General features: G+C 47.8%; 5 protein-coding genes across 6 annotated transcripts in view; 3 read left to right on the forward strand and 2 right to left on the reverse strand.

The window, feature by feature from the left end:
* LOC100383846 (uncharacterized) overlaps nt 1-1,178 on the reverse strand; it is a 2,845-nt gene extending 1,667 nt beyond the window's left edge. Inside the window, exons 1-2 of the mRNA NM_001329045.2 lie at nt 990-1,178; nt 833-898 (exon numbers count right to left, since the gene is read on the reverse strand). Of these exons, the coding sequence (NP_001315974.1) occupies nt 833-898; nt 990-1,037 (114 nt within the window). The 5' untranslated portion in view covers nt 1,038-1,178. The remainder of the gene's footprint in view (nt 1-832; nt 899-989) is intronic.
* A 6,598-nt stretch (nt 1,179-7,776) lies between these two features.
* LOC103641807 (uncharacterized) lies at nt 7,777-9,192 on the forward strand. 2 transcript variants are annotated; one of them, XM_008665138.4, is made up of 3 exons: nt 7,777-7,958; nt 8,057-8,499; nt 8,834-9,192. In XM_008665138.4, exons 1-3 carry the CDS (start codon nt 7,788-7,790, stop codon nt 8,838-8,840), a joined length of 621 nt encoding a protein of 206 aa, XP_008663360.2. In that variant the 5' UTR covers nt 7,777-7,787; the 3' UTR covers nt 8,841-9,192. The 2 variants fall into 2 exon arrangements, with proteins under 2 accessions (XP_008663360.2, XP_023156986.1); XM_023301218.2 differs by having other exon boundaries at nt 8,057-9,191.
* Nucleotides 9,193-12,360: 3,168 nt separating this feature from the next.
* On the forward strand, nt 12,361-15,306 carry LOC100282559 (S-adenosylmethionine decarboxylase proenzyme). The gene is made up of 3 exons (NM_001155467.1): nt 12,361-12,595; nt 13,419-13,565; nt 13,661-15,306. Exon 3 carries the CDS (start codon nt 13,854-13,856, stop codon nt 15,033-15,035), a length of 1,182 nt encoding a protein of 393 aa, NP_001148939.1. The 5' UTR covers nt 12,361-12,595; nt 13,419-13,565; nt 13,661-13,853; the 3' UTR covers nt 15,036-15,306.
* A 4,156-nt stretch (nt 15,307-19,462) lies between these two features.
* LOC100273055 (Peroxidase superfamily protein) lies at nt 19,463-34,939 on the reverse strand. Its single transcript, NM_001360162.1, has 4 exons — nt 33,807-34,939; nt 33,170-33,349; nt 20,284-20,449; nt 19,463-20,194 (listed from the first exon to the last, which is right to left on the reverse strand). Exons 1-4 carry the CDS (start codon nt 34,488-34,490, stop codon nt 19,770-19,772), a joined length of 1,455 nt encoding a protein of 484 aa, NP_001347091.1. The 5' UTR covers nt 34,491-34,939; the 3' UTR covers nt 19,463-19,769.
* Nucleotides 34,940-45,010: 10,071 nt separating this feature from the next.
* Nucleotides 45,011-50,529, forward strand: LOC100192818 (cell division control protein 48 homolog B). The gene is made up of 13 exons (NM_001309858.1): nt 45,011-45,460; nt 45,897-46,088; nt 46,176-46,220; nt 46,413-46,468; nt 46,564-46,713; nt 47,017-47,124; nt 47,362-47,461; nt 48,162-48,446; nt 48,519-48,688; nt 48,933-49,061; nt 49,752-49,848; nt 49,935-50,012; nt 50,083-50,529. Exons 2-13 carry the CDS (start codon nt 45,915-45,917, stop codon nt 50,395-50,397), a joined length of 1,707 nt encoding a protein of 568 aa, NP_001296787.1. The 5' UTR covers nt 45,011-45,460; nt 45,897-45,914; the 3' UTR covers nt 50,398-50,529.
* Nucleotides 50,530-70,886: the final 20,357 nt, after the last annotated feature.

Here is a 70,886-nt window from a genome sequence, read left to right on the forward strand (position 1 = left end):
AGTTCAAGCACAACATAAAGGCCATAACATGCAACAGAGCCAAAATGCACAAACAATTAATGTTGTCTATAACAACAACAAAAAATGTTGAACAGTTGCAGAACCAACAGAATGGCTACATCAATTCTATAAGAAACTACAATTATGCCCGCAGTAGTTTAAATCCTCCAGTTGGTTAGTTATGTACGCATTAGTTAAAAAACAAATCAGTAAACAACATTGAAATGTCATGTCATTCTATCTAATAAATTCCAATACATGCTTTTGGGGAACTTTCAGTGAAGAAGAATATCATGTCTAGTGTCCACAAACATGCAGAGGAAACAAACCCGGCAAAATACTTTGTCAACGATGTCAAGCATCAGCTCGTCATTAATTTGAACTCGGTGATTAATACCACCATAAAGGTACCCTTCACTCTATGACTATCCAGACGAGTGAGGCTCGAAACCGATCCACTAAGGTCTTGTTCGTTTCTGTCGGATTGGTGGGTCGGAACAAATCCTAACCGGATTGCTTCTCTAATTTATATAAACTTTGATTGAGTGGAACGATTCCGGGTGCAATCCGACACAAACGAACAAGGCCTAAGGGCATCAAGTCATCAACATAGGTAAAGGTTAATTTCACCCAGAATAAAAAAAGCTCGCCATTCCATAAAATCCTCACATCATGTATCCTTAGCTGATTCCTAAACCATGCTAAAGTGTTGCTGGTTGCGGGAGTCATAGCATCTATAACCCCTCCGCTACCAAACTGAGACAATTCACAAGCCTGAGGTTGAGCCAATTCACAAGACTAAGATTGAGCCAATTCACAACCCTAGGCGTACCTTGAGGATTGAGAGCTTGATGCTCCCGTAGACGACACCGAAGCCGAAGACCGATGCCCTCGCTACCTGCAGAGACAAGACGAAGAAGCGCGATGAGGAATTCAGACCCGATCCGGAAGCAACCAGAACAGAATCTTCTGGAAGAACGGGTACTTACAAGGGCGAGGGTGCTGACGCCAGAGTAGGGACCCGGAGTGAACGGCATGGCGACGGCGGCGCGGGGCAGATAGATCTGAGTCGGGCGAGGGTTAGGAGTGAGGACAGGCGAGGGCTTGCGTCGTCTTTGTTGCAGGGGAGAGGAGGAAGATGGTGGGCTGGGCTTTATATGGGCCATTGACGAGAACGCGGAGGCGGAATTCTGCGAAAGGTGGAGTTGTGCTCGTAAGCGGGCCCGCGTGTCATTGAGGATGTCGAGGAGGGATGAGCTAGAACTACCGCCTACTAGGATACTTAGGGCCTCTTTAGTAGGGCTTATTTTTCAGCTTCGGCTCTCGCTTATGCAAAAGTTGTGTCAAACACCTCTTTTTCAAATGGCTTCACCAGTGAAGTGCTTTTTCAAAATGAACTAGAGGGCATGAGCCAAAAAAAGTGACTCACCCGGCTTCAGCTGACGTTATTTTTGCGCAATAGCCCTCCCACTAGTCCAAATTATTATTTTTTGGTCATGCCCTCAATCCCTAGCCACGTACAAGAGAGATCGACCAGTACAGGGTCTTTCTGGAAAACAACCTATAAGCCGTTTTGCCAAATGATTTTTCAGAATGGCTTTGGCTCATCTAAATAAGTGGCTTCACCTCGTGAGCCAGAGCCAAAGCCGTTTTTAGAGAAGCCAGAGCCCTGCCAAAGGGGCCCTTAGGCTAGTCTGACAACGGGATTCTCATTTCTCAAGTAAAAATGAACTATTATTTTTAGTAAAATAAAAATCTCTTATGTCACCTTTGTTTCCTTTCATTTTAAGGAATTGGAATCTTACTATTGAAATAAGCTATTTTTTAGAATGTGATATTTCACCACTTTCTAAAGTTATCGTATAAGTCTATATCAAATTCATGTGATGAGAGATGAAAATTGATTATATAGATTTACATGTTATTTTTCCGATGTACAACTTATAACACACTCTTCTATTTGCTTCGTTATAACATGAATGTAGTATATAACTATCTCTCTCATATGATTTAAGATAATATACAAATATATTACATATATAAATATATAAACTTAATTAGTTTTGTCTAAATTATAATTATTAAAATGGAATTCAATTCCAACAAAACAAACGAGGCCTTAGAAAAATATGATTGCCAAATTAGCCCCTAGTATAGATGAAAATAGACAGGAAACATCATTTCTCCTTTTTGTTTCCGAAACATGACCAACATTGCAAATCGGAAATAGAAACAGGAGCATATAAACAGATGTAGGAAAACAAGCGAGAACATAAATATTAGGTAAAAACTCATAATTTAATATGAACACACTTAATATTAATGGCTAATTGATGACTGGCTATAGAGGCGAGCTAGGTACATCACTGTGGGTTCACATGTAACCACGAAAATTTGTAAAACTAGTGATTTAGATTAAATTTTCACCATATATGTACTAACTATACTTAAGAGCATCTCCAAAGGACTCTTTATTTTCAACTCTCTATTTAACTTTTTATTTGTCTGTCCATAAATATTAAACTCTATATATAACATCTCATTCCAACAGACTCTCCAAAATGCAATTTAGCTTGGGTAGCGAGAGTTGATAGCCAAATTTGGCTAGTGAGGGAGTTAATTTAGAGAGTCAGATAGCTTAGCAAGTTAAATGACTACTCTGTTGGAGAGCTATTATGCTACTAATTAGCTAAAATTTAGTTTGACAAGCTATTTAACTAGTCTATTGGAGATGCTCTAAAGCATCAGTTTCAACGGTCGTTCTGCGTCATCTTTTTACAAATAACCCCTCACAGCTATTTTAAATTAATCCACTGCACGCTTATAGATGACCAAACGGCGGCCTGGCATGGGCCACACGCACGCGGGCCACAACTCTGGCCCAGGCACGTTATGCCGGCCGGCTGACTGTGCCAGGCCAGCCCGTTAGCCTATCGGCCAATTTGATTAAATCAACATAAAATGTTAAAAAAATGATGTAGGAGGTAGGGTTTGAACTCATGCGCTGATGGAAGAAGGGCAGGAGACTATAGATAAATGTCTGACCAGTATAACGTCATGCTCAGATGTTCTAAATGTGAATATAAATTATATATATATGTATATACATTTTTTGTAAAGTAAAAAACATAATCGTGTCAGGTCGGACCAGCGCTACGAGCCGAGGCTACGACCCAATCACGGCAGGCGTTCTTGGCTCTTGCAAGCATTAGGTTGTTTCTGAGACCAAATTGGTGCAATGGACTCCATTATGTTTGAGGTTGCTGAATTGGATGGAGCAACAATGATTTGTCACACTAACAGTAAAATGAAGGGTTATTTGTTGGTTTTAAATATTAGTAATTGATACGAAGTAGCATAATTTATGTGGAGCGCATCTAGATTTTATTGATGTCTGACTTTAACAATCACTCAATATTTGGATCTATCTTTTTTATAAGTTTGAGTTCATGTGGCTTATTTTAGAAACTTGAGCTCACAAACTTTCTCTTATTTGGTCTCTGTATGGTGGAATTATGTCATTTTATAATCTCTGTTCGTTCAGTCAGTCGTTGTGAACTCTCTTCTAATCGCTCACTTCATTGGTCGTGTTGTAACAAGACATATTGGATTGAGTAAATAATAACATCAGTTAGTCAAATAACAAAAAAGTTATAAGGAGAGCGGAGACAATCAATAAAAATATTGAATTTTTTTATGGATAGTTTACATGCGTATTGTTGTAAGTCGTCGCAACGCACAGTCAACCGACTAATAGAGAATAATAGGGAAGTTAGGGGATGCGTTTGATATACCTCAGTTTTTTACACCAAAATCGGTTTTGACTTCTTATTTATTTTAATTTTAGCTTCAAAAACTATTCTTATTTTTACTTGTTTGATACTCCTTCTTTTTTGTTTTATAATCCATTTGAATTTTGTATACTAAGTTTAACCAGCTCGTCGTACTAAAAGTTACAATTAGAATTAATTTTTACTATAATATTATTTAGCATATAATATACTTTAAGTATGGTTTTAAATTTTTTAGTTTTCGTAAAAATGAGTTGATTAACTTTAGTAAAAAAAGTCAAACAAATTATAAATTAAAACGGAGTGAGTAAAACGTTTAACTGATGGATAAACTCTCGTGAGTAAGTACAGGGAAAAATCGTGCAAAAGGGGGTCATAGTTTTGACCGCCACTTCTTGCTTACTTAGGGGTTGTTTGGTAGCACGCCTAAGCCGCCACGTCGCGCCACGATTTTGCCGCCGCAGGTGTGGCGCCCGATTCGGCCGCCGCGGCTTAGGCGTGGCGTGGCGTCCGGCGTCACACACCAAACATGCCTTTAGTGTTTGGTTCAGGAGCCAGTTAGGACGAAACGACTCCGTCCTCGAAAGCGGCTCCATCTGGAAGATTTAAAGGAGCCAAATGGTTCAACATTTAAACATAATTTTCCATATTTTGAACTATTTCGTCCTGTTCTTTTTATTATATATTATAGACAGGAACAAAGGCCATCAGCTGGAGCATCCACGTCACCAATTTTGTTCGCATCCATACGATGCGCATCTAACGGGTATGAGCCGATCTAGCCTTTCGCTAACTAAAACACCACGATGCTTCTGGACTCAATCAACTGCCTCCTCTCACTCCCCCAGGCTCGGTCCTCTCTTCCTCCGTCGACAGCTCACCTTGCAATCCACTCCCACCTCAAGATCAAGAATGGATGTTGTGCGTCAGGAGAAGCTCCAGCTAGAGGAGATCAGAGCCATGAAGGCTTCGACCACCACGAAGGATATGAAGGGTACTCAGGCTTTTGTGGTCTCAAAGGAAGGGGCGGCTCCATGGCTATTGAGAGCACCTAGAGAGGGTGAATAGGTGATCCTGCAAAATTCAACACTAATAGCACAAGCTTGGTTTACAAGAAGTTAGTTAGATTAAACCAAGTTGCTATAGAGCGAGCTCTTGAGAAGAAAACAATCACAAAGAAAAAGCAACACGAGAGACACGGTGTTTTATCCCGTGGTTCGGCCAAGTAACATTTGCCTACTTCCACGTAGTGACGTCCCAATGGACGAGGGTTGCACTCAACCCCTTTCAAGTGATCCAATGATCAACTTGAATACCACGGTCTTCTTCTTTAGAGTTCTTTTTCTGTTTGCGAGGAATCTTCACAAGTTGGAGCCTCTTACCCTTACAATGTTGATCACAAGAGAAGCACAAGAGTAAGGGAGGGAAAGCAACACACGCAAGACTCAATTTGCAGCAAACACACGCACACAAGCCAAGACATGAGCACAAAACACGGCGCAGGGAGTTCACAACTCAAATGGTGCTCAAATCTCCAACACAATGATCCGAATGTGTGGCAGCGGAGTCTAGGCGTCTTAGAATGATCATAGAATTAGAGATGGCAATGGGGACCCGATCCCCGATTCCCCGCGGGGAATTCCTCTATTAGAGGATGGGGATGGGGAAGTTTCTTCCCCCATGGGGATGTAAACGGGGAAAACTTCTCCCCCGACGGGTAAACGGGGATGGGGATGGAGAAGCATTCCCCATCCCCGTTACCCGCGGGGACCCGTTAAAAGTACATGTGACAATGATTTCATGTAATAGTTAATGATAAAAATAAAGAATTACCTTGTCAAGAGATTACCCGTTGTACAAATACATTGATTTTAATGTGCACATAATGATTTTTACATCTAACAATGTGTATAAGTGACAATGTTTTACATTAATAACAAATAAAGTACAATTTAATTATAATTTAAGCGGGGATGGGGATCCCCGACGGGGATTTATCCCCGCGGGTAACGGGGATAGGGAAGAAATGTCCCCCGCAAACGTTCGTGGGGATCCCCGCGGGGAAATTTTTTCGTCGCGGGGACGGGTTTTGGGAGCTAAAACCCGACGGAGAATTCTCCGTTGCCATCCCTACATAGAATGCTTGGTGTAGTGCTCCATGCGCCTAGGGGTCCCTTTTATAGCCCAAAGGCAGTTAGGAGCCGTTGAAGTTCCAATTAGAAGGCAATTCTTGCCTTCTGTCGGGTGGCGCACCGGACAGTCCGTTGCACCACCGGACATGAACAGTAGTAGTCCGATGCACGATCTCCTTCCTTATCGGGCGCAACCGACCGTTGGACCTTTGGTCCCGTTGGCGCACCAGACACTGTCCGGTTTGACTAACTGATCGTTGGCGCGGGCCACGCGTCACCCGCTGATTGCGTTGCCGACCGTTAGCCGCGGGCGTCGTTGGCTCACTGGACAGTCCAGTGAATTTTAGTCGCGACGCCTTCGCTTTTTCCCGAGAGCGACGAGTTCGTCGCCGGGCCAGCCTGGACACCGGACAGTCCGATGCACCATAGGCTCGTGCTGGTTTGGCTGAACTCGGCCAAATCTTCTTCAATTCATTTCCTCTTTTCTTGGCAATATTCCTGGCACTTAGAAAAATATGTTAGTACTCAACAACAATTTGCTAAGGCTAGAGACATATCTTGTTCTTTGATTTGCATCTTAGCACTTATGAACCAACATATTTTGTGTTGGGCATCTAATCACCAAAACATTTAGAGAAATGGACCAAGGGCACATTTCCCTTTCAGCTATGGATGGTGATTGTTGCGGATGTCGGCACCGGCGACATAAATATTGTCATGGCTGTGAGTTCGACTGGTGGGCGGTCGCAGACGCGCCCTTAGACGGCCAGTCGGGGGCATGATCCCGTGTGCAGAGGTGATCAACTATAGCAACAGGGTGCTGAGACCAAGCCTCCACACTGGCGCCAAGCGCGAAGGCATAAGTACGTCCCAAAAAGCACTTGCATAACATGATATGATTCAATACATAGAACATTCTATTGTTTTGCAAATTCTTCACATCCACAAAATGATCGAGACACGAATAAGAGACACACTTCGAAACCTTTCAATATGCTGTTGAATTCCGACAAGTGCTCTTGCATTTCTGCAGAGCTATAGCTATCTTTAATTCCAATAACTTCAGCAGGAAGAAAATAGAAGCACTCACATATAAGCACTCCCTCCTTACATCAAAACGCATATAGTTCAATGCACACCATGCCATGATATAAATTAAGTATAATTCGAGGAATCGTGTTATCTCTACCATTTTTGTACATTAAGCGACCATTTACCTTTGTGCATGCAATATACTAAAAACATAATATTGTCTAGCAAACTTGAGTTAATGAAGGTGACAATACCAATACTATCAGGATCATCCTCCCACGCTCTATCAGGGATTTCCATATTAAGGAAAATTATTATAGCTAATGAGTGCGCCTGAAATTAGTCCATTCTAAGCATGCATACAAGCCTTTGTTAGCTAAAAAAACAAATGTATTCTTAATATAATCCGAGCGATTAAATAGTTAAAGCCTACCCTTTATCAGTTCGGCTACTCCTCTCCCACCTAACCTTTTGTAGTTTTCCATAGGGAAAACAACTAATGCCCACTTGCAAGTTTGACGGTTTCTCAAATACCCACATACAAAATATTCCTTGTCAAACCCCCCTGCAACATAAGGAGGTTTAATATTTCTAGGTGGTTGTACACATCACCATTACATGCCCCTTCACATAGACGAGGGAAGAAAAAGAATCCACGTCAATCAATTTTGGGAGAAAAAAGTTTCAGCTTTGCAATCTCAACCAGGAGAAAAAAAAGTTTCAGCTCCGCAATCTACAACGTCGGCTAGCTCTAAGGGCATGTACAACGGCATTAACTTTGTCGTCTGTATACTGCCATCTCAGCAAAATAATCTGACGTGGAAGGGATTAAATGAAGGGACAGATCGCTCCCGTCGTCTCGCAAGGCGACGGTGACGGCTCGTGCTCCCATGCTTTATCGTCGGTAAAATCGCCGTTGTACGATGCGGCTGCGACTCATCGACAAGCGAAGGTGATTTGGTGTGGCTGGGTGTTTTGGCGCGATTTTTTTCCTCACCACACGGTAATTCCGCGCTAATTCCTCCAATCTTTGGTTCATAAATCCCCTCCCATCTAGTGCCTTCTCCAAACCAAACTCCGATGGATCCATTGGATGTGCAGGGGAGGAAGGCATCCGCGGCGCCGTCATTTGTGCTGGATGCGGCGGGGATGCAGGAACTTCTAGATGCGGCGGCGGCGCGGAAGCAGACTGGCGATGCAGCACCGTCGGTGGCTAAGAGGACCGGCATGGGGAAGGCGGCAGCAGCAGGGTCGACACGCTTGCAACGTGCTATGGAGGCGGACTTTCAAGGAGCAGGCACAGCGGAGGGCCGCCAGCGGCCAGGCACAGCTTTGGGATTGAAGCGGAAGGTGGCCGCCATGGCAGCTGCTCCATCCGTGGTGGCTCCACCTGTTCATGATTTCACGACCTTCTGTAGCACAGCTTCATCCATCGCTGGGAGCCAAGCCTTCAGCAGCATCCCAAACTTCACGAGTGGACATGCAATTTCTTCACCGACAACTCCTCCATGGGTACGAAGTGAAGCAACGGATCCAGCAGCCTGGTACGTAGCAAGGCAAGTAGCAGCTTCCTCCTTGGTTGTGTTCTCCATATCGTACGCGATCTGAGCTTATCTCCTTGCCAAGTAGCATGTGCACACCCTAGAAGTGATACTCCCCTTTGGTTACCACCTGTTCGATGAAAATCCCACATGCAAAAAATGGCATTAGATTCTAAAAAAGAAGGAAAGTCAAGGGAAAGTGCAATAGATGTTGAACAACTTGAAAAATATAGCCAAATCCAGTCTGAAGTTCATGCAAACCGCTTACAAGTATTAGAGGTACAACAGAAACTATCATCTGAGAAGCTTGAAACATCAAGGCTCAACCATCTTGCAGCTCTTGAGAGCAAAGACGCTAAGATGTTGGAGGCATACAATTCTCTCCTCTTAAAAGACACAGGAGGGTACTCTGCTGAAGAGAAAGATGAACATTTGGCTGCACTTATATGTTTGAGGAAGCGTCTTTTTCCAGAAGATTAAGCTGAGCAAGTAGATGATTGAGGAAGCGTCTTTTTCTTAAACATGCAGCAAAATAGCTACAAAGATTCAATGTATACTTGATCAATATTGATCAATAAAAGGCTTTTTATGAATTAAATAGTACATAGACAGTCTTACAGACATAGCATTGTATGAGCTGTCTTTTTTACTGTCTGTGTGCGACCTTCAATACACTTAGAGATCGTCTATACCATTGTACATGCCCTAAGGAGAAAATGAATATACAGAGTAAAATAATCAATGCTGATTAATTGCAAGTACCAAATCCATCCATGGAACTTTTAACACTCATGTAAGATCCTAGGTTGTGTCGCATCATAGGTTGATGGGCTACTTGCATGTATAGAAGTTTTAGGTACCATGAGTCTAACATCTATTCCATACATGAAAAACTGGCACGAGATACATATAACAAAACATTGAGGCTACAAACTAGTATATAGTTTTGGTGTTGCATAAATCATGCAAATATTGTAATTTGACTTCGTGAATTAGCCCAGAATGACTGTTGGGCAGCTTATTTTTGGAAACGCTTGATATGCCTGTTACATTGTTGGCCTCGTTTGGGCAGATTTGTAGACAAGCAAAGGTCACCAAGGAGAAAATGAAAATCTCAAATTGCCATTGGAAAATGAAAATCTTTTGGAAAAAATAGAGTTGCTAAACTAGCCTTCAAATTGTCCAAATACCCCCACCATACAGAAGGAGAAAATGAACAATTTAATCCGATACTTTTGAGAGTTGAGAGGAACCCATTTAATCAAGCACTCATGAACATGAGTTGAGATTTAATTCCACTAAGGACTTGTTCGGTTAGAGATAGTTTGTGAACCTTATTTTTCTAAAGGATTTCTATTTTCCCAAAAAAAATTAGTTCATTTTTTCTTAACAAAAAATAGAAATCCCTTAAAAAGAGTTCATAAACTAGCATTAATAGTGGATTGAAGGAGATTGGAGAGAATTAAATATCTTCTATTCAATTTTAAATAGAAATAAATTTAATCCTCTCTAATCCCTGCGCAACCGAAAAAGCTCTAAGAAAAAATAACATACATATGATAGGTATTATATAATTATACCTATAATTTATCAAGCAATTTCCGTTAACCATATCGGTGACGACGCGTAAATTATGAAATGAAGAAAGCGTATATGTGCCTCTTGTATTCTATTTCTACTATAATGCATGAGTTCATCTGTGCATCTCTTCTTGCTTCCATCTCCATTTCCGTGCACCACTCGCGCAGGGAGGTAACAACACAAGCAAAACAATGCCTCGTGCAGTCAGGACTACTAGGTGTCGACGTAGTAGAACTGCTAGGTCATCGATTGAGGTATATAGATTTTCGATTTAATAAATTTAGAATTAGTTAAATTTGATTTGAGATTGTAGTTGCTTTATTAAAGGAGGAGTGGTTGCCCGCCATGCAAAGCTGCTCGAGACTTTGTGTTGCTCACTATAGTAGCAACAAGGCAAAGAGGGGAGGAGGAAGGGGGCAATGACGACGTATAAGGTTTTGCGCCCCTGAGTCACCTCATGGAAGACGACGGGGGATTGAAATCATAATTTTCTTATTCGGTATATGAAATGCATTTATGTAGGTTGTGTGATAGATGTGTTGAGATCGGCACAATGACCATAAGTCATTGTAAAGGTCTAAAACGCGTTTGAACTTACTAACATAAAGCATGAGTTTCGTTGTACGTTAGGTGTAGTTATTAGGGTTCAATCCGTGGTCTCTAGGAAGAGAGCACTCACCTCTAACTATTGTAGCTTATGTTGGTTTGTGTCGTACAAGAAATTATATCATATATAGAAATCATAGTGATGCACTCGCAACTAACCGGTGATATAGAAGTCGTAACAATGCACGAGTACCTAACTAGTTTATCATAAATTCTCTATAATCAAATGAAGTACGTCCTAATTTAACTTTTAACAGATATAGAGAAAAAATAGTGTAGAAGCTACTACCATCAGATTATTCGCTTCAGCTTAAAGACAATTGTTTAGAATTTTGCAGACAATCTATAGAGACAAAATATCGTAGAAATAGTAGAAACCGATAAAACATAATTTTATTAATTCTTATGCACAAAGTATATTACAAGATAAAGAGAACAAAGGAAAGTTAGTGTCGAAACATTTTATAAACCAAAACGAAAAGAAGCAAGCTTAGGCTATCTGCAGCGGTTACCTCTAAATTTTCCCCTATATCATTTTTTCGCGTCACATCATCAACATTTCATCCTCTACTTTTTCATCACCCGCAGCAGTTTCCCATATTTTCTCCCCCTATACCCCACTACAACCATAAAATATCATTTCATATACTACTTTTTATCCACTATCAATTTTTCTTCTTCTAACAATTACTAGCGGGCCCATGGCTACAGTACTACAGTGCTAGAGTGGGTGAGCAGTGGCACGCTAGAAAAGGGGGGAGAGAGAAGCGGTCCGCTGCGTGGGGCGCGTTGTAGGGAGCAGCGATGCGGACGTAGGGGATGTTCTGTAGCCGGCATGCAAGGGAAGAGGAAGCTCGTGCGGCATGCGATGCAGTTAGTCTTAGACTACCCGCAGCGGCTGCCGCGCGCCCGCCCCCTCTCCTTGCATGGCGGCTACAGGGGCACGTGGCAGCTCGCAGCGTGGCCCCCTACGGCGCTCCCCAGGCGGCGCTCCCCTTCTCTCTCCCTCCAGGTTTAGCGCGCGTCCGGCTCCTTCCCTTCCAGTGTTGATGTGGGTCCGCCTCCAATTATTAGTAAAAGAAAAATTTATATTAGATAAAAAGTAGGTATAGAAAATGATAATTTATAGTTATAGTGGGGTATAGGAAGAATATTTAGAGGGAACCGCTGCGGGGATAAACTATTGATAACGTGATAAAAAAAGTGATATAGAAGAAGAAATTTAGAGAGAATCATTGCGGATAGGCTTGGTAGTAGCGGCTGGCCGCCCACGCCCGCCTTCAGCGCTCCACCCTCCACGACAAGGCCACCGCGAAGTTTCTCTCAGCCTACCACGCCTAGTCAGCCACCAGCTGGCGCGCGACTCTCCCTCCGACAGGTGGGACCACCTGTCATGCCCTGGAACGTCAAAGAAAACCCTCCCGAGTTCCGACGCGACGGGAGACCTCCCTAGTCAGTCCAATCCATACACGCGGTTCACCGTGGCCCGGGCACTTCCGGCCGCGAATCCAGATCGTGGCGGGCCCCACCGACCCAACTACCGGTCCAGAGGCCTCTACGCGAGCCGTGGTCTAGGGAACCGGGTCCGCCGATCTACTTGGCGGTCATGGATACCCGGACCCGTAGGAGGGGGCTATAAAACCGAAGGCAAACGAGGGCATCTCTTCATCAGGCCCACGCTTTGTTAACAAAGAATTCCCTCATAGCCGCCGCCGCCGCCGCCGCCGCCGCTCATCTCGCCGAGAGGTGACGGGACCGAGGAACTCGCCGAGTTCTAAGATAGAGAATCGCTTTTCACAGCCTGGGGTCTGCTGCGTAGGGTGGTGTTGAAGGGGAGAAGTTTAAGATCTGTTCCACAGATCACGCGTGCGCGCTCGCGAATCGGGGGTTCCACACATAGCTTCGTCGTTTTGTAAGTTTCTTCTACTCTGTTTCCCTCTTTGTCTGATTTGTGCCATAGATTCGAGATTTGTTGGATGTGCTGGTTTATGTTGCTGTCTTTCTAGTTTTCTCGCTGTGAAGGTATGATGTCTGATCTTTAGGCATGAATAGTTACTTGTAGCCTTGGAGGTGACCTCACCTGGTGGTCGGCGTTATCGCTGTTGCTTGATGCGCTAGCCGTGGTATCGCTGTTCAGACTTAGATAGGTGGATTGGATATTTGTTCATTGTACGTATCTTGTTATTTCACAATCGATGCTAGCCCTGTTAATCGAAAATTGATGGTAGTGGATATGCTTCACCCCTGTTTAGATTTGAAACATGGTAGGAAATATGTATTCAGATTCGGAAACATGGATAGGAAATGTCTTTATTAACCTGGTAGCTGAAAATTGAATATTAAAGGGAAAATACTATTAACCTTTTTGTTTGATTTTGATTCATGGGTCAGAACTATGAACACGGTGAAAAAATGCATATTGTTTCTTGTCATTTAGAAATTAAATGAAATCATACAAGGCTGAGTTTTGCTTTTGTTCCCATCGGATCTGTGATTAAATTCTGTTTTCCTAAACATGTTTATGTTTGATTGCGTGAATAATTTAGATCTGCTGCTTTAATTAGTTGGAAACATTTGTTTTGGGCATACCTTTAATGGCATAACTGTGGTATGTTGGTAGTTTCTTGTAGCTTTCACGCATGGATCATCAACATTTGATCTTGTTTTAACTTCTTACCGAGAAGAATTTTTGTTGGTTTTAATGGATAAACTCGCTAATTTGGTCTGTCCTGCAGGAATTTGATGTACTAATGGAGTCTAAGGGTGGCAAGAAGTCTAGCAGTAGTCGTTCCATGATGTATGAAGCTCCCCTTGGCTACAGCATTGAGGACGTTCGACCTGCCGGAGGCGCGAAGAAGTTCCAGTCTGCTGCTTACTCCAACGTAAAAATCAGCCTCCACAATGAGGCTCTTCATTCTGCCTCGTCTTCTTATTGGATGTGTTACTAATAGCATTCTTTTTTTTTCTTGTGTTGCAGTGCGCAAAGAAGCCATCCTGATATCCCTTTTGGCTTCCTCGTTCTAGTAGTTTAGGATTTCTTTTCTGACACTTCGATTCTTACCAATCCCCCTGGCCTGCTGCTTTCCTGACAATCGACCAGTTCCCCAGTCTTGCTCCCTGCAGTCCTCCCTCCTCCATCTCCAGCGTTGTGTTCTGACTCACCTGCACCAATGGCTGTTCTTTCTGCTGCTGGTGCTCCCCCGGCCTCAGCTATCGGGTTTGAGGGCTATGAGAAGCGCCTTGAGATCACATTCTCTGAGGCACCTGTCTTTGTGGACCCCCATGGCAGCGGTTTGCGTGCCCTCTCCAGGTCCCAGATTGACTCTGTTCTGGATCTTGCACGGTGCACGATCGTGTCCGAGCTCTCCAACAAGGATTTTGACTCCTATGTTCTCTCCGAGTCAAGCTTGTTCATCTATCCTCTGAAGATTGTCATCAAGACCTGTGGCACTACCAAGCTCCTGCTCACAATTCCAAGGATCCTAGAGCTTGCTGAAGAGCTGTCTATGCCTCTTGCTGCTGTGAAGTACTCCCGCGGGACGTTCATCTTTCCTGGCGCACAGCCAGCCCCCCACCGGAGCTTCTCCGAGGAAGTTGCTGTACTTAACCGATACTTTGGGGGCCTGAAGTCTGGTGGCAATGCTTATGTGATTGGAGATGCAGCAAGACCAGGACAGAAGTGGCACATCTACTACGCCACTGAGTACCCAGAGCAACCAATGGTCAACCTTGAGATGTGCATGACTGGTCTGGACACGAAGAAAGCTTCAGTCTTCTTCAAGACTAATGCTGATGGCAACACAACATGTGCCAAGGAAATGACGAAGCTCTCTGGTATCTCTGAAATTATCCCTGAGATGGAGATCTGTGATTTTGACTTCGAACCCTGCGGCTACTCCATGAATGCAATCCATGGCTCTGCGTTCTCCACGATCCATGTGACGCCTGAGGATGGGTTCAGCTACGCCAGTTATGAGGTTATGGGCTTGGATGCCACTGCCCTGTCTTACGGTGACCTTGTCAAGAGGGTCCTTGGGTGCTTCGGCCCCTCGGAATTTTCTGTCGCCGTGACCATCTTCGGCGGGCGGGGCCAAGCTGGGACATGGGGAAAGGAACTTGGTGCGGAGGCTTATGACTGCAACAACATGGTCGAGCAGGAGCTGCCTGGAGGTGGGATCCTCATCTACCAGAGCTTCTGTGCTGCTGAAGACGCCGTTGCTAGCTCGCCCAAATCCGTTCTTCGCTGCTTTGATGGCGAGAATGCAGCACCTTTTGCGAAGGACTGCAAGCTGGCTAATCTTGTCTGCTTGGAGGAAGTTGGATGCTATCGAGGAGAAGGATGGAGTGCTTGATGAGTAAGACGGGTTTCTGGTGTCGATTTGCTTCTGAGTTTTTTTCTTTTTATATCGTTGCGATCTCGTGGTTGTCGTTTGGTTAGCAGCCAAGCCAGGCTATTAGTACGAAGAATGTCGTCTATAAACATGTGTTCCTACGTTGCCACATGCTGAGTCAATCTGTATACAGCTAGCTCTAGGTGGTCAGCTGCGTCTACCACAATGAGCATACATGTATGGATAAATCTTCTGTGAAAGCATTCGATGAATAAGGGTTGTTTTCGTGATTCGTTTTCTGAAGTCTGAAATGTTATTATTTATTCTCTTATCCTATTTCCCCCAGATCGTCATTAATGTCCTCATTTCTGCACGGAAGAACATGTTTCGCGTGTCTGACTGGATTTCTATTAGGCCCCCTCTGTTTCGTTGGAATTCAATTCCTTTTTAGTAATTATAATTTAGACAAAACTTGAATTCCTTTTTAATAATTATAATTTAGACAAAACTAATTAAATTCATATATTTATATATGTAATATATTTATATATTATTTTAAATCATGAGAGAGATAGTTATATAATATATTTATGTTATAGAGAGTAAGTAGAAAAATGTGTTATAAGTTGTACATCAGAAAATAGTATGTAAATTTATAGAATCAATTTTTATTTCTCACCCCATAAATTTGAGATAGACTTATATGATAACTTTAAAAAATAGTATGTAAATTTATAGAATCAATTTTTATTTCTCACTCCATAAATTTGAGATAGACTTATATGATAACTTTAAAAAATGGTAAAATATTACATCCTAAAAAATAGTCTATTATATTAATAAAATTTTAATTTTTTAAAATGAAAGGAAACAAACGGACGTTAGCGTTGTCGTGTTTAGATGATTCTAATTATATATGCAAGAGAACTGATGCGGAGGTGACTAGGCTCCTCGGTAGTCGCCATTATCCAACGACAAGCATCTCATTCTGTTTCGTTTATGTTGCTAAAGTAGATGTAGACCGTAGGGTTCATTCCACATGGTGATTTCTCCGTCAATGCGCTTTTGCTTGGAATACCATCCAGCATTCCAACTCTTTGAGGGGAGGAATATGCTCTCGTGGTAGCAGTTGCGTGCCGCCCTACTGCACGAGTAGCCAATGGCGCCCAAATCTTTTTGCGTCCAGATGCGAGGAGATAGCATCGGTTCCATCGTTTATTTGGCCGTCCATAGCACTGCGAAATTGATGGGGCGACTGAACCTGACCCCGCATGTGGATGTTCTGATATCACGGACGAACACGAAGCTACCCGCGAATCTATCTTTGCCCTTGTTCGCCGCCTGCCACCCATCTGGATTTGGTAAAGCCCAAGGGAATCTCGTCACCGGATGCATTTATCCGAGTACCAAGAGGTAACTTTCCGAAACACAGACGCAAAGGTGAATTGTGAACTCGTAAACAGATCAAATCTTCACGGATTACCTGTAAAATTTAGTTTATTTACAGGTTCACGAACATCCCTTGTCCACTATACATGGGCGCTGTTTGTTTCGGCTTCTGACAGCTTATGGCCACCAAAAGCTGTTGCGAACTGCCAAACGCTCAGTTTTTTAGCCAGCTTCTATAAAATTCGTTGGGGCAAAAACCATCAAAAATCAACATAAACGCATAATCGGTTGAGTCGTTGTAATAGTAGGAATCTGTCACTTTCTAGATCCTGAGCCCTATGAACAACTTTATCTTTCTCCACACATAATTGTAATGATACTCAGATTTTCCCTATAGCCAAATTCTCTCCACAGCCAGATTTTCAGAAAAGCTGGTCAAAAAAAAGCTGAACCAAACAGACCCATGCTGTGCCCGTGTTCTGGGGATTGGAATCGGCATCTCTAGATGCTCCTGCTTAACGCTAGCAGCACCAGGGAATGTTGAGGTTACAATCAGCTATACTTGATACACCAGGGAACGCTAGCAGCACCAGGGAATGTATCAATTAAACTTTGCACCAGGGAATGTTGAGGTTGCAATCAAATCCCACCTTCAAATATGGACTATACCAACTATACTTGATACACACACATATATGTGTGATACCAATCATTAAATTATTGAAGTTGCAGCATGTTGCTTTTCTCTTTGAACTCCATTTTGTCTCAACTACACACATGACATGATAAGTTTGAAAACGATGCTAGTCTCAAAGTGTCATGGTTTTGAACCCATGGTAAGTAAATTTATAGTTCAGAGGGGGATTTCATGGGATATTGTCTCGATGGTTTTCAACTGGTGAGTTTAGAGAAGGTTTAGACTGATTTGGGGAAGTCTCATACGTCCGGTATGGAGCTGAAGTCTTTGTTACTGTTTAGACATGTTATAAGGTGAAACCTGAGCTCTCATGCCAATGTATACTTGAAACCTAGTTGTATAAAAGGATCCCCTCGTGGGAGATCATGTTTTTCTCTTATACAGTTGAGGGCGAAGGTAGCCAAATTACATGAATGAATTGATGGGGCACATCATTTCCTACTTTTGGGTTGTAGGTCATCTCATGTGCTTCCGAAGGCCTATCATTGCTAGCACGCCTGACCCTAAGGTCCTGTCACTTTTGACCTAACTGGACCTAAGGGCAATTGGGTTTTGCAGAGGGGTGTCTAGAGCCCTTCTGTGAGGCAGTGTCTCTAAGGGAGCCATATGAGTGGTTCGCCTTGAAGTTTCCTCCTTCTGCTTATGTCTTATCCAGGACGTTTGATCGCCTTACACCTCTGGCAAAACCCGTTGTGATCTACAGGGCCTCGTTGTGCTTTGAAGGAATAAGTGTTTGAACATGAATGTCTTTGGAATCCTTCATGTTGTACCTTCCACATTTGGCGCACGTCTAGTTAGGAGTGTGCATCGAGCGGTTAGAGAACCATAAATCTGTTAGCCCTGCATAGAGATTCATGATACTTTCATACCATTGCATTGTAAAGTCTTATTAGGACTCTTCAATCTAGGCTCATCTAGCTTAGAGGGACTAGGGTCAAGGGCGACTTGGTTGGAATACCCAGGTCACGGCCACTCGGGGCGGTTGGACTGACTTAGTCAGGGTTAGACCTGATCATGGCTCACCCGACCCAACCAACCCAAACCACCCGCCCGAAAAAAACCTGGCCTGACCCGACCCAACCAATGCAACGGGCGGGTATGTGCCATAATTTTTGACACAAAACCCGACCCAACCCGAAAACCCGATCCAAAGCCAAAACCTCGATCCTACCTGACACGTCAAACAAAGAGGCACGAGTCGACCCGACCCGACACTAGGCACGGGTCGGATACGGGCTGTGATAAATAGCTCACGACCCGACCTTGACCCAACCCAAACCCGATCTGATCCGACGTTTGAACAGGTCAGTTAGGGTGACCAAGTCAGGATTTACTATGGTCGAGGACTGGTCAAGATGACTAGATCGGAGTTCCCTTTGGTCTAAGTTGTGTTTTGCTAGCGATGCTCTTATCTTAGAGTGAGTTTTTGAGCTATCATTAAGATACTTCTAGTATGGGTACACGTTAGTAACCCCCGCGCCATTGATTGAGTTCTGTAAAACTCGATCGACGGTTATCCTAATAGGATTTTCTTGGTTCTCGGTTTTGTTTGATCTTGGTGAACAATGCGGTTCATCAAAGCTTTTAAGTGATTTTGTAAAATCGGTCCATGGTTGCCAAGCAGGATGACCTAAGTTTTTGAAAAACACAGAACATGCAACGTGTCCGACGAACGTAGCCTGTGAGCCTCCTAGGCTATTTCATGAAATCGGTTGAGACTATATGCATCAGTTTATCCATCCTATCTCCAATTCTATCTCCTAATTTAAACTCTACTTTATAAATAATATAGTCTACGATGTAAAACAATGTTTTAAGTGACGATATAGATAACCTGCTAGACATGGTCTGAAGGGTTGACAAGTAGAATGACCTAGACTTTATAAAAAAACAGATCAATTTTATGTATCTGGAGATATAATTAAATACAAGCTCCTATAAAAATGATTTAAGATAAGTTATACTTAGCTTATTTTTAGGAGCTCTCCTATCATATCTCAATCTCACGTCCTATTTCAGTCTTCACTCTACAAACAATATCATCTTTAGTGTTTTACACAACCATATATACAATATCATCTTTAGTGTTTTACACAATCATATATACGTACTGCTCGGCAAAGACAACAATTTATACTTTGACGATTATGAGCAATTTATACTTTGATGATTATGATCGTTCGATCTCGTAGATCTGTGCGCATTCATTCTAGCAATACTGCTTGCTAGTACGAGGGTACGACCACTACGCAGTAAATCTTCTACACGGACAGGAACTGAATGCTGTCCTGCCTCTTGTCGAGCTCACATGTTCGTTGGCTCGCCTTGCATTCACGCTTCAATGCCCATCGTACTGCCGAGTGAACCGCGTAAGCACGTTCGCCTCGCTTGCTATGTCATTTATCAGGTCAAAGTACAGTGTCCATCGTCATGAGTGAACTATGCCCTTGGTTGCAGACGCAGATCAGGCACGTCATCTACACAGGTTTCTGCATTTTCTTTTCGCTCCTTTCACTAAAAACGGTGACGCCGGCTACACGGCAACACCTCGCTCACCCACCGAAGCATCGCCGGGCCAAGAACAAGAACTAGCCGACACCACACCTCACCTCACCTTTCCTTGCTCTACAACTACAACATAAGTTTCTGCAGCCTCCCCCGCCCCCTCGTCAGCCGTTGACGCTGGAGCAGGTCCGCCGGACCTCGCCGTCGGCGCCGACCTTCACGCCGAGGCTGGTGAGCCTGGCGTACGAGCTGGCCCAGCTCGCGAAGAAGCCGTCCTGGCTCTGCGCGAACTCCGCCACCTTGGCCCTCGTCGTCGCGTTCTGCACCAGCGCGGCGTCCGTGCGCAGCAGGCCCCGCCCGCCCAGCAGGTTCGCGAAGTAGGTGTTGTCGAAGACGGACGCCGAGCCGGAGTCGCAGCCCACGGCGGCCGTGCCCGCCGGCACGGTGCCGTTCGCCGAGCACGCCTGGATCAGCTCGTTCGCGTAGTCGGCGTTCATCGACCCGTCGACCGGCGTCATGCTCCCGTTCGCCACCTGCTGGAACCGCTCCCGGAACGTGTTGCAGTGCGCCGACCCGATGGTGTGCCCCCCTGCGCGCGCGCGCAAAGCCGTCGGTGAGATGCGATGCGTCCACAGCTCGCGTTACTCAAACAAAGCAGCTGCAGCTTTCGTCTGTTACCTGAGAGAGTGACGAGGTCGTCCAAGGTGAGCCCCTTGGCGGTGAAGCTGGCCGCCATGGCGTCCACGGAGAAGCCCGTGTCGATGATGTTTCTTCGGACGTTGGATGCCAACGAGACGAGGCCGTCTCGTCTTCCCAGCGCGACAGGCACAGCCGGTCCTCCAGTCTGGTTTTGGAACAAAAATCCCATACACACACAAGCATCTCAGCGGATTATTCAAACTTGTTATGGGACTAAGGTCATGTTTCAATGCACTATAACTAATAGTTAGCCACTAAAATTAGCTAAAAACATCCAAACATTCTAGCTTATAGTTCAACTATCAACTACTTTTAACAAATTAGCTAATAGTTATAGCATCTCAAACAACAAACCCTAAAGTAGAGTCCTAAAATTTGAAATAGGTATTTGAAATTTTTAGGATCTCAAAAGAAATGCTTACTCCAACAGTCAAGTCTTAAATAATGCTATTTAGGAAATAAATTATATTATTTGGAAATAAATAGTGGAGATTAAGTGTGTCGGGGACCATAATTAGGGGTACCCTCAAGACGCCTAATTCTCAGCTGGTAACCCCCATCAGCATAAAGCTGCAAAGGCCTGATGGGCACGATTAAGTCAGGGATCAGTCCACACGAGTGACTCGATCACGCTTCACCCGAGCCTAGCCTCGGCCGAAGGCAGCCGACCTCGAGAGACTTCCATCTCGCCCGAGGCCCCCCTTTTTATGGCGGACACATCACCGGCTTGCCCAAGGCCTTGGCTTCGCTCAGAAGCAACCTTGACTAAATCACCGCACCGACTGACCAAATTGCAGGGGCATTTAACGCAAAGGTGGCCTGACACCTCTATCCTGACACGCGCCCCCGGCAGAGCCGAGGTGACCGCCGTCACTCCACCGCTCCACTGGCCAGTCTGACAGAAGGACAGCGCCGCCTGCGCCACTCCGACTGCAGTGCCACTCGACAGAGTGAGTCTGACAGGCAATTAGGCCTTGCCAAAGGCGCCACGGCGAACTCCGCTCCGCCCGACCCCAGGGCTCGGACTCGGGCTAAGACCCGGAAGACGGCGAACTCCGCTCCGCCCGACCCCAGGGCTCGGACTCGGGCTAAGACCCGGAAGACGGCGAACTCCGCTCCGCCCGACCCCAGGGCTCGGACTCGGGCTAAGACCCGGAAGACGGCGAACTCCACTCCGCCCGACCCCAGGGCTCGGACTCGGGCTAAGACCCGGAAGACGACGAAACTCCGCCTCGCCCGACCCCAGGGCTCGGACTCCGCCCTGGCCTCGGCCGGACGACTTCCGCTTCGCCCGACCCCCTGGCTCGGGCTCGGCCACGGCAGCAGAAGGCAGACTCAACCTCGGCTTCGGAGGAAACCCCACGTCGCCCTGCCTAGAGCACAGACCGCCACATCAACAGGAAACGTCATCATCATCCTGCCCCGAATCGACTCGGGTCACGGAGAACAAGACCGGCGTCTCGTCCGGCCAGCTCCGCCAGAGGGGCAATGATGGCGCTCCACGAGCTCTATGACGACGACGGCCCCCAGCTCTCTTACGGCAGCAGGACAACGTCAGCAGGGACTCGACCGCTCCAACAGCTGTCCCTCCATCAGGCTCCGCCGCACCTCCGATAGCCACGACATCACGCCAGCAGGATGCCCAGATCTCTCCGGCTGCCACATCGGCATGTACCTAGGGCGCTAGCTCTCCCCCCGCTAGACACGTAGCACTTTGCTACATCCCCATTGTACACCTGGATCCTCTCCTTACAACTATAAAAGGAAGGACCAGGGCCTTCTCAGAGGAGGTTGGCCGCGCGGGACCGAGGACGGGACAGGCGCTCTCTTGGGGCCGCTCGCTTCCCTCACCCGCGTGGACGCTTGTAACCCCCCTACTGCAAGCGCACCCGACCTGGGCGCGGGACGAACACGAAGGCCGCGGGACTTCCACCTCTCTCACGCTCGGCTCCGGCCGCCTCGCCTCTCCCCCCTCCGCGCTCGCCCACGCGCTCGACCCATCTGGGCTGGGGCACGCAGCACACTCACTCGTCGGCTTAGGGACCCCCCTGTCTCGAAACGCCGACAGTTGGCGCGCCAGGTAGGGGCCTGCTGCGTGCTGACGAATAGCTCCCCGTCAAGCTCCAGATGGGCAGTCTCCAGCAACCTCTCCGGCCCGGGACGGTGCTTCGTTTCGGGGCTCTCGAGTTCATGTCCTTCGACGGCAGCTACGACATGATACTTCTTCCACCGCCGTGCGACCACGACAATGGCGGCCGACAACCCGCCCGCCGGCGGCGGAATCGACGACGTCTTCCCCGCGTGGTGGAAGAGCTATATTCGGGCTCGCTCCGTTCTCTCCCCCGCCAACGGAGGGGAAGGCGGAGCCGTCAAGGCCAGACGGGAGGCCACGCTTCGCCGGCCGTCGAGCGAATCGACGCCCCCGACGCCCCGACGGAAGGCACGCCGGACATCGACCTCGCGTTCAAGACGGAGGCAAGCGCCGTCCCCCCGCGGCACGATGACCCCGAGCAAGAAGACGACGCCGGCGCGCTCGCGGAAAGCCTGCAGGACGTCGCCCTCGAACCAGAGATGACGGCGCAACCAGTCCCCGATGTGACTACGTCGCTCCTCGTCGACCAAAAGGTAACGACTGACTCCCATCTTGCGTCATTTCGACTCGGCCTCCACCCGCCAAACGACCTCGTTTTGGCGGGCGTCCTCATTGAGGCGAGTGCAACCCCACTGAGGTTCTGTATGCGATCGCCTTGGGACCGACTGACGGACGTCTCGACCTACGGGCCCTCTGGGTCCGAGGAAGATGACGACCCCAGCATCGGTTGGGATTTCTCCGGACTTGGCAACCCCAGTGCCGTGCAGGACTTCATGGCCGCATGTGACTACTGTCTGTCCGACTGTTCCGATGGAAGCCGCAGCCTTGGCGACGAGAGCTGCGGCCCAAGCCGCGAATGTTTCCACATCGAGCTAGGGAATCCCACCGAAGGCAACCATCTTGGCATGCCGGAGGATGGTGATCTCCCTAGGCCGGTGCCTCGCGCTGACATCCCACGGGAGCTAGCTGTGGTCCCCGCTCCGGCGGGGGGTTACGACCCACAACTCGAGCAAGTCCGCGAGGCGCAGGCCAGGCTCAACGAGGGAACGGGAGCGCTTGAGCCGATCCGTCGGGACGTCGGACAGGCATGGGTGGGCCAACCCCTGGCCGGAGAAATACGTCATCTGCCCCAAGGTCTCCAGCACCGCGTCGCCAACGACGTCAGGATCAGGCCGCCGCCCGCATCCAGCGGGGTCGGTCAGAACCTGGCAACCGCAGCAATGCTCATCCGCGCGATGCCGGAGCCGTCAACCACCGAGGGTCGGCGGATCCAGGGAGAACTCAAGAATCTCCTGGAAGGCGCCGCGGCCCGGCGGGCCGAGAGCACTGCATCCCAAGGGCAAGGATATCCCTCGGAACCTCATGTCGCGACTTCCCGATTCGTGCGGGAAGCCTCGGTCTACACCGGGCGCACGCGCAACACCGCGCCTGCGGCCCCGGGCCACCTCGGCAACGAGCACCATCGACGCGACCGTCGGGCTCACCTCGACGAAAGGGTGCGCCGAGGCTATCACCCCAGGCGTGGGGGACGTTACGACAGCGGGGAGGATCGGAGTCCTTCGCCCGAACCACCCGGTCCGCAGGCTTTCAGTCGGGCCATCCGACGGGCGCCATTCCCGACCCGGTTCCGACCCCCGACTACTATCGTAAAGTACTCGGGGGAAACGAGACCGGAGCTGTGGCTCGCGGACTACCGCCTTGCCTGCCAACTGGGTGGAACGGACGACGACAACCTCATCATCCGCAACCTCCCCCTGTTCCTCTCCGACACTGCTCGTGCCTGGTTGGAGCACCTGCCTCCGGGGCAGATTTCCAACTGGGACGACTTGGTCCAAGCCTTCGCTGGCAATTTCCAGGGCACATACGTGCGCCCCGGGAATTCCTGGGACCTTCGAAGCTGCCGGCAACAGCCGGGGGAGTCGCTCCGGGACTACATCCGGCGATTCTCGAAGCAGCGCACCGAGCTGCCCAACATCACCGACTCGGATGTCATCGGCGCGTTCCTCGCCGGCACCACTTGCCGCGACCTGGTGAGCAAGCTGGGTCACAAAACCCCCACCAGGGCGAGCGAGCTGATGGACATCGCCACCAAGTTCGCCTCCGGCCAGGAGGCGGTCGAGGCTATCTTCCGAAAGGACAAGCAGCCCCAGGGCCGCCCGTCGGAAGAAGCTCCCGAGACGTCTGCTCCGCGCGGCGCCAAGAAGAAAGGCAAGAAGAAGTCGCAATCGAAACGCGACGCCGCAGACGCGGACCTTGTCGCCGCCGCCGAGTATAAGAACCCTCGGAAGCCCCCCGGAGGTGCAAACCTCTTCGACAAGATGCTCAAGGAGCCGTGCCCCTACCATCAGGGGCCCGTCAAGCACACCCTCGAGGTCGCTGATGAAGACGGGGGCCGGTGCAGGCCTGCTCTTCATCTCGCCCCTCGGAAAGCACTTGCGCTACGTGCTGCGCCTCCACTTCCCGGCGTCCAACAATGTGGCCGAGTACGAGGCTCTGGTCAACGGATTGCGGATCGCCATCGAGCTAGGGGTCAGACGCCTCGACGCCCGCGGTGATTCGCAGCTCGTCATCGACCAAGTCATGAAGAACTCCCACTGCCGCGACCCAAAGATGGAGGCCTACCGCGACGAGGTCCGGCGCCTGGAAGACAAGTTCTTCGGGCTCGAGCTCAACCACGTCGCTCGGCGCTACAACGAAACCGCAGACGAGCTGGCGAAGATAGCCTCGGGACGAACGACAGTCCCCCCGGACGTCTTCTCCCGGGATCTGCATCAACCCTCCGTCAAGCTCGACGACGCGCCCGAGCCCGAGGTACCCTCGGCTCAGCCCGAGGTACCCTCGGCTCAGCCCGAGCCAACCTCGGCCCGGCCCGAGGTACCCTCGGCCCCCGAGGGCGGGGCATTGAACGTCGAGGAAGGGCAGAGCGGGGCCACGCCAGACCAAGATTGGCAGGCCCCGTACCTGCAATATCTCCGCCGAGGAGAGCTACCCCTCGACCAAGCCGAGGCTCGGAGTGTAGCGCGACGCGCCAAGTCATTCGTCTTGCTGGGCGACGAAGAGGAGCTCTACCATCGCAGCCCCTCGGGCATCCTCCAGCGATGCATCTCCATCGCCGAAGGTCGGGAACTGCTGCAAGAAGTACACTCGGGGGCTTGCGGCCACCACGCAGCACCCCGAGCCCTTGTTGGAAATGCTTTCCGGCAAGGCTTCTACTGGCCAACGGCGGTGGCTGACGCCACTAGAATTGTCCGCACCTGCGAAGGGTGCCAATTCTATGTGAAGCGGACACACCTGCCCGCTCAGGCTCTGCAGACAATACCCATCACCTGGCCCTTCGCTGTGTGGGGTCTGGACCTCGTCGGTCCCTTGCAAAAGGCGCCCGGGGGCTACACGCACCTGCTGGTCGCCATCGACAAATTCTCCAAGTGGATCGAGGTCCGACCTCTGAACAACATCAGGTCCGAGCAGGCGGTGGCATTCTTCACCAACATCATCCATCGCTTCGGGGTCCCGAACTCCATCATCACCGACAACGGCACCCAGTTCACCGGCAAAAAATTCTTGGATTTTTGCGAGGATCATCATATCCGGGTGGACTGGGCCGCCGTGGCTCATCCCATGTCAAATGGGCAAGTAGAGCGTGCCAACGACATGATTCTACAGGGGCTCAAGCCTCGGATCTACAACGACCTCAACCAGTTCGGCAGGCGATGGATGAAGGAACTCCCCTCGGTGGTCTGGAGCCTAAGGACGACGCCGAGTCGTGCCACGGGCTTCACGCCGTTTTTCCTGGTCTACGGGGCTGAAGCTATCCTGCCCACTGACCTGGAATACGGCTCCCCAAGGGCGAGGGCCTACACCGAGCAAAGCAACCAAGCCAGCCGAGAGGAATCGCTGGACCAGTTGGAGGAAGCTCGGGACAGGGCCTTACTACACTCGGCGCGGTACCAACAGTCCCTGCGACGTTACCACGCCCGAGGGGTCCGGTCCCGAGAACTCCAGGTGGGCGACCTGGTGCTTCGGCTGCGACAAGACGCCCGAGGGAGGCACAAGCTCACGCCCCCCTGGGAAGGGCCGTTCGTCATCGCCAAAGTTCTGAAGCCCGGAACATACAAGCTGGCCAACAATCAAGGCGAGATCTACGGCAACGCTTGGAACATCAAACAGCTACGTCGCTTCTACCCTTAAGATGTTTTCAAGTTGTTCATATACCTCGCACCTACGCAAAGTTTAGTTGTCAAGGAAGGGTCGGCCTAGCCTCGGCAAGGCCCGACCCTCCCTCGGGGGCTAAAAGGGGGGAGACCCCCTCTGCGTTGAATTTTTTCCTCGAAAAAGGACCTCTTTTTAGCAGGATTTCTTCCGTGCTTCTTGACTACTTTGGAAAGCGGATCCTGGAAACGACGAGGTACACGTAAGCAGCCAAGGCTGACCGAGCCGAGGGACTCCTACGCCTCCGGGATACGGATACCTCACTCGTCCCCTTCTGCGATAAGTAACTTGCGCTCGGATAAAGCGACTCCGTGGACCGAACGAGTCATCACGTTCGGAAGCTCTCCTGCCGAAGCAGTCCTTCAAGCTTTCTCGACTAAATCGGGGACAGGGCCTCATGGACGGGTGAAAGTACGCGTAAGCGGCAAGGCCGACCGAGCCGAGGGATTCCCACGCCTCTGGGATACGGATACCTCACTCGTCCCTACCGCGAAAAGCAACTCTCACACAAACATCCCTATTACCGACAGAGTCCAGATGCTCGAAACAAGAGGAAAAAAGGACGCAGCTTCGCAAGCGCGGCGAGGGCGTGTTCTTCTGGCCTCGGCGGCCGCAGAAAACACACGCTACAAGACGATCTGATCCTGCAGGCTCGGGTCTTCACGCCGAAGGGAGCCGTAGCACCCTCGGCATCGACGACGTCTACAACAAAGCCCGACCCAGCCTCGGGCGGCGCCGAGGTCCAGGGGCTCCTCCGGGAATCCGGCCCGAGCAGGCGGCTCAACCGGTTACCCCTGGGGCCTCGGGCAACCGGCTTCCAAGGGCGCTAGCCCGATCCGAGGCCTCGACTGACCGACTTGGGCGTCGGCACCGCTGACGGGCGACACGGCTAGGCTCCGGCCAACCAGGTTCCCCATTCTCGAGCCAACTCCGCCTCTGTTCATACTGATATCGCTACCCCCGGCCTCGATCCACCAAAGGGCGGCCGAGGGGTCCCTTCAACTAAGCTAGAGGAGCCTCACGTAACAAGGCCGAACGGGCCGAGGGATTCCTACGCCTCCGGGATACGGATACCTCACCCGTCACCTTGACACGGGGCAACTCATGCTTGGTAAAGCGGTTCAGATAATAAAACAGGCGAGACTTAGTGCTCGGAAATGAGGAAAAAACACGGCTCCGTGCCAAAATTACATACACGTTCAGGCCCCGACAGCCACAATGAACGAACTCACTGGCATACGAGATGCCACTACCAACGGAACTCCGGTTCCCCCCTCCGCAGGTACGAACGACCCCACTCCATGGGGAAGGCCTGCGGAGCCACAGAAGACCGATGGCTGGCTCGCCGCCGCCCGTCCTGACTGCGGCAACAGTGGGTCGGCGCTGCTGCGGTCTTGTCCCCGCCCCCGCCGACGCTCGAGGGGCGAGGACAAGCACGCCGGCGCGGTGGCCCGGGGCGCGGGCGGTGGCAGTGATCCCGTCGGTGACGAGGACTTCTCGAGCCGCCTCCGCACCGGCGCCGATGGCAGGGGGCACCAGCCCCCCGGCAGATCCCCACTCAAATCCTCCCGGACGAGTGGGGGCGCCGGCCACTGCGCAAGGCCGCCGTCCCAGTGCAAAAGCAGGACCACCCCAGAACACGAACGCCGCCCTAAAGGCGCGAGGAATCCTGGGTGGTCCTCCTATGCACACGATGCGGCGCCCACCCTCCGGCAGGAGGGGCCGCCGGAAGCCCGGCCGACGACTCCGACACGCTGGAGGTGACGACGCCCGCCGTCGTTCAGCCCCTCGTTATCGAAGTCCGCGCCGTCCGCAGGGCCAGCGAGCGCCTCCACCCCCAAACGCCGTGGGAAGGGGCGACCCGCGGACCCGCGCGGAAGGTAGAGCGCCGGCTCGGCATGACTCCCGCCCCAGCTGGGATGATGAACATCCTTGAAGCTGAGGGTGGGACCAAGATTGCAGCCTGGCTTGCTCTTCCCCACCTAGAAACCGGCGGTCACCATCCTGGGTGATCGTCGGCATGGGGGTACGGCCGGGCCGGCCGATGAAAATCCTTGAAGCCGAACGATGGCTGAGAGGTACCAACTCCCATGGAGTCGCGTTCCTCCAACGAGGAGGCGGAAAGGCGGCGGATATCCCCCATCCGGGGGCTTGGAAGACGGGAAGACCCGGCGCTTAAGGGAGGAAGAAGACATGGTTGCCTTACGAAGGGAGCCTCCCTCCTTTTAAAGGCAACTCCCCCTACGTGCGCCCCCAAGCGCCGCGGGCCGGGTCTTCTCCGACACGCTCCAAGGCCCTCCCCTGCGACTCGGGGGCTGGGTCCCGCATGTCATACAAGCCGGCTCAGGGCAGAAGAAGCCAAACCGCCGCGCATGGTGCGCACGACCGTCCAGCGGTTACAGGCGACCCCCATTTTCGCCCAGACCAACGGGCAGAAGGGGCGAGCAGCCATGCAGGCGGCATGCAACCGCGCCAGATGGGCGCGCTTCTCCAACTTCTGACACGCCAGCCTGGGATCCAGGCCCACGCGTCGAGCAACCGGCACGCCAGTTGCTGCATGCAAGCAACTGCACCGCTACTTGTGCCATCATCGCGCCTCTTCGGTTGCGAAGCCTATGCCACGACTCGAGGCGACCCAACAGCGCCAGACTGGCGCGTCGGTCAAAGCGACCGAAAGTGGGCCGGCAGTAATGGCGGTGGCAGGCGGGCGGGCGCAGCGGTCGCGTCGTCAGCCAGGCTCACGTCCCATCCTGAGACAGCAAGAGAGCCTCCTCTCACGGCGTGAAGACGGTGCACCCGTGACCCGTTCCTCGAACGGATCGCACACGCGTAGCGGCCGCCCAGCCAACCACTCGCCCCGTCGCATTAACTCCGCGGCGGGACACGCGGCGCTTTTGGCAGGAGGAGCGCGCGACGCTTCACCCTCGCCTTAATAACCGCGTCAGAAAAGGTACGCCACGTCGTCTGATTTCGTATCCTTTTCCGTTTTCCTCTTTCTCTATCTCTTGCAACAGGGACCGGGGAAGGGGGATACCCCGAGAGGGATCCTTCTCCGCGAAGGAACCGGGCTCCGCGCCCCCCATTACTGATCAGGGGTTCGAAGGCTGGCCCCCCGAGGGTTCAACAGCCGCCTCAGATCGCGTGGGCCCGACACCCACTACTGGTCAGGGGTTCGAAGGCCAGCCCTCCGAAGGGCTCCATGGCCGCCTCAGGCTACTCGGGCTCCGCGCCCATTACTGATCAGGGGTTCGAAGGCTGGCCCCCGAAGGGTTCACAGTCGCCTCAGACACCGAGCGAGGGATGACCAGGGGTACGTTCGATACATAACCGAGGCTCGGGCTGCGCTCCCGAGGTACCCTAGGACATATCCGAGACCAGCGGGAACGATCTTGTAACGGAATCCCATCGGAGGGAGGCATCGAGCCCTCGGACCCCGTCGCCAGGGGACCGGGTCCGGCAAGTCACCCGCAGGTACTTTTGGGCGTGCCTCTGGGCCCCTAGCCGACCCCCAACGAACGGGGCACGGACGTCCACTCGGATTACCCGCTTGCAGCTCACCGGAGACACCATGTTCGGTGCCCATCGAGGGTAACATGGCGCACTCCCCCCCTCCTCCTTGCGGAAAGGCGACGTAGGGGCGTATGTAAAAAGCCGAGTCTGTCCCTGATCGTCCTCTCGCCCTGTGCAGAGGCTCGGGGGCTGCTCTCGCAAAAACCGGCTCCGGCCAAATCGTTGACAGCGTCAACATACCAGCCCGAGAGCTTGGGCCCCGACCGTGCACCCGGGCTACGGCCAGTTCGCATGAGGGAACGACCAGACCAGCCGAAGCGTAAAGCGAAGCATTAAGACCTCGAAGGAGTGTAACCACTCCTCCGAGGCCTCGGGGGCTACACCCGGCGGGTGCGCTCGCGCGCACCCACCGGAACGAAATGCAACCGAGAAAGGCTGGTCCCCTTGCAAAAAAGTGCGACAAAAGCCTCCAAGCGAGTGCTAACACTCCCTTCGAGGCTCGGGGGCTACTGTCGGGGACCATAATTAGGGGTACCCTCAAGACGCCTAATTCTCAGCTGGTAACCCCCATCAGCATAAAGCTGCAAAGGCCTGATGGGCACGATTAAGTCAGGGATCAGTCCACACGAGTGACTCGATCACGCTTCACCCGAGCCTAGCCTCGGCCGAAGGCAGCCGACCTCGAGAGACTTCCATCTCGCCCGAGGCCCCCCTTTTTATGGCGGACACATCACCGGCTTGCCCAAGGCCTTGGCTTCGCTCAGAAGCAACCTTGACTAAATCACCGCACCGACTGACCAAATTGCAGGGGCATTTAACGCAAAGGTGGCCTGACACCTCTATCCTGACACGCGCCCCCGGCAGAGCCGAGGTGACCGCCGTCACTCCACCGCTCCACTGGCCAGTCTGACAGAAGGACAGCGCCGCCTGCGCCACTCCGACTGCAGTGCCACTCGACAGAGTGAGTCTGACAGGCAATTAGGCCTTGCCAAAGGCGCCACGGCGAACTCCGCTCCGCCCGACCCCAGGGCTCGGACTCGGGCTAAGACCCGGAAGACGGCGAACTCCGCTCCGCCCGACCCCAGGGCTCGGACTCGGGCTAAGACCCGGAAGACGGTGAACTCCGCTCCGCCCGACCCCAGGGCTCGGACTCGGGCTAAGACCCGGAAGACGGCGAACTCCGCTCCGCCCGACCCCCAGGGCTCGGACTCGGGCTAAGACCCGGAAGACGGCGAACTCCGCTCCGCCCGACCCCAGGGCTCGGACTCGGGCTAAGACCCGGAAGACGGCGAACTCCACTCCGCCCGACCCCAGGGCTCGGACTCGGGCTAAGACCCGGAAGACGACGAAACTCCGCCTCGCCCGACCCCAGGGCTCGGACTCCGCCCTGGCCTCGGCCGGACGACTTCCGCTTCGCCCGACCCCCTGGCTCGGGCTCGGCCACGGCAGCAGAAGGCAGACTCAACCTCGGCTTCGGAGGAAACCCCACGTCGCCCTGCCTAGAGCACAGACCGCCACATCAACAGGAAACGTCATCATCATCCTGCCCCGAATCGACTCGGGTCACGGAGAACAAGACCGGCGTCTCGTCCGGCCAGCTCCGCCAGAGGGGCAATGATGGCGCTCCACGAGCTCTATGACGACGGCGGCCCCCAGCTCTCTTACGGCAGCAGGACAACGTCAGCAGGGACTCGACCGCTCCAACAGCTGTCCCTCCATCAGGCTCCGCCGCACCTCCGATAGCCACGACATCACGCCAGCAGGATGCCCAGATCTCTCCGGCTGCCACATCGGCATGTACCTAGGGCGCTAGCTCTCCCCCCGCTAGACACGTAGCACTTTGCTACATCCCCATTGTACACCTGGATCCTCTCCTTACAACTATAAAAGGAAGGACCAGGGCCTTCTCAGAGGAGGTTGGCCGCGCGGGACCGAGGACGGGACAGGCGCTCTCTTGGGGCCGCTCGCTTCCCTCACCCGCGTGGACGCTTGTAACCCCCCTACTGCAAGCGCACCCGACCTGGGCGCGGGACGAACACGAAGGCCGCGGGACTTCCACCTCTCTCACGCTCGGCTCCGGCCGCCTCGCCTCTCCCCCCTCCGCGCTCGCCCACGCGCTCGACCCATCTGGGCTGGGGCACGCAGCACACTCACTCGTCGGCTTAGGGACCCCCCTGTCTCGAAACGCCGACAAAGTGAAAATGAAGATAGAGCTCCAGTATACGGTATACTATATTTATGATCCGAGAGACCGAGCCCTATAATCGTTCGATGAAATTTTATAAAATAGGGCCGTTGTTAGAAAGATATTTTATTGTTTTAAACCCTATATTTAAAATAGGACCATGTTTAAAGCCTCTCTTGAAGATGCTCTTTAGATAGCTATTTGTTAGACACGAGACTAATTACTGGAAACAGAATTATGTTGACTTTGGGACATGCTAAAGCGTGCACGTGTCTCTATACCTGTCCCATTATGTATTTGTGTCTAAGAATGTGTTTGGAACAGCTCCACCAACTTCTGTTTTATAAAAACAGCTTCCCTCTAGAAAAAAATTGATAAAAAGGTACAAATTCATGAGATCTAGATCAACCAAATTAGTGAATCTCCCCAAATTCACCTTTTTGATGGAACTCATCAAAAGGTGCTCCACCAATTCAAGTTTGAAGTTGGTAAAAACTATTCATCACTCTTTACACAACGTATACCAGTTTATATTCTAATCCTAGTATGCAATCTATATCATGCAGATGTTTGGTCACACTCACATCGTACCATATATATATATATATATATATATATATATATATATGGGGCCAGGAACAATCAATCATTGATGGCGTAGAGATCTAATCCCTTAAGCATTTATTAGCGAGATTCTGTGTTGGCCTATGTTCAGCTAGGTAGTTAAGATTGGTACTATTGTTTGTACGAGATGTTCCATGTTCAAGTTCAGCACCAAGGTAGCTATTGGAGCGTACACACAGTTTTGAGTACATTATTAGCATAGAAAAAAAAGCCAAGAGGTTTGAGCTGGTTGGACTGTTACTTACAAACACAACAGCATCTCTTGCGGCGAGGACGACAATGTCGCTGCAAGAAACAGTCGCAGGGCACACAGCTTCAAGCAACCTCTTTGCTGCATCGATGACATTGAACCCACCAAGCGAGAGGTTTGCAGGATCCGTCCTCTCGGTACCGTTACCTTGTATCAGCACCGATGCATCGCATCCCTGCGATCAAGAAAATCGGCACTCTTTAACCTGAGCCATATTTATGTCAGCGTGCACACAGAAAGTTTGCAGAGAGAGTGAAGATGAGCTGCTGCCTTCAGTCAGTCACACAAATGCAAGCTTTCAAAGCCTACACTGCTGTTTGGCAACCCAGTATTATTTGTGTTTGGTTACCAGTCTACCAGATAGCCTGCCATTCTTGCACTTTCAAAGATCACCGGGCAAAGAAACCTGAGATAAGAATCGCACCTGACCAGCGCCTTGATGTAAATTGTAAACTAGATCTAGTTTTTTTATACGAAAAATATCTCTGCATGATCATCTAGATCAGGCACACATCCATTTCACTAACTGTTTGCGCGCGAGCACAACAAAAGAACCCTCAGTTTGCAACAATGCGGTGTTTATTTCCCACCCAAATGCAAGGATTCAGGGATTCAGACAGTCCATTCCGTACCTCGACGAAGCAGTCATGGAAGACCAGCCTAAGAAGCTTGCCGGGGATGGAGGGGTCCAGGGTGGAGGCCGACCTAACGACGTCCCTCACTGCCAGCTCAACGTCCGGGCAGGACTGCGCGTAGAAGCTGGGCGAGAGCTGGCCCAATGCGGAGGACGTCGTCGGCGTGGAGTTCGACGGAGGCTGCAGCGGAGCCGGTGGCGGCGGCGGCGGTGGCGGCGGCTTTGGAGCTGGTGGTACCGGTGTGACAGGTGGAGGAGATGGCCTTGGCGCCGGCGCCACGGACGGGGATGGTTTTGGAGCCGGCGCCGTTTTAGGTGGAGGAGAGGATGGCTTTGGAGCTGGCGAGGCTGCAGGCGACGCTCTTGGCGCGGGTGTCGCCACTGCCGGAGACCTCGTTGGAGCCGGCCTGGGAGATGGCGACGGCTTCCCAGCTGGCGCCGCGGGCGGTGGAGACGACGGTTTCGCGGCCGGCGGGGCTGGAGGCCGTGACAGCCTCGGCGCTGGCGCCGCAGGCGATGGGAACGACGGTCTCGCGGACGGCGCCGTCGGAGGCCGCGACGCGCTCTGAGCCGGCGACAGAAGCGAGGACGGCGACTGCGAGGCGGCGAACGGTAGCAGCGCCGACAAGACCAGCAAGTCCAGCATTGAGCAAGAAAAGGCGCCGCCGCGCCCCCGGCCCATCTTGCCGCCGAGGACAAGGAGAGCGAGGAGCACGTCTTTCCTGGATCGACGAGAAGCTCACGGGCACGTCACTGCGCCAGCGAGAGAGAGCGATGGGGGCTGCGACGCGGTGTCGGGAGGAAATCTATCGTCTCTCAGCTGGTCTAGCTCTAGCAGGACCCACGAGCACGAGGGGCAGTGCGAGCGCAAGCGGCACAAGCTGCTGTGGTAACACTTCCACTCTTCCAGAGTGCCAGCCAGTGTTCTCAAGACGGAACGCCCCCTGGTCCCTGGCAGGCCCCTACCGGCGCGCTGCTGGTCGCCCCGTCCACGGCCACCGCCCCGCCGACCTTTTCTCCCCTCCGCCAACTAACAGCGACGTAGAAACTAAATGCCGCCATTAATTGCGCACCTAGAGCCCCTCCGCGCGCTGGAGCGCAGCCAGGCGCCGGCCGCTCGCTCGGATCGCCATCAATAAATGAACACTACCTCCACATGCTCGCCCGCGTCTGGAGCTGGAGCTAGGCAGCTAGCCCAAGCTGGAGGAAATCCGAGCCGTCGTGGTAAAAGCATCGGGGCCCAGCCGGTGCCGCGTGAGAGCAGTTACTACACACCAGCGAGAGGGGTAGAGTAGACAGTAGAGAGGGAGAAAGTTGCACGGCATCGGCGGCAGGTTATCTGACCTAAAGCACGGAGGCTTGCCGCTTGGACTCTCGTGATTGTGAGACGATGATGTGGGGCTAGCGCCTAGCGGACAGCGGTGGTACCAGAATGGCAGTGCGACGGGCCGACGGCGATAATCGGTGCACCGTGCACGGCGGCGCTGCCCCTGTCACACCCGGGTTTTAGGGGTCCAAAGCCCGGGCGCGAACATAAACACCAGGTGTGCTGGGACCAAGTCTCACACATATGATGCATAGTGGCACAGGATCGAATGTCACATCTTTACTATATAACAGGAGTTCTATACAAAATAATTAAATAATTACATCATATGAGGAAACGATCCAGCAACCCAAAGTTGACTGGGAGACGACGGCCTAGACCTCTCACGAACTCGTCACAGCATCCTCCATGCGCCTCATCCTGCGGTACCTGTTCTTGACCTGTGGGGGGGTGTGAGACAGCAAGAGTGAGCTCACATACGTTCATCGCTCAACAAGTTGTGGGGAATAATGTGCATGAACTCGCCAAAGGTGGGAGCTCACGTGAAGTGTAAGGCTTACCAAAGAGGATGGTTAGAGCTGAGCATTGCTTTTAAAGTTGGTCAAAATTTTATTAGCAATTACTAAGTATAAGTAAATACCAACCCAATTAAGTAGTAGAACAAAAGTAACATCATCACCTGTGATGCAATGCATATGACAAATTAAATTTAGTTCCATAAATTAATCATCAGAGAGTCCTGAGCTGCTCATGACCGTGAGCTCGGCTAGTATACCAGTTTTACACTCTGCAGAGGTGGTACCCTTTACCCACAAGTCATGTTACCCATCTGCCAAGGGATCGCGACTTCCCATACACCTCTACCGAGGAGGCGAGGCAGGGTAACACTACGAGGCCTTTACAAAGTTCCACTAGCTTCAGAAAACCCGCTACAGTTTATAGGAAGCTCCAATGCAGGAATCCCTTGCAGGACCGCCATCGCAGCAAAATCCTCCCGAGGGCCTCCCTACACTGACCACTCCCCTACTGCTCTTGCCCCTTTCGGGTAAGGTAGTCCTCCACTAGCTTTCCTAATTAGTCAGCCAAGGGCGTCCCATTAAACCCTTGTGGTGGCACGTGGTTCTCAAGTTAAGCTCTATGTTCCAATTAACATTTAATGATCTTGTCATGAACATAAATAGAATAACAACATAATTGGAACATAGATGTAATGAAATATTAACCCAAAACCATATAAAGCAGTAGCAGAACTACCCAAGTGATCCGGGGGTAAACAAGGTATTCAGGATGAACAAACTAGGGTGACCTATTGGGTCCCATCAAAATTAACCTATGCAGATCATTATGATTAATCCGAACATGAGTAGGTAAAAGAAGTGATCAAGGGCACAACTTGCCTGGGACTTGAGATTCCATGTACCAACTTGCTCTTCAGGTGACACGTGTCCTCACTGCTAAACGTAGCAATACAGACAAACATGGTATAGGCAAAATTAACATTACACCAAACATAAGAATAAACTGAATAATAATATTCTACGTGTTGCTACGAGATCGTGGGAACGAGGATCACTAAATTCGGAGTTACGGCTAAGGAGTTATGATTTATGGAAGATAAATGTGATTTAGATTTTAAACTATATTATAAATCAGTAAATATACATTATATGAGGAAATATACTTCAAATAGTTAAGTAAACTTTAATCCAGATTATAACTTGTTTAGAAATCATATTATAGTCAAATCACTATCATGGTCTAGTTTAATTTTGGTAAAAGGTATAATCTACTGAACATAGGCTAAACAATTATCTAATTATAAAAATATGTTCTATGGTACAATTAATGTTGCCACTGTGCAGACAATAATTTTATGAAGCTAACGCAATTTGAATGGATCAAATCGGAGTTAGAACAAAGAAATTATGAATTTCTGAAGTTATTTAGTACATATAATAGAGCAATCTAAGTGAATAATTTTAAATTAAGTTTCATGGCTAAACAAAGGTACTAGGTGATGAACAATATTAAAACAAAATTAATGCAACTAGAATGAATTAAGAAGGAGTTAATATGAATTTTCTATGAATTAAATGAGTTTCTACAATTATTTTTACACACAAAATCAATTTCTAAATTCCTTTTCCTATTTTCTTTGATTCATGGACTGCGCACACCATTACTAGGAATTATGGGGGCTGAACTGTAAATGTCAGGTACCTTATTTAACTCACTGCTACTGCCCCGGGACGGCGGGTTGATAACTCCGAACCACAAGGTCTCTTTTGCAATTGTTACACCGTGAAGGGGTACGCTCAATTGGGACCGCCAGATCATGTTTCAACGGTCACGGATTTAAAACAGCCACACCCTATTTGTCTCCGTCCGTTAGCCGATCAACGGCCCGGATCTAATCTTTGGCATAATCAAATCCGATCCGCCCACTTGGTAATTAGCGGCCCAGAACATCTGGAGCCCCATGATCCAGCCGAGCCCGTAGGATCCCATATCAACGGTCATTCGACCATCTTCCACCTGGCAACATCCCAGCAGCGGCGCCCACATCCCCGCGGTGGCAAGAAGCCCGCCGGTGATCGCCACCACCGCACCCCATGCCCCTACCCCCGTTTTGATCATCGATAAACGCAGAGGAGAGCCACACGAACACATGAGGGGGTACCTTTCTCGCAGAAACGGCAGGAACACTGTCGGTCACGGCAGGGAGCGGACAACGGCGAGGGAAGAGGCCTGGTGAGCAATTCGGTGAGCCGGTGAACAACTGTTGGCCTCCCGACTACAGCTCACGCCAGACGAGACCACATACGCGCGCGGCGGAATCCGCGATACTCTCACAAAGCCTCGCCACGATGGGGCACACATCGACCGCGGCGGATCTCCATCCCCCGACCGACTGTTCACGCGGCAACTGTGATTGGTTTGCTTCGATGGTTTCGGGTACGGCTTGGCGTGGCTATCGGTGCAGGGCGAGATGACCCCGGGGCATGGGCATAAATACCCCGGAATCCGTCGATGGAGTGCCCGGCTAGATCGGCGGAGGATACGGTACCCGCGCGCGCGTAGCTCGCGGTTCTGTTATGGTGGGGAAGAAAGACCCGACCGCTGGGCCCCACGTGCCACTGATAGCAAGAATGTGGTGCGGTACGTGTGACTGGAATGCGGGCCCCGCCCGTCAGTTTTGCAGAGCCGATAACAGGCGCGTCGCGCGGGGAGGTGGGAATGGGCCGCGCGGTTGGGGTTCAGGAGTGGGCCGAAATGGGGTAGCGAAGCCCAGGTAGCGTTTTTGCCTTTTTCTTTTTATTTTCCCACTTTCTTTCCTTTATTTTCAAATTCACTTTAAATTCAAATTTAATTCAAACTCTTGTGACTCATTATTACAATTTATACTTACAACATTTAGAGATACTAATTCTGGAGGTATTTATTTACATATATTATTTATCTATTCATATCCTTTATCTCTTTCTCTTCTCCACATTTCTATAATTCTCTTTAGGGTTTAAATTCTAATTTAGATGTTGTCATCTTTATTTCTACATTATTGTCACATTGTCACAAAAATGCACATACAATGAAACCTCAGCATGATGCACAATTTAACAATTTTTTTAATCCTTTGTTTATCTTATGAGGTGTTCACATGCGATGACTAATAGAGATACATACACATATATAGAGGAGAGCAAATTCTTATTTTATTCTTCCTTATAATTTGGGTATTACAAATCCTACCCCCCTTACAAGAAATCTCGTCCTCGAGATTTGTAAGAAAAGAGATGCATAAGGATTGGTTTGTGATTCGGCTTTTAGTCTATAATAGGTTCAAGATCCAGAGTTTCATATATATATATTTTTTGACAATAGTGGGTGATTAGGAAGGCTTGTGTATATATGGGTATACCCACTTTATTATGCAAGATGAAAGATATCTTTAAAGCATATATAGTTTTGGGTAAGAAGGAATGGGGTAAGAAAAGACTCCATCCAAGATTGTGGATCTTGACTCATCTTGGTGATCTCTCTTGATGATGCTTGAAGACTTGAGTTGGTGATCATCCTTTCTTGATGAAGTTGATCATCTTCGATCTTCGTTCTTGAAGTTGTTATCCAAATTAGGGACATGTAGTTAGGATAAGATGGTTAACAGGCTGGTGGCATAAGATAAGTGTATTATGGCAACATCTAGGATGGGAGAGATGGTCACCATGAATATGCTGGTAAGTTATTTGTTCATGGATGGTTTGGTCTGATGTATTAATTTAAGTTAAAACATGGCCAGCAGGGTCTAATCCATTTCACTAGTATTAACTAGTCCGTTAAGTAACTCACTTTAGATTAGACCATATTAGATTGGATGGGATCTAGATTAGATTGGTATGACTAGATTAGACTAGATAATATCTAATTACTTTGCATTAGATCATGGCTGTTTAAACTAGGGTGGATAAGTATGCTTATTAGGATAAGATGGATCCATAAAGATAAGATAGAATCTTTTGAGATCAGTTAGACCTATTAGGATGGGATAAAATCTTTTCCAGATAAGATGAGTCTATTGAGATAAGAGAGTATCTTTTAAGATGAGATGCATCTACTATTAGACTTGATATATTTTTGTGGGGGATATTCTAAGTTGGCTAGTTATTTTATCAACATTTTTTTTTGCTATATGCATATACAGATGTAATTGTGGACATTACTCCACAACTCATCACACTCAATCAAAGATCCAAATCAGACATGTATCATAAGAACAAACACTCAGGCGTATAAACACCTATAAAAATAGTTTTGTTTTTGTTCCTAAGAGTAGGTCTCTTACTCCTAAAAGTCACTTTAGGCACAGGATTTCAAAGTGTGAAATCCACATTTGTCTTTAGAAAAAGAAAAGATAAGAATAATCAGAGTAAAGCGGAATTAGATGAGAAAGGATTAAGATAAGTTTAGAAGGAATCAGAGTAGCAAAGGTAAGTAGATAATGGTTATGTCCATTTCTATCTAGGTTTCGTCCTACAGTCAACATTCCTCTGATACCACTTCTGTCACACCCGGGTTTTAGGGGTCCAAAGCCCGGGCGCGAACATAAACACCAGGTGTGCTGGGACCAAGTCTCACACATATGATGCATAGTGGCACAGGATCGAATGTCACATCTTTACTATATAACAGGAGTTCTATACAAAATAATTAAATAATTACATCATATGAGGAAACGATCCAGCAACCCAAAGTTGACTGGGAGACGACGGCCTAGACCTCTCACGAACTCGTCACAGCATCCTCCATGCGCCTCATCCTGCGGTACCTGTTCTTGACCTGTGGGGGGGTGTGAGACAGCAAGAGTGAGCTCACATACGTTCATCGCTCAACAAGTTGTGGGGAATAATGTGCATGAACTCGCCAAAGGTGGGAGCTCACGTGAAGTGTAAGGCTTACCAAAGAGGATGGTTAGAGCTGAGCATTGCTTTTAAAGTTGGTCAAAATTTTATTAGCAATTACTAAGTATAAGTAAATACCAACCCAATTAAGTAGTAGAACAAAAGTAACATCATCACCTGCGATGCAATGCATATGACAAATTAAATTTAGTTCCATAAATTAATCATCAGAGAGTCCTGAGCTGCTCATGACCGTGAGCTCGGCTAGTATACCAGTTTTACACTCTGCAGAGGTGGTACCCTTTACCCACAAGTCATGTTACCCATCTGCCAAGGGATCGCGACTTCCCATACACCTCTACCGAGGAGGCGAGGCAGGGTAACACTACGAGGCCTTTACAAAGTTCCACTAGCTTCAGAAAACCCGCTACAGTTTATAGGAAGCTCCAATGCAGGAATCCCTTGCAGGACCGCCATCGCAGCAAAATCCTCCCGAGGGCCTCCCTACACTGACCACTCCCCTACTGCCCTTGCCCCTTTCGGGTAAGGTAGTCCTCCACTAGCTTTCCTAATTAGTCAGCCAAGGGCGTCCCATTAAACCCTTGTGGTGGCACGTGGTTCTCAAGTTAAGCTCTATGTTCCAATTAACATTTAATGATCTTGTCATGAACATAAATAGAATAACAACATAATTGGAACATAGATGTAATGAAATATTAACCCAAAACCATATAAAGCAGTAGCAGAACTACCCAAGTGATCCGGGGGTAAACAAGGTATTCAGGATGAACAAACTAGGGTGACCTATTGGGTCCCATCAAAATTAACCTATGCAGATCATTATGATTAATCCGAACATGAGTAGGTAAAAGAAGTGATCAAGGGCACAACTTGCCTGGGACTTGAGATTCCATGTACCAACTTGCTCTTCAGGTGACACGTGTCCTCACTGCTAAACGTAGCAATACAGACAAACATGGTATAGGCAAAATTAACATTACACCAAACATAAGAATAAACTGAATAATAATATTCTACGTGTTGCTACGAGATCGTGGGAACGAGGATCACTAAATTCGGAGTTACGGCTAAGGAGTTATGATTTATGGAAGATAAATGTGATTTAGATTTTAAACTATATTATAAATCAGTAAATATACATTATATGAGGAAATATACTTCAAATAGTTAAGTAAACTTTAATCCAGATTATAACTTGTTTAGAAATCATATTATAGTCAAATCACTATCATGGTCTAGTTTAATTTTGGTAAAAGGTATAATCTACTGAACATAGGCTAAACAATTATCTAATTATAAAAATATGTTCTATGGTACAATTAATGTTGCCACTGTGCAGACAATAATTTTATGAAGCTAACGCAATTTGAATGGATCAAATCGGAGTTAGAACAAAGAAATTATGAATTTCTGAAGTTATTTAGTACATATAATAGAGCAATCTAAGTGAATAATTTTAAATTAAGTTTCATGGCTAAACAAAGGTACTAGGTGATGAACAATATTAAAACAAAATTAATGCAACTAGAATGAATTAAGAAGGAGTTAATATGAATTTTCTATGAATTAAATGAGTTTCTACAATTATTTTTACACACAAAATCAATTTCTAAATTCCTTTTCCTATTTTCTTTGATTCATGGACTGCGCACACCATTACTAGGAATTATGGGGGCTGAACTGTAAATGTCAGGTACCTTATTTAACTCACTGCTACTGCCCCGGGACGGCGGGTTGATAACTCCGAACCACAAGGTCTCTTTTGCAATTGTTACACCGTGAAGGGGTACGCTCAATTGGGACCGCCAGATCATGTTTCAACGGTCACGGATTTAAAACAGCCACACCCTATTTGTCTCCGTCCGTTAGCCGATCAACGGCCCGGATCTAATCTTTGGCATAATCAAATCCGATCCGCCCACTTGGTAATTAGCGGCCCAGAACATCTGGAGCCCCATGATCCAGCCGAGCCCGTAGGATCCCATATCAACGGTCATTCGACCATCTTCCACCTGGCAACATCCCAGCAGCGGCGCCCACATCCCCGTGGTGGCAAGAAGCCCACCGGTGATCGCCACCACCGCACCCCATGCCCCTACCCCCGTTTTGATCATCGATAAACGCAGAGGAGAGCCACACGAACACATGAGGGGGTACCTTTCTCGCAGAAACGGCAGGAACACTGTCGGTCACGGCAGGGAGCGGACAACGGCGAGGGAAGAGGCCTGGTGAGCAATTCGGTGAGCCGGTGAACAACTGTTGGCCTCCCGACTACAGCTCACGCCAGACGAGACCACATACGCGCGCGGCGGAATCCGCGATACTCTCACAAAGCCTCGCCACGATGGGGCACACATCGACCGCGGCGGATCTCCATCCCCCGACCGACTGTTCACGCGGCAACTGTGATTGGTTTGCTTCGATGGTTTCGGGTACGGCTTGGCGTGGCTATCGGTGCAGGGCGAGATGACCCCGGGGCATGGGCATAAATACCCCGGAATCCGTCGATGGAGTGCCCGGCTAGATCGGCGGAGGATACGGTACCCGCGCGCGCGTAGCTCGCGGTTCTGTTATGGTGGGGAAGAAAGACCCGACCGCTGGGCCCCACGTGCCACTGATAGCAAGAATGTGGTGCGGTACGTGTGACTGGAATGCGGGCCCCGCCCGTCAGTTTTGCAGAGCCGATAACAGGCGCGTCGCGCGGGGAGGTGGGAATGGGCCGCGCGGTTGGGGTTCAGGAGTGGGCCGAAATGGGGTAGCGAAGCCCAGGTAGCGTTTTTGCCTTTTTCTTTTTATTTTCCCACTTTCTTTCCTTTATTTTCAAATTCACTTTAAATTCAAATTTAATTCAAACTCTTGTGACTCATTATTACAATTTATACTTACAACATTTAGAGATACTAATTCTGGAGGTATTTATTTACATATATTATTTATCTATTCATATCCTTTATCTCTTTCTCTTCTCCACATTTCTATAATTCTCTTTAGGGTTTAAATTCTAATTTAGATGTTGTCATCTTTATTTCTACATTATTGTCACATTGTCACAAAAATGCACATACAATGAAACCTCAGCATGATGCACAATTTAACAATTTTTTTAATCCTTTGTTTATCTTATGAGGTGTTCACATGCGATGACTAATAGAGATACATACACATATATAGAGGAGAGCAAATTCTTATTTTATTCTTCCTTATAATTTGGGTATTACACCCCCCTGCCTGCGCATTGCGTGCACATGCGCATCACGATTCACGGACGCGGCCCATAACTCCGCTTGCGTCTGCTGCATAAGTACGTTTCGCGTTGTTGCGCGGACGACGTACAGGTACATCACAGATCGCGCTAGCTAGCGACGTGCGTGGGGCGTGCCCCAGTGGCAGACAGAACGCTCCGCGTTTCAGGACATGGGCCAGAACGGTTAACCCAGAACACAGAGGGCCGAGCCCGACAGGCTACATAAATACCCAGTACGTCGATAGTAGTACTGGTAGCGATATTCCACTACACCATTTCCACGAATACACTATTTATCTTAAAAACTCATTTCTCCAAATATACTATTTATTCATAAACACAGATACACGTATACGCCAACGTACCAGACGTTTTGATTTTTTTTTGCTTACATCAAATTTATTATAAATTTAGACATATTGTATGTACTAGTTAAATAGCAAAAGCTATGTATCGAAAAATAATATCTTATAATTTGAAATAGAGAGTAACAATCTGATCAACAAGTAACCTACAGATTTCTAAGATCAAGCAATAGCTAAAACATCACCCCTTATTTTAACTCTTAGGTAGTACCCAACAATGACATATAAAGGGTCCTGAATCCTATATTTAGAGAAGATTCTCCTTCTTTGCCCTTTTAGAAGTATTCTCTAAATAATACTCTAAATATAAAATCTAAATAAAATATAGAGGATATTTCTCTGTCCTCTCTATATATATATAGATTCTCCATATATTTTTTTACTAAAACTAAAATATGTGCAAAACATATGAGAGTGTGACAAATACATGTGTATAAAAATTAAAATAAAATAAAAATATGTCTCTAATATAAATATTTACGTAAGCTCCTGGTTGGCGTGGTGGCTGGGCTTGGAATGCGACGACTGGCATGACACAGAGCTCGTGGTGGCATGGCGGCGGACGTGTAGCTCTCGACTAGCGACGAATATAAGTTATTTTTTGTAAATGTTGATTTTGAAGAAATGCAATAGTTCTTTAAAAAAATTGTTGATGTATGATGACCGTCAAAATTGGTATTTTATAGAAGTAGAGATAGAGATATAGGTAGAGAATAGGAAAGAAGATAAAGATAATTATTAACCTGTTCAATAAAAAATACTACTAAATAAAGTTTGGCCCATCACAGTCCATAGCCGATGGCCCATTAGGCCTACTTAGAGTTCAGTCATTTCTAATTCGTCAGCACACATCACGCATCACTCAGTCGCTCGCTCCCTCGCTTCGATCCACCGGCGGCGGCTGAGGTGCTGAGCGGCGAGGCAGCGAGCGCCACTGCGACCTGCGTGCTGCTGTGCTCCTGCGCGGCTGCGCGCCGGTGGACGACCGGGCCGTCGGCGTGGTTCCGGCTCTCCGCGCCTGCGCGGCTGCGTCGCGACGAGCAGTGCATCGGCACAGTGGCGGTGCGCCCCCCGCGGCGAGGCGGCTTCACGGACCGCGGTTACCGAGCGCCGTCGCGCCGAACGGGCGCGGGCGGCAGGCCTCCTGCCGGCTGCTGGCGAGCGCTGCTGCCTGCTGCAGGCCAGGGCGAGCGGGCGAGACGCTGAGACCGCGTGGGCCGCGCTTCCCTAAGCCAGAGCAGCCGAGCTCTTCGTCGTTCGTGATTCGTTGGGCCATCGCCAGCGACGAGCTGCAACCAGGTATGCTCATCCAAGCATCCCGTATTTTCCCTTCCTGCTGCACGAAATCGAGCCTTCTAAGGCGTTAACCCTAATTAAGCTACTTTCCTTCCTATTTGAATGATTGCTTGGTTACTTTTATTGAGCGTAATTTCTTTTTATAAGTTAAGGATGATAACATCATTAGACGCTATCAATCGATGAAAGGTTGCAAAATAAAAGTTAAATTGTAATTTTATTTTAGTTGTTTTGTATCTAAACAATTTTTATTTGAATTATGAATTTGTCGTATTTTATTAAATATACTTATCTTAGAGCCGGTTTGATGAGTAGTGAATTGGAGGGGATCCCCTCCTGGCAAATCAGCCCTTGGGAATGCCCTATCGCCAAATCCTGACTCCACAACTGAGCGGAAACCAGCCGTGGCTGTACTATCAGCGATTGTTTTTGGCTGTAGAGGTGAACTGGTGAAGTGATGGGCACGGCGATCGTAAGCGACGGGGGCGGTGAGGGAAGCGATGGAAAGTCGGTTGACGGGTGGCAGGCAGAGAAGGCCGTCGCGGGCAACCGTAGGGCACTCGAGGCCCTTCGGGAGCTCGTGGCTTATCCTTTCCTCTACGCCCGCGAGTCCCGTTTGCTCGGCCTCAAGGTAATGTGCTCCCGTCTCTTGCCCCCCATCAGACTTCGTCATTGTCTGCTACACCTCCGAATTAATCATTCAGCTTGCTTTCTTCAGTGGCCCAGAGGGTTGCTGCTCCATGGCCCCCCTGGCACCGGAAAGGTACTGAATTTGCAATTCCTTGTCTTGACTCTCAGCTCTTTCTTCCATCATCTAAAATAACTAACTCTATCACAAGTCTTTACACCGTGAAGTGTTTGGGTTGTTTCTGTATATCGTGGAGTGCTTGGATTGTTTTTTTGGGTTTGATGTTTCTGCAAGACGTAAACAGTATGGTGATTGTTATTTTGACAGACAAGCCTGGTTCGAGCTATTGTTCGAGAATGCAACGCGCACCTGACAACGATCAAGTACTGAATTTACTTTGTTGTGTTTCTGTTAGTGCTGACATGTACATTGTATTTTTCGATATGATTTGGAATATTGCTTCTGGCCACCTTGACAGCCCATATTCTGTACACAAAGCCCATGTGGGAGAGGGAGAAAAGTTCCTGCGTGAAGCTTTTTCTGAAGCATATTCTCAGGCTTTGCGGGGTAAACCAGCTGTGATATTTATTGACGAACTTGATGCCATATGTCCACGCCGCAATAGTAGGCAAGTTTTGCATGTCTCTTTTATTTGTGTGCGTAAGTTGATCGTGAAATAGGGAATTTACACTGTAGATTACACTGTTTGCATAGTGAAGTCTGAAATAGGAGATGAGATAGTGAATGAGATATGGTAGCTGCTGGAGACAGCCTAAGAGCTTGTTCGTTTTGCTCTCAATCCATGTGGATTGGGTGGGATTGTGTGAGTTTAAATCCCAAACAAGTCGAAATCTTTCATAATTTTTTCCAATCCACATGGGATTGGAATAACCGAACAAGGCATAAAGGAGATCTTATTACTCTTTCACAGGAGAGAGAATGAGTCCCGCATTGTTGGCCAACTTCTTACTCTCATGGATGGAAACAAAAAGGCGTCAAAGATGCTTCCTCACATAGTTGTTGTTGCATCGACTAACAGGTCTGGGCATGCCACACTTTTGATTTCGAAATACCTTTCTTAATATAATTCAAGGTCTATTCCATGGTTAAGAATCCTGCTGGGACATGATTTACAATTTATAGTTCTATACGCAGATACCATGCAATGTCGTTATGTTGAATTAATTACAAAAAATCTTTAAATAGTTATCTAAGCATTCTGTTGCTGGATATGGTCTTTATCGTTGAACTAAAACACAGCTTGTTACCTCATTAGGATAGATGCCGTTGATCCTGCATTGAGAAGGGCAGGACGTTTTGACTCAGAGGTAGAGGTTGCCGTTCCTACAGTTGAAGAAAGGCTGCTGATTCTTAAGGTAATATTTGATGTCACATTTCATAAATTTGTTTGTAAACAGTGGTTTTCTTACGCTTACTGTTGCAATTTAGGTATCTGGCCTAGGAATTTTCTATTGATAAATGAAAAAAAACCCTGCCGGGGAGAGAAAGACCGTCCTCTTGGTATTATATTAAGAAAAGACCGAAACATGGTCCCGGCTGAGAAATCCCCGAACCCTGTCCCCCCCTCCCATTACTAGCGGTCCGTCACCTCCCAATCCGCAATGGCCCAGCCGGAGGGTGGTGCGCAGGACGTAACCCGGGATCGGGCGGGGCACATCATAGTTTTTAAGGCGAGATGAGTTGAGCCACCATCGCCTTACTGCCTAGGCGAGCCACCCTTGCCTTACCGCTTAGGCGACGCTTAAGCGTCGCCTTACGGATGCCTTAAAAACTATGGGGCACAACGAGATGTTTTTTTAACCAAGCCAAAAATTCGTCCGGAATCGAACCTAGGATCTGGAGGTGCTACTCGGAAGCCTTAATCATTATGCTAGAGGCACTTTCGCATTTCTGTTGACAAATGACAGATGTAATTTTATGTTTTTGACCCTATGATTGTATACGTATTGAATCTAAAAAAGCTAAGGCAGCATATCAAATTATCTTTTGTGAAATATTGAATTCATGCTCTTGCTTTCTTTTGCATAAGTCTAATGTCATTGGTTTTATCTTCAGCTTTATACCAAAAACCTACATCTGGATGAAAAAGTCGATCTTCAGACTGTTGCTGCGTTCTGCAATGGCTATGTTGGAGCTGATTTAGAAGCATTGTGTCGAGAAGCTGCCAAGCTTGCATATCATAGAATGTTAAACTTATGTGAGGGTGACAAAGTACTTAAACTACTTATGGAAGACTGGGAATGTGCTAGATCTATGGTGGGACCAAGCATAACAAGAGGGGTAACCAAAGAAATTTCAATTGTTTCGTGGGATGATATAGGAGGCTTGAAAGATCTAAAGGTTAGGCATTTCTTGTTTTGGCTCCCTTCTGGCAAAAAACCTGTTTTGATGGTGATTGTTCATGTGCTCCAGAAAGAGCTTCAGAAAGTTGTTGAATGGCCCATCAAGCATGCTGCTGCATTTTCTAGACTTGGAATACCACCAGTCCGGGGGGTGCTGTTGCATGGCCCACCAGGGTGCTCCAAGACTACTCTTGCCAAGGCTGCAGCGCATGCTGCCCAAGCTTCTTTCTTTTCTTTGAGGTTCATCAGGAAACAACATTTTATTTTACGAAAATAACAGTTCACTTTCCGTTGTGTGAAGAACATAGAACTTTTAGCCCACAGTATTTAAAACAGATTAACATAATTTACTTATTTCTGCCAGTTGAGTTAATATCCTGTACCCAGAAGTCAGCGAATGCTTGAAAATAATCAACTAAAACATGTTCAGATAAAGATACTCTCATCAACACTCACTAGCTTTTCACATAAATTCTTATAACAGTGGTGCAGATTTATATTCCAAGTATGTTGGAGAAGGGGAAGCTCTGTTGCGTAGAACATTTCAGAAAGCTCGTCTTGCTTCTCCCAGCATTATATTTTTTGATGAGGCTGATGCCATTGCCCCCAAGAGGTATGCACTGATATGTGATGCATAATATAATAAAAATGATTCTGATATAACTGTCATAGCTAGCAAGAATGGGTAGGTATTGCTTATCCCTTTTACTGTTTAAAATGGAAAAATGTACTTGTTACACATAATGGAAAGACTGTTGTGCAATCAAACTTTCCATACAATCGTTGTGCAATCAAACTATCAAAAGTTATAAAAATTCTCAAATCTTTTATAGATATACTTCATTACTGACTCTACTGATATATCAAAATTCAAATTTTAATTCTTCCTATGTTAAGAGATATTAAAAAGAGGAATTTTATCCAATAAGAATACTTAAAAATGATGATTTTTCTTTTTATATCTATTAACATAGAATGAATTAGAGCTTGAAATTTCATATATTGGTAGAGTAAATAATATAGTACAATTATAATTTTTTGAGATTTTTTCATGGTTTTTGGTAGTTTGATTGCACGGGAAGGTTGATTTTACAACAATTTTTCCCCACATAATGTAAAGGATTGAACAGTGTGCAAACAACTTGTTGACAATGGCAACTTGGATGTTCTTTTTATGGCAGTAGAATCAGATTATATAGAATTCAGTTTTGTGCTTGTAAAAATCTTTATTTTTAGCTTCAGAGTACCATGTGCGAATTATACTAAAAATAGTTTATGTTGGCACCTGTGTATGCTCTTGCAGAACTGGCCCTGGTGGGAATTCTAGTGGCAATGCCACAGTCGGAGAAAGACTTTTGTCGACTTTATTGACCGAAATGGATGGTTTAGAACTGGCTACGGTACTGTTAGCCTGCTGATAACTTTCTGTGTGATTCTACTGATTATATCTACATGTATATTCACTAGAAGGCAATCCTTTTTTTAGGGAATTATCGTATTGGGTGCTACGAATCGCCCAAATGCAATTGATGCTGCTCTTTTGCGTCCAGGGCGTTTCGATAAGGTCCTTCAGTGCTTCTGTTAATGACACATGGACATATAGACACTGGCCATAATTTCCCATTGATCTGCAGGTGCTGTATGTCCCGCCACCAGATGTGGAAGGGCGACACGAGATACTACGCATCCATACACGGAAAATGAAGTTGGGAGAGGATGTAGATCTTTGGAAGGTTGCAGAGTGTACCGAGCTATTCACCGGTGCTGATCTTGAAGGCCTTTGCAGGGAAGCTGGAATGGCAGCATTGAGGGAAGATATCTCAGCAAGTTTGATACATGACGCTCACTTCCAAGCCGCACGAAGTTCATTAAGCCCCTCTCTTACAAAAGCAGTAGTTGATGAGTACTCAAAGGTAGATATAAATGATCCATCGAGTAGGAAACATTGATATGTTCCTTTTCTATTTCTTTGTTGCACACTAGGCGCAATACACATTTGCAACCTTGCCACCAAGACACACAGATGGAGATAGAGAGATCTTTTTAAGAATATTCTTTTTAAACCAATCCTCTTACCGTCAGCTCTGGATGTTATTTAAAAAAAATGCCCTCACTGGATATTATTTTTAAAATGTCCTGTGTTGAGCACCGTTTATGGTCGGACGGTCTGGCCGTACAGTTGGACGGTCGCGGGAACAAAATCAATAATGGTTTATAGTTTTTTTAAAGATTTGCTAGCAAACTCTACTGGTTTGGTTTAGAAACCGACTGCTAACAGATCTAGATCTCTCCTTTTATATAAATGAAAGGGTATGATCGAATGACACCTCGATAATCATTCCAATCAAACCAATTTACTATATTTATCTTATTTGCCTTATTCTTTTCATGCATTAGGAGTAAGACTAATCTAGCTCTAGTATTACGCTTCCTCAACATATTTCTTCACATCTCTTCGACTTGACGTCGTCTAAAGGTGTTTTGGGTGGCCTGTCGGTCCCAAGACAACCCTATGATCTCTCCTCAATAGGACCCCTCTCGGGAGGCGAGATTTAGGTTTCTACGAAGAAGACTCTGTCATGGTGGACCGTTTGACCCCAGACACGGACCGTACGGAAGCACGCGGAGAAGGATCAGCTTCTGCAGCGAGGCCGCGGACCGTCCGGTCCTACATTGTGGACTGTCCGCGCTCCCGCAGAGAACACCGCCAGATGGTTCATTCTAGTGTTTGGTACCAAATCGGTGCCAACACACTTTTTGGTGACTCCACTTGGGACAAGTGTATTCTAGATCTATTATAATCGGCCACAAATGGCTGGTTCTAAAGATCGTACCAATGTCACCCAAGATAATATCCTTAGGTCGACTGTTGAGAGTTTGTGATCTCATGAGCCAAGTGAAAGAGGACGCACGCCGCCAACTTGCCAAGGTTCAAGAGGAGGCGAGGAAGAAATTCTTATCACAGTGGATCGCCATCAGAAGATTACCAAGTATGGGGAGATCTAGATCGCATATCTCCTACCTTTGCTTAAAATCCCCAATGTTGGTAGATCTGATGACATCCAAGCTATTAAACAATATGTAGGTGAACAACACAATCAAGTGAAATAATAGATTGGAGGGTGGAAGAAACAATTAGAAAATTAACACACACATTTGAGAAATATGTTGCTCCTAATTTTCCGTCATACGAAACTAGTAATAACATATGTATACCAAATACATCGACAGCAAATGGGGATTTCCAGCCCCAACCACTATATGGTATGCCGATAAATTCATAACCAGGACAAATACCACAATCGATGTCCCTGCTTAACAGATCGGTGACACTGGATGTGAACGAACCATCCGCATCTAATCTCCGACCGTACGCCCCTAACACGGACAGTTTGACACTCCTTGTCGGACAATCCAAAAATACGCCAGGACCACCACATGCCCCCCCGGTGGTAATAAATACGATCGGACAGTCTGGGTATACACTCAAACCGTCTGTCATCACATCGGATCGTCCAGTCACCTGAGGCGGACCGTCCAGATACATATATACAAAACATATTGCTGCACACAACACACTAATTTATTACCACAACAACAATATGTTTCGCCCCATATATATCAAAGCCACAGCGCACCATGTGATCATAGGCCGAACATCGTTTTCGATCGGCCATGGCAAGAAGGATGGTATAATAATAATGCCTGGCCAAATGAGCCCCATATCCCAAGGACCGGTGGTCTGCCATCAGACACTGTGGAAAAAATTAGGGAAGAAATATTTGAACTGTTCCGACAAAGGCTCATTAAGTATGGCCAGATTGGGGAAATCATATCAAAAGTCATATGACCATCAGTTTGATACTATCCCATAACCGCAGGTGAAAGGGAAATGTGCCATTGGGTCATTTCTATTTTATTTTGGTGATTAAATGCTCAACACATTGTTTTTGACTAACATCTTCTTGTATGAGCATAAGCACATGTATTTAAAAGAAAATTCAGAAACATAGAAAAAGTGCATTTTGGTGTATATTACAAATCGTATTTAATTGAAGGAACAAAGATAGGATTCTAACACTTCGTAAATTGTTTGAGTTGCTAACTATGTTCTAGAAAATTTCTCAAGTTCAACCAATTTGGAGAAACAGTGTTTGACTAAGTTTGGCCAAACTTGTGCCAGTCTGGGGAGCACCGGACTGTCGAGTGTGCACGAGACAATATCCGGTGCCCAGACTGTTCAGCCGACGAACAAGCCGCTCTCGGGTTTTATCGAGGCGTCGTAGCTATAAAACATCGGACTGTCCGGTCTGACACCCATGCTTCTCAGCCAACGGTGGGCCGCACAATCAGCGCCGGCCACGTCAGCTTGCCAACGGTCACCAGGCTACACCGGACTGTCCGGTGTGCCAAGTGACCAACGGTCGACTTCGTCAAAGATGGAAAGAAATCGTCTACTGTGCAGTGTCCGGTGCACCCGTGGACACAAGGCAACCAGGGCCTTCCAAATGAAGATTAAACGACTCTTTGGTCACTTGGGGCTATAAAAGAACCCCACAGGCGCATGGAGCTGTTACCCAAGTGAAAGCATCTAGGCCCCTGGTTGGTTTTAGTGATTAATGACAACGTAATGTTATATGTGACTAACGTGTGTTTTGCATAGACAAATGGTAAGTTAGGTCGCATTACAGGTAGGAGTACTACAACGGTGAAAACAATCCCGGAGATAAGAACTCGAAGCGACGGCTAAAACGACGAAACAAAAGGTGAAGGACTACAGAGTCCGAGTGTCAAGGAGATGTGGACACTCGTGATTTAGTTAGGTCTTTTATTCTCTTTTAGCCGTACTATAAAGAGGGGTTGTCGATGAGTAGTTTGACCAAGAGAGTTATAGTGTAGTGTTGGTGCACAATCATACTCACATACAGTGCTAGGTGTCACTCTAGAACTCACTCACAAGTTAGAATGAAAACTGATTTGAAAATCAGCTGAAAAACAAGAGGTAGGGTTTCTGGCCCTGGGGCACCGGACTGTCCGGTGCACCATCTGCCAGGTGGGCTAGGCTGGCCCAGGGGAAGGTCTCCCCGGGCAGCAAAACCCGAGCGCGCAAGTTCCAGAAGTGAATTATAGTGGCGCACCAGACAGTGCACCGGACTGTCCGGTGTGCCATGAGTCCAACGGCTAACTGTCAGAACTAGCCGTTGGAAACGACCGTTGGCGCACCGGTGGCGCACCGTTGGCGCACCAGACTGTCCGGTGCGCCCGTGCGCAGTGAAATGCCTATAACGGCTAGTTGGTGGGTGAGGGCTATTTATACCCCCTCCACCCACCATATTCAATGTCTTGCATCCCACATTTATTTCAGCACATTGCTAGAGCATTGCAAGCACCAAAAGCCTAGTGAGGAGATTAGAGAATCTTAATCCCGCATTTGTTCCTCATTAGCGCTAGTGAGAGCCACCTAGAGCACACACCACTTGCATTAGGCTTCTCTTGGTCAAGCGAAAGTCTACGGCTTGTTACTCTTGGTGATCAGCATCACCTAGACGTCTTGGTGGCGTTGGGAGCTCGGTGATCACCGTGAAGATCTTGTTGGTGACCCGAATCAAGTTTGTAAGCGGTCTCGAGGGATCCACCGCGCCGGAGTGGCAAAGGATCATCTCGTAGTGAGCACTTGGTTCTTGCGAGGACCAAGGGGGAGCGATACCCTTGCGCGGGTGCTCCAACGAGGACTAGTGGAGAGTGCCAACTCTTCGATACCTCGGGAAAAATTGGAGGAGTCTTCTAAACCTTGCTTTACATTTCGCACTTAATTCAAGCACTTTACATTGTGTATTTGTTTAGCAAGTATTTGAAGCATTGTCTTAGCATTATTGTATTTCTAGTATTATTATCTTAGTGCTAGTTGTTGGGGTGAAGTTGGGCTCTTGCTTAGCTCTTGCTTAGCTTTTAATTAGTGTTGATTTTTAGAAAAGCCCAATTCACCCCCCTCTTGGGCATCGTGATCCTTTCAATTGTATCAGAGCCTTGTTGCTCTTAGATTAGCTTAACCGCTAAGAGTTACGATGTCCGGTGGGGATGGACCTCCCGTTTTTGATGGTGACGATTTTCCTTATTAGAAAATTCGTATGGAAGCATATTTAGAGGCTATAGACATTGGTGTCTATAAAGCCGCCGCACAAGGATTCCTCGAACCTAGAGATCACACAAATCTTGTAGGTGATGAGTTTAATTATGAGAAATGGAATGCTAAGGCCAAAAACACCCTTTTTAGAGGCCTTTGCAAAGATGTGTTCAATAGAGTAAGAAATCATAAAAATGCTCATGATTTGTGGATGGACATTTGTGCTCTACATGAAGGAACTAGAAGTGAGCGTGAGGAGAGATATCACATAGCCATGAGAAAGTTAAATTCTTTTGAAATGCTTGCTAATGAAAATGCCAATGCCATGTACTCACGTCTCAATATTCTTGTAGAGGAAGTTAATGGATTGGGGCTTACTCAAATCTCACAACCGGATGTTGTGAGGAAGATTCTCAGTGTCCTCCCAATAGACAAATATGGACACATTGTCACTGTGCTACATCAAATGGATCTTTCAGTTACCACACCTACACAGATTTTGGGAAAGATCAATGCTCATGAGATGTACATGCACATCAACGACAAAGAAGAGTCATCTTCCAAAAGAAAGGATTTGGCTCTCAAAGCAAATCAAGAAAGAAAAGGAAAAGCAAAAATACAAGTTGAGGAAGAATCCTCAAGTGATGATGACCTTGATGCTAACATTGCCTTGATGGTAAGGAAGACCACCAAGATGTTGAAGAAGCTCAACAGAGAAGGCATCAAATTTGATTCAAGAAAGAAGAAATTCTTTTCCAATAAAAGAAAGCCCATTTCTGAGATGGATTGCTACAACTGTGGTGAGCTCGGTCATCTTGCTCATCAATGTAACAAGCCCAAGAAGAACAAGTTCAAGGGCAAGAAAGAAGATGACAACGATGATGAAAAGAAGGAAAAGAAATTCTTCAAGAGGAAGGATGGGAAGCAAAAAAGGTTCCACAAGAAGAAGAATGGAAAGGCATATATTGTTGGTGACTGGCTCACTGACATTGAGTCATCAAGTGGATCTTCTTCAAGTGAAGAAGAGAATGATGAAAAAGTTGCTGCCATCGCCGGGGACTTCTCTTCACCACCACCATCGCCATCATCGACTTCTCACCTATGCCTCTGGCTAGGGGTGAACGGAAGGTACAAAATGATATTGATATTACTGATGATAGTGATAGTGATAGTGATAGTGATGAGGAATTTGCTTCACCTTCATATGATGAGCTAGCTGACTTGCTTAAAGAATATACTCAAATCATTAGAAAGTCAAAAGCTAAATGTGATAGGTTGAAAAATGAAAATGAATCTTTAAATGCCAAATATGACATAGTTATGAAAGCTAGTGATGAAATGAAAGAAGAAAATAAAACTATGTCATCAACTGTAAATGAGCTCACAACCTCCCTAAAAGATGCTAAGGATAAATGTGACAACTTAAATGAAGCTAATAGGGAGTTGCAAGATAGACTAGTAAAAATCAAGGAAGACTATACTCAGATTAAATTTGATCATGATAATCTTCTTGTTGAAAATGAACTTTTATCTTGCAAAACACATGAGGCTATTAACCCTGTTGTTAAGATTGATGTAGCAACCTCATGTGATGATTTGAGTCAAGGAGAGCAAACTAGCCTACATGCTGAATTGACTGAAAAAGTTGAAGTCTTGACTTTAGACAACCAAAAATTGAAGAAATACTTGACTGATGCAACTACTAGAGGAAAGGTTGCTATTGAGAACAATGATTTCAACAATGAGTTGGCAGTGGATAATGAAAGGCTTAAAAATGAGGTCAAGAAACTAAAGAGTGAAAATGAACATCTTGCAACAAGTGTGCAAAAGTTCAACAAGGGTCAATACCTCCAAAATGAGCTGGTTATGAACACTGTCATGAAAAACAACAAGAGTGGTATTGGATACAATGCTTTTGTGCAAAAGAAAGCTACCACTCAATACAAGCCAAAGCAGACTCACAAGCCTATCAAATGCTTTGAGTGTGGAAATGAAGGTCATCTTGCCCACAACTGCAAAGCCAAACCACCAACTCTCTTGCCTAAGCACTCAAGACCATTTGCTTTCAATGCTCATTATGTTCTAAGAAAGGTTGCAAATGGAAAGGTCAAAGTTACATTCCTAGGTCCACCAAACAAGAGTAGACCTAGACAAATCTGGGTTGCAAAGTCCTTGATTGAGAGAGTCACTGGTCCTATGCAATATAGGGCCCTCAAAACTCAAGCTTGATTTGTCTGTGGATGTAGGTGAACTACAAGACCGGTGGGAGCCATTGGGTTATTGACAGTGGATGCACACAACATATGACAGGCAACCCACGGATGTTCACCTCACTTGATGAGAATGTTGATGGACAAGATAAAATCACATTTGGAGACAATTCAAAAGGGAAAGTGCAAGGACTTGGCAAGGTGGCAATTTCAAATGATTTATCAATATCAAATGTTCTCTTGGTTGCACCTTTGAGCTTCAATTTATTATCAGTGGGTCAACTCTGTGATCTTGGACTTCAATGCTTATTCACTCCAACAGAGGTTATTGTATCAAAGATGGATGATGAATCAATGGTGTTCAAGGGATTTAGATACAACAACCTCTACTTAGTGGATTTCACTTCAGAAGATGCAGACTTAAGAACTTGCCTCTTCACCAAAGCTTCACTTGGATGGCTTTGGCATAGGAGGCTTGCACATGTTGGGACGAGCACACTCAAGAAGGTGTTAAAAAAGGATATGGTTAGAGGATTAAAGGATGTGGTGTTTGAAAAAGACAAGCCATGTAGTGCATGTCAAGCTGGAAAGCAAGTTGCTAATACACATCCTACTAAAGCTTTCATGTCAACATCAAGGCCACTGGAACTACTTCATATGGATTTATTTAGACCTACAAATTATGTAAGTGCCGGTGGCAACCTCTACTGTCTAGTGATTGTTGATGACTTCTCAAGATACACTTGGGTGTTCTTTCTCCATGACAAATCTGAAGTTGCATCTATATTCAAGAAGTTTGCCAAGAAAGCACAAAATGAATTTGATTGCAAGATCAAGAAGATTAGAAGTGATAATGACAAAGAATTTGACAACACCAACATTCATGAGTACTGTGATGAAATTGGGATCAAGCATGAAGTATCTGCAACATACACACCTCAACAAAATGGAGTTGTTGAAAGGAAAAACAGGACCTTGATCACACTTGCAAGAACAATGATTGATGAGTATAACACACCGAAGAGGTTTTGGGCCGAAGCTGTCAACACTGCATGTTATGCATCAAACAGGCTATTTCCTCACCGGCTACTTGCGAAGACTCCCTATGAACTGCTAAATGGGAAAAAGCCAGACGTCTCCTTCCAGGTGTTTGGGTGCAAATGCTACATCTACAAGAAACTCCATCACCTAGGGAAGTTTCAAAGACGTTGTGATATTGGTTTTCTTTTGGGTTATTCATTAAAGTCCAAAGCATATCAAGTATTCAACCATGCCACTGGCGTGGTAGAAGAAACATATGATGTGGAATTTGATGAGACTAATGGCTCCCAAGGAGCACTTGAAAATCTTGATGATGTAGGTGATGATCCACTTAGGGAAGCAATGAAGAACATGCCAATTGGAGCTATCAAACCAAAAGAAGATGAAGAAGAGGTGCAAAACATTGACAGGCCTTCTTCATCAAATGTACCACAAGATGATGAAAAAGATGAGAGGCATGCAAATGAAGATACATTTGTCTCTCATGAACAAGCAAGGGTACAAGCCGAAGATGTTGATGCTCCAGGATCTTCTTCCCAAGTGGTTGACAGGAGAAACTCATCACTACTTCAAGCTCATCCTCAAAACCAAATCATCGGGAGTCCTTCATAAGGGGTTATTACTCGATCACATAGACATGCTTCTTTTATTGAACATCACTCCTTTATTTCTTGTGTTGAGCCTACTTGTATAGATGAGGCGCTACAGGATCCGGACTGGGTGAATGCCATGCATGAAGAACTTAACAACTTCACCCGTAACGAAGTTTGGACCCTGGAGAAGCCCCCACAAGATGCAAGAATCATTGGAACAAAGTGGGTGTTCAGAAACAAACAAGATGATCAAGGTGTGATTGTAAGGAACAAGGCAAGACTAGTTGCCAAGGGATTCTCTCAAGTTGAAGGCTTAGATTTTGGAGAGACCTTTGCACCGGTTGCTCGACTGGAAGCCATCCGTATCCTACTTGCATATGCATCATGCTATGATATAAAACTTTATCAAATGGATGTAAAAAGTGCATTTTTAAATGGCTTCTTAAATGAACTTGTATATGTTGAGCAACCGCCTGGATTTGAAGACCCTAGATATCCTAACCATGCTTACAGGTTGTCCAAGGCGCTATATGGGCTAAAGCAAGCTCCAAGGGCTTGGTATGAGCGCCTTCGCGACTTCCTCATCGAAAAGGGCTTCAAGATCGGGACCGTCGACACAACTCTATTCACAAAGAAACATAACGGTGATATTTTCATTTTTCAAGTATATGTTGATGATATAATCTTTGGCTCGACAAATGACTATCATTGCAAGGAATTTGGTGAGTTGATGTCGAAGGAGTTCGAGATGTCAATGATTGGTGAGCTAACGTACTTCCTCGGCTTTCAAGTCAAGCAAATGAAAGATGGTAACTTTCTCTCACAAGAGAAGTATACCAAAGACTTGTTGAAAAGGTTCAACATGGAGAAGTGCAAACCAATCAAGACCCCCATGCCAACAAATGGACATCTCGACTTAGATGAGGGAGGTAACCCGGTTAATCAAACTCTCTACCGTTCTATGATTGGTAGTTTATTGTACCTTACCGCATCTAGGCCCGATATTATGTTTAGTGTCTGCATGTGTGCTAGATTTCAATCTAATCCTAAGAAAGCTCATCTTCGCGCTGTTAAGAGAATTCTTAGGTATCTCAGGCACACCACAAGCATTGGTCTGTGGTATCCCAAAGGAGCTACTTTTGATTTAATTGGCTATTCCGATTCGGATTATGCCGGTTGCAAAATTGATAGGAAAAGTACTCCTTGGGGATGCCATCTGCTTGGTAGATCACTAGTTTCATGGACATCCAAAACGCAAAATAGTGTTGCCTTGTCAACTGCCGAAGCGGAATACATTGCCGCAGGTGCTTGTTGCACACAAATTTTGTATATGAAACAAACTCTTCTAGACTATGGCGTAGTTCTAGAAAAGGTACCTTTGTTGTGTGATAATGAGAGTGTTGTTAAAATTGCTAATAATCCTGTACAACACTCTCGCACCAAGCACATTGATATCCGTCATCACTTCCTTAGAGATCATGTTGCTAAAGGAGATATCGTTTTATAAGGAGTGAGGTCGGAAGATCAATTAGCGGATATTTTCACCAAGCCACTTGATAAGACCCGCTTTTGCATGTTGAGAAATGAACTAAATATTCTTGATCTCAGAAATTTTATGTAAGATGTCAAATGGTGTTGTCAAGCTTGCATTGCATGTTTAAATTTCTTGTATTGCATCTAGGGCTTGTCTAACCTAGTTGAGATAACCGCCAACAAAGCGAGTGAAAAAGCTTAACTCGGATCAAACTTGACAAGTCTTAGTTTTAAGCTTTTAGCACTTGAATTCTTACTTATTATGCAATTGTTGGTTCTTGAAATATGCATCAGGTACTGCACTTAGGGGGAGTATTCAAAACTTAAATCACTCATGAAAACCCCTAGTGCAAGGCCAAAATGCAAATTTCACCATTTGCCTATTTTCTCTAAAAATTATCTAGCCTATGGCAAAATATTTTGAAAAAATATGAGAAAATATATGAGGGTGCCAATACCTGTCCCAACAAGTGTTATTTTGTGTGATTATAAGTTGGGATTTGGTTTGGTTGGAAATTAAATAGAAAAATTCAAAAATTTCAAATCTTCCCTCTGTCTGGGCTCACCGGACAGTCCGGTGTGCACTGGACACTGCACTGTGCAATGTCCGGTGCACCGGCAGCCGCGCGCTAAAATTCCATTCTCCTGTGCGCTGTCCGGTGGTTCACCGGACAGCTACTGTGCGCTGTCCGGTGTGCACCGGACAGACACTGTAGACTGTCCGGTGCGCCCATACTCGGTTTTTAAAAAAATTCTTTCCCCTCTCACGCCCGAGGCCAGGCAATCTCTCTGCTCTGTTCTCTGCCCCTCTCTCGGTCTCTGGCGATCACTCCCTCGCCGGCGATCACCCCTCTCCGGCGATCTCTTCACCGGCGGCGTCCAAGTGCTTATCCCCTTCCCTCTCTGGTGAGTATCCTCTTCTCTCTCTCTTTCCCCCTTTCTCTCTGAGCTCCTGCCACCAGTGAAGCCCCCTCTTCCACCCCTTTGTGCCCATCTCAAATCCCTGTGAATTCTAGTGAAACCAAGTGGTGAAATGTGTTCCTCTGTGTGCCTTGAACATTCTTGTAGGTTCTCAGCTCCTTAGGGAGGGTTTCACAGCCTCTAATAGCCATTTCACCGAAACCCTAAAACTCTGCACACCACGTGTTCGGTGAAATGCCCAACCCAGCCAAAAATGCTCCAATTGAACCCAAATTTTTCAGGCACCTTCACAACACCTCCAGTAACATATTCGCAAAAGTTCACGCCCATCCGATATCCCAGGCTTTAATTTCCCCAAAATTCCCGTTTCGAGCGATCGTTTCCGAGCCGAGTGCCCAAATCTCATTTTCTTCGCCTAAATTCAAACCAAGCACACACTTCACTCATATTCACCCATATAAACCTATTCGTGAAGTATTGGCTCAATTCCACGTCATTTCGTGCCTCAATTCAAATTCCAAACCTCCTATGGCTCTATTTATCATTCAAACGCCGTTTTCACGTCGTTTGACCTCTCGATCGCCTTATCTCTCGTTTTCTGTGCCATATTTCTCTGTGTATGTATTTATTCACATTTCATATACTTATGACTATGTGACTAATACGTGCTCACATCTTCTGTCATTTCAGTGTTCTTGCCTGCCCGTGAGCCGTCTCCTGTCCTGCCTGGATTTCCACCTGTCGTGTGAGTTTTCCAGGTAGACATCTCCTCCTTTGATATTCTATCGGATATTATCAACCTGTGCTTAGCCTCTTTCTCTCATTTGCAGTCATCAGGTCAGGATGCCGCGCACGAAGAATGTGTCGGCGCCAGGGGAGGCGATGATGAGGATCCTCGTCGCCCCTTCAGGCAGGTCAAGGGCAAGACAATATACTTGGAGCAACAGGAAGGCCGCAAGAAGCGGCGTATGGATAGAGCAGCCCGTGCAACGGCGGCAGCAGCAGCAGCAGCCGCTGAGCAGGCCGAGCTAGGAGATCAGCCTCAGACTCCTTCAGATCAGATTGCGTATCATGTTCGTCGTCTCGCCTCCCGGCCTCGCTCCTCCTCTACCACCACTGCTTCAACTTCCACTCCACCTCCCACTTTGCCTGCTCTTGTCACCCCTGTTGCGCCATCCACCACCTCCTCTACACCAGCTTCCACTGCTCCTCCTCCCGCTCCTGTTTTCGCTCCACCTATCCCACCTGCTCGCTTCCGGGAGCGCGATGAGACTGAGGTGCGACCTCTGGCTGCTGATCCTAGATTGTTTGACCTTCAGCGTGCTACAGCGGCACGAGTACATAGGTTCAGATACGTACCCGTGGAGTCTTGGTTACCGGCTCAGAGGGACCCTACTGCAGTTGACCTTTTCAGCACCAGGATTCAGGAATCTTTCTTCAGGGCACATATGTCTGCACAGATTGCTCTGCGAGTGCACCGGCTTTTGGATCTTCCAACTTTTCTGCTAGCCGCCGGTGCTGACTCTGAGGTGCACCTCACATATCTGCCTGGCCTTCTGACTCTTTTGACTACCAGCGGCAGGTATGTTGAGGAGTGGGTCCGAGTTTTCTACATGACTGTATGGATAGACCTAGATCATCACTGGATGAGGTTTCGTTTTGAGCGAGAGGATGTCACTATTACTGGCAGCCAGATTCGCCAGCTCTTTGGTTTTCACGAGTCGTCGACTCGACTTCACAGCTTATGCTACGGCACCTCTGACCCTCCTCGTCGCCCTCACGGCGGTGTGGCTCCGGGTATAGCTCACGTCGCGGCTCTGTTCCGCCCGCCCTTCTTAGATGGGTCGTGACGCTCACTGGCAGATTTTACTACAACAGCCAAGTTCCTATTTCAGCTTATGAGACGGACACTTCTGTCGCGGATGGGATACAGGGAGGCTACCACACATATCCAGCTCTGGCTCCTTGGTGCCCTGGTCTCTCACTCTGAGTTTGACGTTGTTGATTTCCTTATTTGTGAGATCGAGGACACCGTATTGGATGGTATGCGTGCTCGTCGTCAGCTGCCATATGCTCACTACTTGTGCCACATTTTTGCTCAGCTGATTCGGCCTCCACAGTTCCAGGGCACACTTGAGGCCTCACGCCTTGTTTTTGGATCCTACCGTCCATCGCCTGAGGATCTTGTGCTAGCTTCTGCTCCTGTTTTCGACACTCAGGCCGAGGATGCTGCTCTTCATCAGTTCGAAGCTCAGGATGCAACAGTTGATGATGATGATGATGATGATGATGATGATTTTGGGATTCCTCCTCCGCCTCCGCCTCATATGCCTCCACGCTCACATGATCATGAGGCTGGGAGTTCTAGTGCTACCCCTGCTGCCCCTCCTGCTATTGACCCTGCTCTTGCTTCGATTCTTCAGACACTCACTCAGCAGCAGGCTCACTTGGCAGCCAAGTAGAACCGCCAGGCAGCAGCCCATCAGCAGTTATCCGAGAGGATGCTCTCGATGTTTCAGACCATACAGGACAGGCAGGATTCTCTTCAGCAGCAGCTTCTCCAGGATCGGGCTGAGAGCAGGGCATTCATGGCTCTTATGCTACAACATTATGGTGTCTCGGTTCCCCCGGTTCAGTCTGCACCACCTCCTCCGCTTCAGGCTCCTGTTGTGCCAGCGATTCAGTCAGGACCCCCTCTTCCTTCTGTTGGTCCTTCTTCCTCTCTGCTCCGGCCGGTCACCCTGGCTTTCACGTCACCGGTTCTCAGCTCTGTCTGCCCTCAACCGCCAGTGCCACCAGCTTCTGCTGTTACCACTACTGCTGTGGCAGTATCTGTGACCACTTCTGTTCTGGCAGCTTCTATAGTGCGACCTCAGTCCGAGTCAGTACCATCTCCAGCTTCTACAGCAGATCCTGGATCCGAGACTGACTCTAACCCCCAGCCGGCGTTCGCTCTGCTGCCTCGACCGCGACCGGATGCGCCCCCGCTGCCTCCTCCTGCTTCAGATGTGTAGGTTTGGGTACCCTTTTGGTGTTTGACGCCAAAGGGGGAGAGATATGAGTTGTGAGAGCTAGGGGGAGTTAGAGAGTTAGTAGAGAGTCATTTTGATGTAATATATGTGCTTGTTACTCTCTGTACTAGCTTGGTCTTTTTGGCTCACAAACTCTATATATACTCTCGATGCTTATGATTGACTGTGTGTATTATGTTTTCACCTTATATTTTATCACCAGTCTTCTAGTTCTTGATTCATTGATTTAATTTCACTTTTATATGAACAAGAATCTTACGATGTGTATGCCCTCACTCTTATTATTATGGTACACATTCTTTCTGTCAAAGATTACTGAGTATAACTAACCATCCTTTCTACTGACAGAAACTTCAAAACAAACTACTCTCACAAATCTTGTAGGGTTGTCATCAATCACCAAAAAGGGGGAGATTGAAAGCATCTAGGCCCCTGGTTTGTTTTAGTGATTAATGACGTAATGTTATATGTGACTAACATGTGTTTTGCAGAGACAAATGGTAAGTTAGGTCGCATTACAGGTAGGAGTACTACAACGGTGAAAACAATCCCGAAGATAAGAACTCGAAGCGACGGCTAAAACGACGAAACAAAAGGTGAAGGACTACAGAGTCCGAGTGTCAAGGAGATGTGGACACTCATGATTTAGTTAGGTCTTTTATTCTCTTTTAGCCGTACTATAAAGAGGGGTTGTCGATGAGTAGTTTGACCAAGAGAGTTATAGTGTAGTGTTGGTGCACAATCACACTCACATACAGTGCTAGGTGTCACTCTAGAACTCACTCACAAGTTAGAACGAAAACCGATTTGAAAATCAGCTGAAAAACAAGAGGTAGGGTTTCTGGCCCTAGGGCACCAGATTGTCCGGTGTGCAGCAGACTGTACGGTGCACCATCTGCCAGGTGGGCCAGGCTGGCCCAGGGGAAGGTCTCCCTAGGCAGCAAAACCTGAGCGCGCAAGTTCCAGAAGTGAATTATAGTGGCGCACCGGACAGTGCACCGGACTGTCCGGTGTGCACCGAACAGTGACTGTTCACTGTCCGGTGTGCCATGACTCCAACGGCTAACTGTCAGAACTAGCCATTGGAAACGACCGTTGGCGCACCGGACTGTCTGGTGCGCTCGTGCGCAGTGAAATGCCTGTAACGACTAGTTGGTGGGTGAGGGCTATTTATACCCCCTCCACATACCATATTCAATGTCTTGCACCCCACATTTATTCCAGCACATTGCTAGAGCATTGCAAGCACCAAAAGCCTAGTGAGGAGATTAGAGAACCTTAATCCCGCATTTGTTCCTCATTAGCGCTAGCGAGAGCCACCTAGAGCACACACCACTTGCATTAGGCTTCTCTTGGTCAAGCGAAAGTCTACGACTTGTTACTCTTGGTGATCGGCATCACCTAGACGGCTTGGTGGCGTTGGGAGCTCGGTGATCACCGTGAAGATCTTGTTGGTGACCCGACTCAAGTTTGTAAGCGGTCTCGAGGGATCCACCGCGCCGGAGTGGCAAAGGATCATCTCGTAGCGAGCACTTGGTTCTTGCGAGGACCAAGGGGGAGCGATACCCTTGCGCGGGTGCTCCAACGAGGACTAGTGGAGAGTGCCGACTCTTCGATACCTCGGGAAAAATTGGAGGAGTCTTCTAAACCTTGCTTTACATTCCGCACTTAATTCAAGCACTTTACATTGTGTATTTGTTTAGCAAGTATTTGAAGCATTGTCTTAGCATTATTGTATTTCTAGTATTATTATCTTAGTGCTAGTTGTTGGGGGTGAAGTTGGGCTCTTGCTTAGCTCTTGCTTAGCTTTTAATTAGTGTTGATTTTTAGAAAAGCCCAATGCACCCCCCTCTTGGGCATCATGATCCTTTCACCAAGTACTCTTTGAGCACACTACAACTCCGAATCTTTGCGACCATGCAATTGTTTTGCTAGAGAGAGATTTGATCGCTTTCTTGAGCCGTAACTCTGTCGTTGTGTTTTGTGCGCTCTCTTTTCACTTGTATGTGTGTTGTTGTTGTGTTGTGTTCTTGTGTACGTTTCTACTCCCATCCTTACTCTGATTTCGATTGTAATAAATTGTGTAAGGTGTGAGAGAGTACAATTTATGGAGATTCCTCACAATGTGATTTTGGTATAAGGAAGATATATGTGGCACTCAAGTTTGATCTTTGGATCACTTGAGAAGGGTTGAGTGCAAACCTTGAGCAAAAGAGGTCACCACAACATGGAGTAGGCATTGGCCAAACCACGGTAAAAATCGTTGTGTCACTTGTCCATTTACTTATTGCAATTAATGTCTTCCTGAGTTCTCTACTCTCTTACAATATTGCTATTAAGTTTAATACTCATCTTAAAGGAGCAATCAAGAGAAGAGTTCTCTCTCAATCTCTCTTCTCATCCTAACTTGGTTTTAGTTCTCACTAACACTTATTATAAACCAAGTTTGTGTTGTTTGGAGTTGATTTTTGCAGCATCACCTATTCACCCCCTCTAGGTGCTTTGAGACTAGGATACTGGAGTTCTCCAAATCCTCTGATGAATGCAATAAAAGTACACATGAACACATAGCAAGTTTCTAGCACAACTAGGCGAATTAGCCGATAGGGAAGCCTTTTGTGTTCGTTTATTTTGTTATCTCTTATTGGTACGTTTTTACATGGTATGCCACTCTGTCTCCTAATTCCATTAATTCCTGGAATGATTTAGAGAGTAAATCCATGAGAATTTCTTTTCTAGGGAGTATGAATTGGAATTAGCTGATTTAGCTCCAGTCTGACGAGGGTGCGAAGAATCGGTTAATGACTATATCTGGAGATCTTGGGATACTAGAAAATGGTGCTTCCAAATTCATGTCACAAACAAAGAGCTAGCAGAGCTAGCTTTTAATGAGTTGAGATCTTACTAAAAAGAAAAAATAGATTGCACTCAGTTCTTTTCAACAGCACAGCTACATCAGCGGGCTTTGGCCTATGAGAGCTGAAGTAAAGAGGCATCAAAATCGGCTAACCATAATGTGCATCTAGTGTAGCGCGATAGTTCGGATAATGAATTCACAAATGTATATACCATCGAACTTGTTTGGCCAACACAGGCTAAACCTTCAGCATGTTCTTCTTTACAATCGGTTCAAAAAATCAGCAAGAAGTTAAATTTACTTTTAACGTCGTCAAGTGTGACAAAATATTTGATGAGCTACTAAAAAGTGGCAATATTAAAGTAACTCATAATATTCATCCTCTAGCTGATATAAAGAGGCATGTTTATTGCAAGTGACATAATTCTTTTTCCTATGCCATCAATGATTGTAATGTTTTCCATTGACATATACAATCAACCATAAATGTGGACCGGTTGAGATTCCACGAGATGCAAATTGAAAAGCAGCCATTTTCTGTCAACATAATAGAGCCGATGGACAAAAAAGTCTTGGTTCGATCGGAAGTGACCGATAAAGGCAAATGCAAAAACATTATCATTGGTGATCGTCGCAAGCCAAATATATCATGAGGAGTAGTTACTCGGAAGGCTTCGTACAAGAGGATTAATAAGACCATAGGCACCAGGGCGATCGAATAACCGATCAAAGCTCCTTGTCTCACGCATCGTGGATGGCCCGACATCTATGCTCGAACAGTCCAGAGCCCACGTGGACAATTTGGCTGACTCAATCGGACAATCCAACAGTGATCAAAGGTCGTAGCATCCACACACTTTCAAGCCCCGACAAACATAAAAGGGTATGCAGGGACAAAACACATATAAAGCACCTAGTCGGCTGGTCAAAGCCGATCTTTTGATCAATTACTCTCCAAATATGCTAACAAGGTCCTTCCACGTGATCGAACAATGAAGAAACCCCAATCACCCACGAAAGCAACACGACCGACTAAAGTGGCCTAAAAGGCGACACTAGCCCGCTCATCACCAATATATTGCCCTATTCAAATATGGAATAGCACGATGATGAACCCATATTATATGCATAGTCCCTTTGCTTATTTGGGCTAAGGGGCCTGCAATTCTATACCTTTTGACTCGTTGATCAAATGGTCATGATCGAGAAAGATGCAATTATAAACAACCTTTATGCAAGAATGCCATTAAATAGCTATCATGATATTTGAAAGAGTCGGTAACTTACATTAGGCTGAGTTCTTATTTCCGGAGCAAGATGACTTATGAAATCTATTGTTTCTCGAAAGATGCTAGTAATCCAGGTGCTTTTTGTTGGCGTTTCGGAACCGCGAGCTCCGTCAACCGACCAGTGAATTTGTTGTTGCGTGCCCCTGCCCAGATGGGTTGATGCAAGATGGAACACAAGAGGGAAATGAGGCTTATGTTATCTCGCACCGGGGTGCTCGTAGTAGGGGTTATAAGCGTCGCGAGAGAGCGAGGGCGAGAGCGAGAAGGAGAGAGTGTCCCTGCGCACGTCCGTCTCTGCCTATCTCGTATGTCCTGCCTCCCACTATGTCAACGTCTTTGTGTCAACGTCTACCTGTGTCCACGTGAACGTGAACCTCTCTCAACGTGCCTTAGGAAGGCCCTGGACATCCCCTTTTATAGATACAAGGGGATGCCCAGCTGTACAATGGGGTGTAGCTATGTGCTAACGCGGCTGACGGAGAAGCACCTTGAGCCCTGTACACGAGCTAACGTGGCCGTCAGAGAAGTGCCTTGAGCCCTGTAGAAGCATAGCTGGCGGTGCGGCATGGATCCTGCTGACGTTTGCTTGCTTCCGTAGGGGGTTTGAGAGCAACCGACGTCATGGGCGCATGCGGGGAACCATCATTACCTGTTACCGGAGTAACCTTAGATGGGACACCAGTCTTGTTCCTTCGTAGCCTGAGGCAGCTAGCTAGGGGTAGGGTAATGATGTATCCCCAGTAGCGTAGTCGGTCCATGGCCTGAGGTCGGGCGAGGCAGAGACTTCTCCTGAGGCCGAGGCCGAGGTCGGGCGAGGATGTGACTCCTCCCGAGGCCGAGGCTGAGGCCGAGGCCTGGGGTCGGGCGAGGCGGAGACCTTCTCCCGAGGCTGAGGCTGAGGCCGAGGCCTGAGGTCGGGCGAGGCAGAGCTCCCTGTTGCGCCCGACACCGAACTCGTGGAAGATCGTGACTCAGTTTTACCCTGGTGGTTGGCACAACAGTCGGAACGGGGTGAATAACGCTGTTTTCCTATCAGATCGGTCAGTGAAAGGGGCGAAGTGACTGTGGTCACTTCGACCTTGTCGAATGAGGCACACGTGTCAGGATAAGGTGTCAGGCGATCTCCGCATTAAATGCGCATGCGATACAGTCGGCTGGTAGGGCGATTCGGCCGAGGTTGCTGCACGACAAAGCTCGCCCAAGCTGGACTTCAGGCGAGCCGAGGGTGCGCTCACTGCCCGAGGAGGCCCTCGGGCGAGGCGTGAATCCGCCCAGGACTACTATTCCCGCCCGAGGCCGATGCTGGGCTCGGATGAGGTTGTGTCCCTTGGTAGACGAGGCCCTAACTTTGAACCGCGCTTTATCAGCTGTTTATGGTTTGTTCTGAAGATGTTTTCCGGCCGCGTTTAGGAGTATTGGGGGTACCCCTAATTACGGCACCCGACAGTAGCCCTCGAGCCTCTAAGGGAGTGTGGGTACTCGCTTGGAGGTTCCGCCGGATTTTTGCAAGGGGACCGGCCCTTCTCGGTTGTGTTTGGTTCCGATGGGTGCGCGCGAGCGTACCCGTCGGGTGTAGCCCCCGAGGCCTCGGAGGAGTGGTTTGACTCCTCTGAGGTCTTAATTCTTTTTGCGATGCCTCGGTCGGCCTTGTTGTTTCCTCATGCGGCCTGGCCGTAGCCCGGGTGCACGGTCAGGCTTCGAATTTTCACGCTGGTTTGTTGACGTGGTCAACGGTTCGGCCATAGCCTGGTGCGAGAGCAGCCCCCGAGCCTCTGCACGAAGCGAGAGGACGATCAAGGACCGTCTCGACTTTTATTGTACGCCCCTTCATCGCCTTTCTGCATGGAGGAAGGGGGGAAAGCGCCATGTTACCCTTGGAGGGCACCGAACATGGTGTTTCCAGTGAGTTGCTAGCGGGTGATCTGAGTGGACGCCCGAGCCCCGTTCGATAAGGGTCGGCTAGTGGCCCAGAGGCGCGTTCCAAAAGTACCTGCAGGTGATTTGCTGGACCCGAACCCATTCGATAGGGTCCGAGGGCTCGATGCCTCCCTCCGGTGGGATTCCATTACAAAATCGTTCCCGCTGGTCTCGGAAATGTCCTAGGGTACCCCGGGAGCGTAGCCCGAGCCTCGGCCATGTAATGGACGTACCCAGGGTCATCCCTGACTCTGCGTGCTCTGGGGCGGCTGTCGAACCCTTCCGAGGGGCCAGCCTTCGAACCCCTGATCAGTAAGGGCTCGGAGCCCGAGTGCTCTGGGGCGGTTGCCGAACCCCAGAGGGTGCAACCTTCGAACCCCTGATCAGTAGGAGGGCTCGGAGCCCGTTTCCTTCGCTGGGAAGGATCCTTTTCGGAATATCCCCTTTCCCGGTCCCTGTGGCAAGAGAGAGAGAGAGGAAAAGGAAAAGGATATGAATTTAAATAATGTGGCACACCTTTTTTGACGCGGCCATCATGACGGAGGTGAAACAGTGCCTGCTTCTCCTGCCAAAGGTGTCGCTTGCCCTGCCAAGGAGTTAATGCGATGGGACGGGCGATTCGCGGGGCGTCTGTTGCGCGTGCGCGAGCCGTTCGAGGAACAGAAAGACTGTTTCACCTTCGAGTTTGAATTTCGCGATGGGTTCGGGCGAAGCTTTGGGTGGATCTCGCCCGGGCCTTTATATACTCGGAAGAGGGGCCGGTGGTGGTTCTTTACCCTGCCATTTGCACTTGCCTTCTGCTTTGGTTTCTGCAACCTAAGAGAGTAGCCAGAGAAAAAGGAAACCACGCACCTCATCCCTTCCGCCTCCACCACCTCTGTTCGGCGATGGCTGACAAGGTGTGAAAGGGAAATGTGCCTT

This window comes from Zea mays, chromosome 10 (assembly GCF_902167145.1).
Source record: "Zea mays cultivar B73 chromosome 10, Zm-B73-REFERENCE-NAM-5.0, whole genome shotgun sequence".
In the NCBI taxonomy this organism is placed as follows: Eukaryota; Viridiplantae; Streptophyta; class Magnoliopsida; order Poales; family Poaceae; genus Zea; species Zea mays.

What these genes read in the sequence shown, in the direction of transcription:
- LOC100282559 (NM_001155467.1), top strand. Translation starts at nt 13,854, where the DNA reads ATGGCTGTTCTTTCTGCTGCTGGTGCTCCCCCGGCCTCAGCTATCGGG.
- LOC100273055 (NM_001360162.1), bottom strand. Translation starts at nt 34,490, where the DNA reads ATGGGCCGGGGGCGCGGCGGCGCCTTTTCTTGCTCAATGCTGGACTTG. An exon ending in TCCATGACTGCTTCGTCGAG is followed by an intron (nt 33,350 to 33,806) that starts GTACGGAATGGA and finishes TCTTGATCGCAG; the next exon opens with GGATGCGATGCATCGGTGCT. An exon ending in CAAGAGATGCTGTTGTGTTT is followed by an intron (nt 20,450 to 33,169) that starts GTAAGTAACAGT and finishes TTCCAAAACCAG; the next exon opens with ACTGGAGGACCGGCTGTGCC.
- LOC100192818 (NM_001309858.1), top strand. Translation starts at nt 45,915, where the DNA reads ATGGGCACGGCGATCGTAAGCGACGGGGGCGGTGAGGGAAGCGATGGA. An exon ending in GCGCACCTGACAACGATCAA is followed by an intron (nt 46,469 to 46,563) that starts GTACTGAATTTA and finishes CCACCTTGACAG; the next exon opens with CCCATATTCTGTACACAAAG. An exon ending in GTTGTTGCATCGACTAACAG is followed by an intron (nt 47,125 to 47,361) that starts GTCTGGGCATGC and finishes TTACCTCATTAG; the next exon opens with GATAGATGCCGTTGATCCTG.
- LOC103641807 (XM_023301218.2), top strand. Translation starts at nt 7,788, where the DNA reads ATGAAGGGACAGATCGCTCCCGTCGTCTCGCAAGGCGACGGTGACGGC. An exon ending in ATTTTTTTCCTCACCACACG is followed by an intron (nt 7,959 to 8,056) that starts GTAATTCCGCGC and finishes TTGGATGTGCAG; the next exon opens with GGGAGGAAGGCATCCGCGGC.